The sequence below is a fragment of the Physeter macrocephalus genome, chromosome 14 (genome assembly GCF_002837175.3).
Source record: "Physeter macrocephalus isolate SW-GA chromosome 14, ASM283717v5, whole genome shotgun sequence".
Classification (NCBI taxonomy): Eukaryota; Metazoa; Chordata; class Mammalia; order Artiodactyla; family Physeteridae; genus Physeter; species Physeter macrocephalus.
Window position 1 is genome coordinate 11,553,912 of NC_041227.1, and position 70,469 is coordinate 11,624,380.

At 45.2% G+C, this 70,469-nt stretch overlaps 2 protein-coding genes, 1 long non-coding RNA gene and 3 other non-coding genes across 8 annotated transcripts; 1 reads left to right on the forward strand and 5 right to left on the reverse strand.

Moving 5' to 3' along the window:
- Positions 1–4,468: 4,468 nt before the first annotated feature.
- LOC102982917 (uncharacterized) lies at positions 4,469–8,286 on the reverse strand. Its single transcript, XR_003682924.2, has 5 exons — positions 8,155–8,286; positions 7,696–7,805; positions 5,964–6,028; positions 5,560–5,640; positions 4,469–4,718 (listed from the first exon to the last, which is right to left on the reverse strand). It is a non-coding gene; the product is annotated as an uncharacterized lncRNA (long non-coding RNA).
- On the reverse strand, positions 5,799–5,890 carry LOC112066234 (small nucleolar SNORD12/SNORD106). The gene has a single exon (XR_002892490.1). It is a non-coding gene; the product is annotated as a small nucleolar SNORD12/SNORD106 (small nucleolar RNA).
- LOC112066233 (small nucleolar SNORD12/SNORD106) lies at positions 6,103–6,193 on the reverse strand. Its single transcript, XR_002892489.1, has one exon. It is a non-coding gene; the product is annotated as a small nucleolar SNORD12/SNORD106 (small nucleolar RNA).
- LOC112066235 (small nucleolar SNORD12/SNORD106) lies at positions 7,881–7,971 on the reverse strand. Its single transcript, XR_002892491.1, has one exon. It is a non-coding gene; the product is annotated as a small nucleolar SNORD12/SNORD106 (small nucleolar RNA).
- Positions 8,287–8,761: 475 nt separating the features above from the next.
- ZNFX1 (zinc finger NFX1-type containing 1) lies at positions 8,762–36,934 on the forward strand. 3 transcript variants are annotated; one of them, XM_028498447.2, is made up of 15 exons: positions 8,762–8,906; positions 10,007–10,121; positions 10,925–11,039; positions 16,281–18,089; positions 22,290–22,421; positions 23,882–24,030; positions 24,605–24,754; positions 26,065–26,179; positions 27,260–27,510; positions 28,979–29,118; positions 30,134–30,288; positions 30,667–30,812; positions 32,252–32,362; positions 32,709–32,804; positions 33,419–36,934. In XM_028498447.2, the coding sequence occupies exons 3-15, from the start codon at positions 10,979–10,981 to the stop codon at positions 35,858–35,860; spliced, it is 5,757 nt and encodes a 1,918-aa protein (XP_028354248.1). In that variant the 5' UTR covers positions 8,762–8,906; positions 10,007–10,121; positions 10,925–10,978; the 3' UTR covers positions 35,861–36,934. The 3 variants fall into 3 exon arrangements, with proteins under 3 accessions (XP_028354248.1, XP_023984076.1, XP_054946644.1); XM_024128308.3 differs by lacking the exon at positions 10,007–10,121; XM_055090669.1 differs by lacking the exon at positions 10,007–10,121 and having other exon boundaries at positions 26,089–26,179.
- Positions 36,935–38,751: 1,817 nt separating this feature from the next.
- Positions 38,752–58,576, reverse strand: DDX27 (DEAD-box helicase 27). The gene is made up of 21 exons (XM_007100292.4): positions 58,416–58,576; positions 55,804–55,950; positions 54,580–54,639; positions 54,136–54,301; positions 53,037–53,077; positions 52,833–52,919; positions 52,039–52,144; positions 50,351–50,524; positions 49,528–49,678; positions 46,995–47,094; positions 46,734–46,875; positions 45,630–45,783; positions 44,721–44,802; positions 44,431–44,608; positions 42,820–42,926; positions 42,466–42,568; positions 41,014–41,108; positions 40,795–40,918; positions 40,193–40,280; positions 39,053–39,127; positions 38,752–38,921 (listed from the first exon to the last, which is right to left on the reverse strand). The coding sequence occupies exons 1-21, from the start codon at positions 58,506–58,508 to the stop codon at positions 38,903–38,905; spliced, it is 2,292 nt and encodes a 763-aa protein (XP_007100354.2). The 5' UTR covers positions 58,509–58,576; the 3' UTR covers positions 38,752–38,902.
- Positions 58,577–70,469: the final 11,893 nt, after the last annotated feature.

Below are 70,469 nucleotides of genomic sequence, written 5' to 3' on the forward strand. Positions count from 1 at the left end.
TCGGGGAAGATCCCACCTGCCACGGAGCAACTAAACCCATGTGCCACAACTGCTGAAGCCTGTGCGCCTAGAGCCTGTGCTCTGCAACCTGAGCCTGAGTGCTGCAACTACTGGAGCCCACCAGGTTCGATCCCTGGTCGGGGAAGATCCCACCTGCCACGGAGCAACTAAACCCATGTGCCACAACTGCTGAAGCCTGTGCGCCTAGAGCCTGTGCTCTGCAACAAGAGAAGCCACTGCAATGAGAAGCCCGCGCACCGCAACGAAAGAGTAGCCCCCTCTTGCCACAACTAGAGAAAGCCCACGGGCAGCAACGAAGACCCAATACAACCAAAACATAAATAAATAAAATAACAAATAAATAAATAAAAGCATTTGAACTTTTCAGAACCGGAAATTGGCTCCCTCCTGTATGTCAGACTGCATTTCAGTAAGAGGCTGCAATTAAGCCAAGGGTTACAAACTCAAGAGCCAGACTGACAGGGTTCGAGTCCTGGCTCTATTACGTACTGACTGTGTGACTTTAGACAAGTCATTTTATCTCTCTGACTGTTCCTTCAACTGTCAAATGAGGTTAATAATACAATCTGCCTCATATGGTTGTTGGAAGAATAATGTTTTATTACAATGTGAAGAACTGTAATTAACACACAGTAAGGGCTCAATAAATGTTAGCCATTGTTAGTAGTATTACTACAGGGGCTGGTATATTAAAAGAGGGAAATACACCATTGTGGGGAACTAGAAAGCACATGACCTGCCTAAAAACACATACATACATACATATTAATACATATATGCATAAAACGTTATTCAGCCACAGCTAATTATCAGGCAGGAAAATGGGTCTACTATAATCAGATCTTCCAATTTTCCATAAGAAGCCACAGTGACCTCTTTTCTATGCTCCAAACACAAAACCCAACAAGCAGGTTTTTGCCTCAAAGCCTTTGCACTGGCCTGGAACGTTCATTTCCCACTGATACTCACACCACTCACTCCCTGATCTCGCTCAGCTCTGTACTCAAATGTCCACCTTTACATTTACATTTCTTTTCCATTTCTATTCCTTTTCCTCACTTTAGTTTTCTCCATTGCACTTATTAAATAACATACTACAGTATTTTATTTTTTATTGTTTCTCTCTCCACTAGCAATGTCATGTCCCATGTAGGCAAGAATTTTTTTTTTTTCACTATTGTATCCTCAGCACCTAGAACAGAGCCTGACACAGGGTAGATACTCAATAAATATTTATGGAATGAATCATGTCAATGCATTTTCTTTAAGAAACATTTTGTGGACTCAATGTCTTCAGGTTACCAGGTTGAGTGCTGGTTCAAGGAATCATTTAGTCAGTTTTGCCTCTTTGAGCACCTACTATGTGCAAGGAACAGCTTTAGAAACTGCAGGGGATACAAAGAACTGAAAACACTTCTTGTTCTGGTAAAAGGCAGTTAAGTTGGAGAGAGAAAAGGAGTCAAATAATTCAGAGTTTGTGACCTGATTCTGTCTCATATAGAGACTAAATCTCATCTGTGCAATAAGAGTGAGAATCATGCTAGTTACCTCACAAGGCTGTTGTGATGAGTAACAAAGTGTGCCAGTCAAGGGCTTCGCTGGCAGCACAGTGGTTAAGAATCCGCCTGCTAATGCAGGGGACACGGGTTCGAGCCCTGGTCTGGGAAGATCCCACATGCCGCAGAGCAACTAAGCCCATGTGCCACAACTACTGAGCCCGCGTGCCACAACTGCTGAAGCCCGTGTGCCTAGAGCCTGTGCTCCACAAGAGAAGCCACTGCAGTGAGAAGCCCGTGCACCGCAACTAGAGAAGGCCCACACGCAGCAACAAAAACCCAATGTAGCCAAAAAGAAAAAAAAAGAATAAATAAAATAAATTTTTTAAAAAGGTGTGCCAGCCAAGTACCTTAGCAGTTCTGCCACAAGGCAAGTGTCTGATTCACTTTTTTTTTAAAATATTTATTTATTTATTTTGCCGGATCTTAGTTGAGGCACACTGGATCTTTGTTGCAGCATGCAGGATCTTTAGTTGCGGGATCGCAGCATGCAGCCTTCTTCGTTGTGGCGTGCGGACTCTTAGCTGCGGCATGCATGTGGGGTCTAGTTCCCTGACCAGGGATTGAACCCGGGCCCCCTGCGTTGGGAGCACGGAGTCTTACCCACTGGACCACCAGGGAAGTCCCAGATTCATTCTTTCGTTTAATATTTATTGAATGGCCTACCACGTGCCAGGATCTGTGCCACGTGCCATGGAGGGGCCACAAAGGAGGGACAGCTGCTATCTACACTTATCTATCTCTCGTGCTATCTACCATGGAGTCATGGTCTAATTTAGGGAGACAGATGACAAATATATATGCTACATAAACATACACATATAATGTATGTATACTGTATATGCATAGGCACTACTTATTAGGCAGTGAAAAATAATACGAAGAAAAATATAAGGGAATAGAAAGTGATGGGGAAGATTGTTTTAGATAGGTTCCCAGAGAAGGTGACATTTAAGTAAACCAAGGGAACCATGCAAAGACCTGGCGGGGCTAGGCCTGGTCATTCATTCCAGGTTGGAGTGTACCTAAAGTGATGGAGGACAGTTAGACCTGTGTGACTGAAAGGGAGGAGATGAGGTCAGAGGTTAATGGAGAGGAAGATGGTCCAGGCCACTGAGTCCAGCTTTTACTGTGTGAGGTGGGGAGACACAGGAGGGTTGAGCAGGACAGTGGTGTGATCTCTGGTTTTCAAGGGCACTCTGGCTGCATATAGACAATAGATCACAGGGACCAAAGGTGGAAGTACAGACCAGTAATCAAAGCTTGGATGATGGTGGCTTGGATCCGGAAGCTGGTAGCAATGGAGGTGGGAAAAGGGGTGAATATCAGATGTACTTTCAAGGTAAATCGGGAATTCCCTGGGGGTCCAGTGGCTTTTGGAGTCCGAGTTCAATCCCTGGTTGGAGAACTAAGATCCCGCATGCCACATGGCACAGCAAAAAAAAAAAAAAAAAAAAGGTAAACCAACGTGGGGATTGGAGCAAAACGTCAAGGATAACTAAGATTTCTGGCCTGAGCACCTAGACTGACAGTGTTGCCGACACCTGGAATAGAAATGGTTGTGGGAGCTGCAGCCTTGGTGGGAGGGGGTCAGTTCAGGTTTGGACATGTTAAGTTGAATGCATGAAGGGAAGGAAAGAATGGAAATGTTGCATCCACACATGGAACTTTGAAGGCCCTGTCAAGAAATATCTTAGTGATGCTCAAGGTGTCAAGGTCATTACAGAGGGCTTTCGATTATGGTGTTCTGCATTATTTATTGCTGGGTACATTACCACCAAAACTCAGTGACTTGAGGGAATTCCCTGGCGGTCTAGTGGTTAGGACTTGGCGCTCTCACTCCCAGAGCCCCAGGTTCAATTCCTGGTCAGGGAAGTAAGGTCCCACAAGCCGTGCAGCAGGGCCAAAAAAAAACTTAGTGACTAGAAACACACTTAACCAGGCTTCCCTGGTGGCGCAGTGGTTGAGTCTGCCTGCCGATACAGGGAACATGGGTTCGTGCCCCAGTCCGGGAAGATCCCACATGCCACGGAGCAGTTAGGCCCGTGAGCCATGGCCGCTAAGCCTGCGCGTCCAGAGCCTGTGCTCTGCAACAGGAGAGGCCACAACAGTGAGAGGCCCGCGTACCGCAAAAAAAAAAAAAAGATAGAAACAACACTTAACCTCATTTTCTGTAGTTCAGGAGCCCAAGCAGTTTAGGTGGGTCCCATTTCAGGGCCTCTCACAGGCATCATGGTGTCAGCAAGGTTTCTAGTCACCAAATACCAGGGAAGGATCTGCCCCCAAACTCAGTTGGCAGGACTCAGTTCCCTGCACATTATTGGCTGGAAGCCAATCTCAATTCCTCACTAGCTTGTTTCACTAAAGTGAGCAAGCCAAGAATAAGACAGGAAGGGAACTGGGCAAGAGGATGTCAGCAAGTCGTTAAGTCTTTTATAACCTAATATCAGAAGTAATACCCCTCTTGGACTTCCCTGGTGCAGCAGAGGTTAAGACTCCGAGCTTCCACCGCAGGGGCATCAGGCCGTGGTGTGCGGCAAAAAAAAAAAGTAATACCCCTCTGGCTAGTTTTCTATTCACTGGATGCACTAGGTCCACATACTCAAGGGACTTGGAGTCAACATCAGGAGTCAGATTAGAAAGCACAAAGTCAAAAAAACCCACAATGGAATCCTATCATCTTCCTAAGATTAGTCAGATCAAGTATCTGGGGACAGAGTAGGGAAGTTAAAGTGAAACCAGATTAGCCCTATGTCACTAGTCTGTTTGGAACTTTCCATGTTTAAACATTAAAATTTTAAGTTTAATATTAAAAGATCTCTCTGCCCCTAGAGCTTTTTACCTCAAGTATCATTTGGTTCAAGGTCTCTATCTCCAATGACCAAATACAACAGTATTTTGATTCAAAGGATTTTATTTTCTTTCTCCAGATAGGAAGGCTACAAAGTTAGAAATTTTTACCTAAGTTTAATATAATACTTGATTCTTCAAAACAGCCAGAGGTTTTTCAGCTCTGGACACTCAGGTTATACAGCAACCTTATGAGACTGATTCAACCGGAACCTTCATGCTTTCTCAGTAAAGAACAGGGTCATCTTTTTCCAAGAGACCTTGCATTCCAACTCCACAGCTGAGAAACTCCTTAAAAGAAAAAAGATACATCACGGTCAGGACTTCATTCTGATGTAAACTGATATAAACGGCTACTTGTTAGGGATGTGGGAGCACCTAGACTTCAGAACTAGGTGGATGTAGAATCAAGTACCAGACCAAGGAGAGACTTCCAACCTGAGTCTGGCACCTCACTGAAGTCTGTGTTGTTCCTGATAATGTCAAAATGTTCATCATCAATCTATAGCCTTTCTAGGTACAGTAAATAGAGGTAAGGGAGACAAACCCAGGACCACACCAAAAGTTATGTTAATTCTAGAGGGACTTAACACAAATGAAGCTCATGCAAAAGATACTTTAGGGACAAATGGGGGATTCTGAAATGAAATATAAAGTGGATAAGCAGACATCAGGGATACAAAGTGTTATTTGTTTAAAAAGAAAGGAGGCAGGAGATAGGCTTGCTCACTGTGACGCAGCAAGCCACTGTGTTCCTTACCCACGGGGTAAGGAACTGAGGTTGGCCTCCAGCTAACAGTGTGAAGAATTCAACCTTTCAAAAAAAATTACAACCAATTTCAATCTCAACTCAAAAGATGGCTTGGAGCTCCTCATCTCATATTATCTGCCAAGGCAGAATTAACTTTTCATTTAATTTCACCCCCTTTCTTAGGGAAAGACCTGGTAGTACCAATAGGTCAACAGTCCTGCCAAGGACACGATTTTCCCCTCCTGTTTTACCCAACTTGGAACTGGGTACTCAGGTTACTCCCAGGTGGGCAAACCCAACACCTCTCTATCCTGAGCACATTTAGTAATCATTTTACTAAGGAGGGGTTAACACCTAGATACCAATTTGCAGAAACCTCACCTGTTACAGGACAGACTGAACCAAGCTGAGATCAGGCTGCAATCAACCTACTTACACCCTGACGCACAAAGGGCTCTGGTCCTGTAGGAAGTTAACAGATGAAGCCAAGATAAATGACTTGAATGATGGAAGAGGGAAAAAACCCATAGAGCAAGCCCAATTCCCACTGAAAAAAACCCCACAGAAAGTAGTCTGTTGGTGGTTAAGCAGAAAACAGATAAACAGAAGTTATCTTTGTGGCCAATGCATCAGACAAAACTGGCTAATACTTCAGTTAGATCAACAGGGTCGATCTGACGGGGAAAAAAGTTAAGTCATCAGCTGCAATGGCCATGAGTCACAGAAAGTAGAAAGCAATGGGGATAACCTCTTTAAAAGAAAAGCAGTTAATGGACGTGACTTACCAATTCTCTCCCAATCCTGGATCCATCATGGTCCATTCAAAGTCTGCTTTCTGCCAACGGTGAACCTGAGATGAAAACAGAAACACGACAGCCAGTCAGCTAGATACCCAAAGGAGTCGGGGACAGAGGAGATGCTCAAGCTGGCATATCAGACAGAAACTGGCTTAGAGAACTTAGATCAACATGGTCGATCTGTCGGGGAAAAAAGTTCAGTCATCATTTATGCCAGCAGGAAGCTTTTCGCCTCTACAGAAAGAACCCTGGGGACTTCCCTGGTGGTGCAGTAGTTAAGAATCTGCCTGCCAATGCAGGGGACATGGGTTCGAGCCCTGGTCCGGGAAGATCCCACATGTCGCGGAGCAACTAAGCCCGTGCGCCACCATTACTGAGCCTGCGCTCTAGAGCCCACGAGCCACAACTACTGAGCCCTTGTGCCACAACTACTGAAACCCACACGCCTAGAGCCTGAGCACTGCAACGAAGAGCAGCCCCCGCTTGCCCCAACTAGAGAAAGCCTGTGCGCAGCAACGAACACCCAACGTAGCCAAAAATAAATAAAGAAAAAAAAGAAAGAAAGAAAAGAAAGAATCCTGAACTAGAAATAAGATTTGGTTCGTCTGTTTCTCTACCTTCGACTTCATGCAGTATTTCAGCACTTCTGTGCCCTGTTCTCGGCAATAAGATACTAGCTAAGACAAACACCTCTGCCTTCTGTGCTTACATTTGATAGAGGCCAGCGTGGCTGGCAAGAATTGTGGGGAAATGGCTGGCTTTTACTTAGGTGACTGCAAGGTTTTGACTATGTGTTAGGATGTTACACTTTAATGCAAGATGTCACCACTTAAAACGCGACTTAATACTCTGGGACAGCAAGGTTTAAGGAACACTTCGTCCAAGAAGTCCCACCCTTAAAGTGGCATTTCTGGACTCAGTTAAGTTAGGGAGTTGGGAATTAAAGCAAATAGGCCAACAGAAACACATCTGGCTTTCCTTAAAAATGTCATCACACCTAAATGGGAAGGAAATCTAAAAAAAGAGGGGACATATGTATACATGTAACTGATTCACTTTGCTGTACAGCAGAAACTAACACAACATTGTAAAGCAACTCTACTCCAATAAAAATTTTTTAAAACTGTCTTCACATTATCCATCCACTTGGAAGCTTAAGTATAAAAGAAAGCTGTTTATTAAGAAACAAGTGAAGGAATAGCATCTGAAAATGTGCCTTAAGGAGCATTACAAAGACATTTAAAAATTAACACCTAGGGCTTCCCTGGTGGCGCAGTGGTTGCGCGTCCGCCTGCCGATGCAGGGGAACCAGGTTCGCGCCCCGGTCTGGGAGGATCCCACATGCCGCGGAGCGGCTGGGCCCGTGAGCCATGGCCACTGCGCCTGCGCGTCCGGAGCCTGCGCCCCGCAACGGGAGAGGCCACAGCAGTGAGAGGCCCGCGTACCGCAAAGAAAAAACAACAACAAAAAAAATAAATTAACACCTATTCACTTTCAAGAGGTAATTCACTTATTCCACTTTGTAATAAGTTCAATAGGTATGTTCTTGTGGATTATAATAAAACCAAGCACCCAGAACACCTCAAAAAAAACCTAGTAGCTAAAATATGCTAACTGGCTGGTCTTAATCATCTTTTCTTTCCCTCCAAGCTCGCCTAGCAAACTAAGAGGTTCCGCAGAGCACGTGTTTCCTACAATAGGCCAAAAGACAAATACTTACTCCAGAGGTCAGGAGACTGAAGGTTGTTCATGTCTACACGCGGTTTCCTTGAAGGCCCAGCAGGGACCCCTTCCTCCAAGATCCATTCTGTACGCTGTGATCGCGCAAACCTGCGAACCAACAAAGAAAGGTCATCAAGCGCCATCTTCCCACAGTCGGAAGAGAACACGGCAGCGCCTTTTGAGGCCGGTGTCTCAGAACTAACTGGCAAGTATTCAAAGACATCAGCATTGTCGATCTGATGGGGAAAAAAGTGAAGTCATCATTTACACCAGTCGAGGACTCCTCAGGCCCGAGCACAAGGCGCGGGCTTTTCCAGCTCTAACTGATCTCCCCAAAGGCGCTGAGGCCTCTTTAGAGTCACAGCAGAGGGAGCCACGAGGAGGGGGCCACCGGTAGGGGCGACGGCACAAAAAACGGAAAGAGGCACAGAGATCTCGAAGCGAGGTTTCCACTCACCACATACAGTAGTAAACCCTGGTGCCGGGATGGGACGACACGGGAGGAGAAACATAGGAGGTAAGCTGAGGAAGAGACAGCGCCGAAGACGCAAAAGAACGAGAAGCCCTAAAACCTCCCTTATATAACCAGAGGGGACTCACGCCTGCGCACTGGACCCGAGACACTTCCTTCCCCCTGCCCGACCCGCGCCGCGCGAGGCCCTCTGGGAAATGTAGTCGCCGCGCCGCCCAGGCGAAGGAGGCCTAATGGTTGTCAAGGCTACACTAGCCCCGCCCCTTCCCGGTGCACACGAGGCCCCCCGCGCTCGTCGGCCTCGCCGCCATGTCGCGCTTCACACGCACCAAGTTGTCCGCCGGGTCCCCGCTCCTTTGGGGACGGCTGAGGCCTGCAACGGCGTCGGGTGCCGTTAAGCCGCCCCCCGCAGTCCTCTCCCTTCAGCGGCGCCGGCCCGAGCCCGCCTGCCCCGCCGCCGCGGGCAGCTGAGGCGACGCCCGCGGGTCCGCCCGCCCCTGCCGGGCCTAAGGGAGGGGGCGCCGGCTGCGCCAGCGCCCGGCCCCCGCGCTCGCCGCCCCAGGCCCCCTCCTGCTCCCCTCCCTCCTCCTCCGGGCCGGCCTCTCGCCCCGCCCCGTGCCTGCGGGGAAAGGAAACCGAAAGTACGCTGCGCCGGGCGGGGCCGCTGACCTGCCTGAGCCCGAGTCCGAGCACCAGTCGGCGGCGGCGGCGGCAGAGAGAGGACGCGCCGGAGCCGGGTGAGCGACCCCCGCCCCGCGCCCCGGTCACGCATCTGCTCCCGCCCGCCGCGACCTCCGGCGCCCGCGCCGCCCCTCCACTGCCACTTCTGCCCTCATTTACTGCGACAGCTCCCCCTTCATCTTCCAGCGTCCTCACCTCCCATCATCACCTCATTCATCCCCATCCTCTACAACCACCCTCCGCACCTAGACTCCCCACTCCTATTTCCAGGCCCTCATCACTTTAGCAAACAGCCCCCAGCTGAGCTCCGCCCCACCCTCTCCTTGAGGCCCCCAAACCTCTTCCACTGTCCCCCACCTCCCCAGCGGCTCCCCGCTTCAGCTTTGCCCTGGTACCTTCTTCACGGCTGCACACAGCCCTGGCTCTCCCTTGACCCTACAGTATCTCCATCAGGACCTGCTGGGCGCCTGGGTGCCAGGGACTCCTCCATCCTTTCTTATACTCTCTCAGGACCCTGGAGACTCCCCCCTGAAACCCAGCTCTAACCTCTTTCATCCCATCCTGGTAATTAATATTCCTTTCTAATTTAACCACTACACCAGCTAGACCATCACTGATTTTCTTCATCCTGCCCTTTTAGGCCTTGATTCCCAAAGAAACCCACTCTATTCTGCTTTTGTGGTAGCATTTCCTGTTCCTCTCTGCTCCTCCCTTTCCTTGCCTTTCTTTTTCCTTTTCTTCTGTTTCTTTTATCCCAGAAAATTTGTGAGGTTCTATTCAACAAGAGGAAGAAGGAATTTTCCTCTGAGCATTTTTTTCTAATTAAACAAATAAACAAAAAACCCTCTAAATATTGAACCTGTGCCATGAGAGCTGGGTTTGATAAGATGAGGGATGAGAGTCACCAAAAATATTCCCAGCAGGAAGGAAAGGGACTCCTTTCTCTGATGAGGGTAAAAGCTACTTCTCATGTAATGCCAGATCTATTCACAGTTTCCAACTATGAATGTTTTAAAACTCAGTGAAAGGGACAGTCGAAAAAGTCCCTTTGCTGAGGACTCTCAGTTAGCCACTCTTTCCCTAGCCCCAGCCCACATGATGTGTATGAGTAGGATGGAGAAGTTTCCTTAAAAGGGGCTTCCTCTTCCTCTTACAGGACTACTGTCGAAAACCATCAAGATAGAAGAGGAGAAGGAAAGAACTGCAGATTTGTAGCTAGTCCTGAGGAAACAGCATCCTGTAGATGCTAAGCCTCCTGGTTATTGCAACATGTAATTTCTTTCTCTTGATTCAGTAGAGCGGAGGGCTTAATCAGTTTGGCTGTGTTCCAAAGAGTAATATAGGGATAACTGCTCACTAATTATTTATGTACCATAGAGTACTGTAAGTTATAGAGTATTATATAGTATAAATGCTGGATGGAATGGTAAATGCATGATTTGGGGGTTAATAAAAATGTACTTCTTTCTGTCCTGGCAACAATATTTACTTTATAGGAGAGGAAAATGAAACCTAGCAACTGATTAAGTATCTTGGCTAAAGGCATAAACCAGACAGGAGTTTTGAATGGGAATTGATGATACTCCCTTAACCCCAAGAAAGTACAAGGATAAAGGGAAGGGGGAATTTGATCCTTTGAAATTTGATCCTAAATTGTGAATTTAGTGTTTTGTATCATAATTGGGCATTTGCAGAGTTGAACACTTGTGCACATGATTAAAATCTATGTTTGGGGCTTCCCTGGTGGCGCAGTGGTTGAGAGTCTGCCTGCCGATGCAGGGGACGCGGGTTCGTGCCCCGGCCCGGGAAGATCCCACATGCCGCGGAGCGGCTAGGCCCGTGAGCCATGGCCACTGATCCTGAGCGTCCGGAGCCTGTGCTTCGCAACGGGAGAGGCCACAACAGTAAGAGGCCTGCGTACCGCCAAAAAAAAAAAAAAAAAAATCTATGTTTGACTCTTAATTAACGAATCATTAAGATGTAGAGGTAGAAAGGATTAGTTTGATACTATTTGGGTTTTTTTCCTGCTGGATGCTGTATTTCAAAAGGCACTGATAACTGTCAACCTGTGCAGACTTCCAGACAACTGAAAGTAACGTGAACTTGGAAGAAATCAGGTGACTCAGACATGGAGGACCGAAGACCTTGTCCGGAGGCCAGGCCCAGGAATCCTCGTATTAACCACAGAGGTGAGCGAGGGTTTCTACCTTCAGATGGTCCCAGACTGATGATGGGTCCACGGATGATGATTTTTTGACTTTACAAGATGGTTCAAAAGCAATATGCATTCAGTAGAAACCATACTTCAAATTTAGAATTTTGAACCTTTCCTGGGTAAGATTACTCTCTTGTGATGTTGGGCAGCGGCAGTGAGCCGCAGCTCCCGGTCAGTCACTCTGTTCCAAGGGTAGACAACTAATACACTTACAACCATTCTGTACCCAGGCAACCATCCTGGCAACCATACATTTTAATGTATTTCAGTACATTATTCAGTAAATTACATGAGATATTCAACACTTTGTTATAAAATAAGCTTTGTGTTAGATGAGTTTGCCCAACGGTAGGCTAATGTAAGTGTTCTGCGCACATGTTAAGGTAGGCTTGGCTAAGTTATGATGTTTGATAGATTAGGTGTATTAAATGCTTTTTCGACTTAATGTTTTCAACCTACAGTGGGTTTATCGGGAAGTAACCCAGTTGTAAGTTGAAGAAAATCTGTAATGGGAAGGAAATTGAGTTACTTGTGAATGAGCAGGCCCACCAAAATAGATTGCATCTCTCAAGTAAAGAATGGTTTATTCCTGGGAATTCCCAGATGGCCCAGTGGTTAGGACTCAATGCTTTCGCTGCCATCGCCCAGGTTCAATCCCTGGTTGGGGAACTAAGGTCCTGCAAGCCGCACAGCATGGCCAAAAAAAAAAAAAAGAATGGTTTATTCCCTAGCTACAACATGAATGATTCTGAGACTAGACAACCGTCCCCTCTCTTTAAGAGAGCATCTAGGGCTTCCCTGGTGGCGCAGTGGTTGAGAATCTGCTTGCCAATGCAGGGGACATGGGTTCAAGCCCTGGTTTGGGAAGATCCCACATGCCGCGGAGCAGCTAGGCCCGTGAGCCACAATTACTGAGCCTGCGCATCTGGAGCCTGTGCTCCGCAACGAGAGGCCACAATAGTGAGAGGCCCGCGCACCTTGCGCACCGCGATGAAGAGTGGCCCCCGTTAGCCACAACTAGAGAAAGCCCTCGCACAGAAATGAAGACCCAACACAACCAAAAATAAGTAAATAAATAAATAAAATTAAAAACAAAAAACTATTCCCTTTAAAAAAAAAAACAGAGCTTCTAAATGGGTGCAGTTCACTTTAGCAAAGGTAGTGTTGAGGTGTCAGAAATGGAAATAACTGTTTTCTGGGTTTTTTTAATATTTATTTATTTGGCTGCGCCAGGTCTTAGTTGCAGCATGTGGGATCTCATTCCCTGACCAGGATCGAACCTGGGCCCCCTGCATTGGGAGCGCAGAGTCTTAGCCACTGGACCACCAGGGAAGTCCCCAGAAGTAACTGGTTTAGAGCAGCATTATCCAGTAGAAACATAATGCAAGCCAAAAACTTAATTTTTAATTTTCTAGTAGCATCATTAAAAACAAAAAGAAACAGGTGACATACATTTTAAAAACTTGATATTAATTTAATAAAATTTGGTATTTGTCTTATTTAAGCCAGTACATCCAAATATCATTTTATTATAATTGAATATATTTTACTATTATAGTACTTTTCTTGGAGTTTTTTTTCTTTCCGGTTTTTTTTTTTTCTTTTTTTCTTTTTTTCTTTGTGGTACGCGGGCTTCTCACCACTGTGGCCTCTCCCGTTGTGGAGCACAGGCTCCGGACGTGCAGGCTCAGCGGCCACGGCTCACGGGCCCAGCCGCTCCGCGGCATGTGGGATCTTCCCGGACCAGGGCACGAACCTGTGTCCACTGCATCGGCAGGCGGACTCTCAACAACTGCACCACCAGGGAAGCCCTTCTTTCCAGTTTTACTGAAATATAATTGACATACAGCACTGTGTAAGTTTAAGGTGTACAGCATAAATGATTTGACTTACATGTATCATGAAATGATTACTGAAATAAGTTTAGTGAACATCTGTCATCTCATAGATACAAAATTAAAGAAATAGAAAAAAATTTTTTGCTTGTGATGAGAATTCTTAGGATTTATTCTCTTAACAACTTTCCTATATAATATATAATGGTGTTAATTACATTTATCATGTTGTACCTTATATCCCTAGTACTTATCTATCTTATAACTGGAAGTTTGTACCTTTTGACTCCTTCATCCATTTCCCCTTCCCCCAACTCCTTGCCTTGGGAAGTCACAAATCTGATCTCTTTTTCTATGACTTTGTTTTTGAAGTATAATTGACCTGCAACATTATGTTAGTTCCTGTTACACAACATAATGATTCAGTACTGCATCGGCAGGCGGACTCTCAACCACTGCGCCACCAGGGAAGCCCAATGATTCAGTATTTCTGTATATTTCAAAATAATCACAATAAGTCTAGTTACACAATCTGTTACCATACAAAGATATAACATAATTATTGACTATATGCCCCACACTGTACATTTCATACCCATGACGCATTTATTTTGCAACTGTAAGTTTGTACCTCTTAATTTGCCACACCTATTTATCTTCTCCCCCTACCTCCGTCCCCTCTGGTAACCACCTGTTTATTTTCTGTATCTATAACTCTGTTTCTGTTTTTTTGTGTTTGTTCATTTCTTTGGTTTTTTAGATTCCACATATAAGTAAAATCATACAGTATTTGTCTTTCTCTGTGTTATTTAGCATAATGCCCTCTAGGTCCATCCATGTTGTTGCAGATGGTAAGATTTCATTCTTTTATGGATGAGTAGTATTCCATTTTATATATATATGTATGTATATATGTGTGTGTGTGTGTGTGTGTGTGTTTGTACACCCCACATCTTCTTTATTCGTTCATCTGTTGATGGGCACTTAGGCTGCTTCTGTATCTTGGCTATTGTAAATAATGCCACAATGAACATAGGGGTGCACATACCTTTTCTAATTAGTGTTCATAGTACTTTAATAATTTTAATATTTGTATTGACTCCCCCTAAATATTCAAATATTATCATTTTAAGATGTTATTGGGCTTACCTGGTGGCGCAGTGGTTGAGAGTCCGCCTGCCGATGCAGGGGACGCGGGTTCGTGCCCCGGTCCGGGAAGATCCCACATGCCACGGAGCGGCTGGGCCCGTGAGCCATGACCACTGAGCTTGCGCGTCCGGAGCCTGTGCTCCACAACGGAAGAGGTCACAACAGTGAGAGGCCCGAGTACCACAAAGAAAAAAAGAAAAAGAAAAAAAAAAAAAAAGATGTTATCAATATAAAAAATTTTAATGAGGTATTTAACATTTTTTGCTGTTAAGTCTTTAAAATTCCATGTGTCATTTTACACATCTTAATTCAGACTAGTCATATTTAAGATGCTTAATAACTACACATAGCTAGTCGCCGTGTATTTGATAGTACATGTCTGGAGTCCTAGGCACCAAAGCAAAGTTAGTTCCGAAAGCATCACTCTACTGTAGTGATTATTCTGTTTGCTCAGAACTTTCTAAAACGAAACTAAACTGAATGGATTCTTGCCTTTCCCTAAGTTTGCAACATGTCTTCTGAGTTTCAGTCATGGAACGAATGAGGAAGAACTGTAGAACTTTATTTTATGAGCTATGTGAATGTTGAAAGGATGAGAAATGATACAATTTTCCATTCTTCCAAAACACTGAGTCTTCTAATCAGATCAGATTATTAAAAGTAGGACTTTCTTATGATATCTTGGGAGTTTGAAAAGTAAATATAAAAGTAACAATTATAAAAATTTAAAGTTCAGTATTACAGTATTTATATTTTACCAAATTTTTCTTTATCTTGTCACATTAAAATTTTCTCGGGACTTCCCTGGTGGTCCAGTGACTAAGACTCCGGGCTCCCAATGCAGGGGGCCCGGGTTCGATCCCTGGTCAGGGAACTAGATCCCACATGCCGCAACTAAAGATCTTGCATGCCCCAACTAAGACCCGGTGCAGCCAAATAAATAAATAAATATATATATTTAAAAAAAAAATTTCTCTACAACGTACAAAACAAGGAAACGTACATTAGTGGATTTAGGATCTGACGGCATGAAATGGTACAATTATCTTGAATATGATGTGCATTTGAAACTTTCATAACATTTGTTATCATCCAGTCATGGCATATGGTCTTATTTTGTTTATTTGTTTTTAAATCTCCAAGTCATTCTGCTAAGTTGGGTCAGCTCCAGAATCAGTTTTAGAGAAAAGGAAAGTGAAAGAAAAAGGGTTTGGGTATGTTGGCCAAGGTCACTTATGAAATGTGTGGCAGATCAAGGAAGACAAATTCAGCTTCAGCCGCAGGATGATGGTAGCTTTCCTGTGTGTGCGGGGTATGTCTCCTGCCTCTCCCCACCTCCTTGTGTGAGGGTTGGTAATAGATAAGTACTATGTCGATGAACTCGTGCTGCAGAAAGGAGGAAAAGTTAATTTTCATTTTTCAGTTTCCTGAATCAAAGCTTGAGTTTCATTTTTCAGTTTCCTGAAATAGAACTTGAGCTTTATTTTTCAGTTTCCTTCACAATCTATTATTTGGCTCAAAAACATCTTGGTAAAGGAAGCCCTACCTTCCCCTTTGCCATCTGACGCTGAGGAAAGTTCAAAAAGCATTTCCCTCTATGGTTTTATCCCATTTGACGTCTCTGTTGCCTATGACCTAATTGTTTAGAGGCAGAACCAATGGCCCTAGAAATCAATAGGGTATTCCCAATAAAAAATTATTAGTATTTCTGCTAGTAATTAACATTAATGAGAGCTTTTTGTGTGTCAGGTAGTATACTAAGCATTTTATAAACATTTAATCTTTACAGCAACCCAGATGATGAAGCTTAGAGAAATTATGCAACTTAGCCAAGGTTATACAGTAAGGAAGTACCTAGACCAAGGTTTGAACAAGGTCTGTTTAGCTGTGAAACTCATGCTGTCACTGTTGTTCAGTACTGGCAAGAGACTGAAAACAATGAGATGACCTTTTTGAGCCTCTGAAATAATGCCAGCTTGTGAGGATTAAATGAGTAGTTATCCTCTATCATGTATTAGGCACTCAACAAATGTTTATTTTTTCTTTTGCACCCTTTGAAAAGACAGTATTTTCATAATGTATACAACAACCATCGTAAACTAGTTTATATTTATCACGACTTGGTCGGAAACCTTTTTTCTCTCCAAATAAAACCTAAGCTCCTTAGTTGTTTTGGAAAGTGAAAGTATGTTCATATCATTGTGCTTACCCAAAATTCCCATTGTGTTTAGGGCCTATGGATGGAGAATTATCACCAAGAGCTAGAAATCAGGCCGATAATCCACCAGCCAGTGCTCTCAGAGGAGGAGCCAACCAGCCCGAAAGGCATCCTAGGGCCAACAACCATCCTGTTCCTCATCGGCAAAGAGAAGAGAGGTTTGGGGCTATGGGCAGGAACCCACATCAGGGAAGGAGAAACCAGGAAGGGCATGCCAATGATGAACCTAGAGGCCAAAGACATGGTCAGGAAAATGACACCAGGCGGAGAAGTGGCAACCAGGAGGGAAGGAACCGCAGACCACCACGATCTGATGAAAACTTTCAGCAGTGGCGGAACCCCCACCAAAAGCCTGCAGAACAGCCACAGCAGGTGAAGAAACTGGGCTACAAGTTCCTAGAAAGTCTTCTGCAGAAAGATCCCTCTGAGGTGGTCATCACACTTGCCACAAGTTTAGGACTGAAGGAGCTCTTGTCTCACTCTTTTATGAAGTCCAGCTTCCTTGAGCTCATCTGCCAAGTTCTTCGGAAGGCTTGCAGTTCCAAAATGGACCGCCACAGCGTTCTCCATGTTCTGGGCATATTGAAGAATTCCAAATTCCTCAGAGTCTGCTTGCCGGCTTATGTGGTAGGGATGATCACTGAATCCATCCCCCATGTTCGAAACCAGTATCCAGAACACATCAGCAACATCATCTCCCTCCTCCAGGACCTTGTAAGTGTCTTCCCTGCCAGCTCTGTTCAGGAAACTTCCATGCTCATTTCTCTCCTGCCAGCTTCTCTTAATGCTTTGAGAGCCTCTGGTGTTGACATAGGAGAAGAGACAGAGAAGAACCTGGAAAAGGTCCAGACCATCATCGAACATCTGCAGGAAAAGAGACGAGAGGGCACTTTAAGAGTGGACACCTACACTCTTGTGCAGCCTGAGGCCGAAGACCATGTTGAGAGCTACCGGACCATGCCCATTTACCCCACTTACAATGAAGTGCACTTGGATGAGAGGCCATTCCTTCGCCCCAACATCATTTCTGGAAAATACGACAGCACTGCTATCTATCTGGATACCCACTTCCGACTCCTGCGAGAGGATTTTGTCAGACCCCTGCGAGAGGGCATTTTGGAACTTCTCCAAAGCTTTGAAGACCAAGGCCTGAGGAAGAGAAAGTTTGATGACATCCGAATCTACTTTGATACCAGGATTATCACCCCCGTGTGTTCGTCAACAGGCATTGTCTACAAGGTGCAATTTGACACAAAACCACTGAAGTTTGTTCGCTGGCAGAACTCCAAGCGATTGCTCTATGGGTCCTTGGTGTGCATGTCCAAGGACAACTTTGAGACATTTCTTTTTGCCACTGTGTCTAATCGGGAGCAGGAAGATCTCTGCCGAGGAATTGTCCAGCTCTGTTTCAATGAGCAGAGCCAACAGCTGCTAGCACATGTCCAGCCCTCTGACTCTTTCCTCATGGTGGAGACAACCGCATACTTTGAGGCCTATAGGCACGTCCTGGAAGGACTCCAGGAAGTCCAAGAGGAAGATGTCCCCTTCCAGAGGAACATCGTGGAGTGTGACTCCTATGTGAAGGAGCCAAGATACTTGCTAATGGGGGGCAGATATGATTTCACTCCCTTAATAAACAATCCCTCTGCCACTGGGGAATCTCTGAGGAATACTGAGGGCTTGAGACATCTCAGAGTTAATGTCTTAGACCCCAGCCAGTGGCCCTCAAAAGAAACCCTGAAGCTGGATAACTCCCAGATGGAAGCCTTGCAGTTTGCTCTCACAAGAGAACTGGCTATTATTCAAGGACCTCCTGGAACAGGTAAGAGAAAATTTTTCAGAGCACATGACATCTGCCCTATGAGATAGGCAAGGGGGGCTTGACTCTAGGTTTCTGGAATGTCTCAGTTTAAAACATTCCCCTGAAATGGGCATTGAACTTGTTTAAAAAGCAGCTTCTCATAGTGATTTTCCAGTGAGGACCCATTGGTATGCGTAGTAAGACTGCTGAGGGGTCAGACTTAGGGAGATGTATTACTTCTGCTTCATCGCAGGATATATTAATTTGCTTGATCTTATATAAATTTAAGTTAAATAATATCAACTGTATAATAGCACTGGGCACCAAATACTGCTGTATATGATTTGCATCTGTTAACTCATTGCAACTCTGTGAGGTAGAAACCATTCCATTTTACAGATGAAAAAAACTAAGGCAAAGAGAAGTTGAATAATATGTTGAAGCTCACACAGATGACAAGTGACAGACCTAAGACTAGAACTCAGGCAGTCTAGAAGCCGGCTCCTGGCTTCTCTATCTACCACACTGAACTTGCTTCTCTTGGAAATATACCTCCCTACATCCTCCTCCCCGTGTGCCACTCTCTAATCCTCCCCTGAGATGATAGCTACTATTAGCAGTTTGACATGTGTCTTTTGAGATGTTTTCCAAAGTTAAAACTGATATATCTTTGTGTCTTTATGTGTATTTATATGTTTACATAGCACGCTTTTCCTATTTTTTCAATAACAGAAACAAGATTATGTTCTATATATTGGCCTACAATTTATATATATGTATATAACATGTTAGGGATATTTTTACATTCCTTACACTACAGTCACATTTAGAAATATACCTCACTCTTTTTTACCATGGCTGCGTTCATGGCATGAATGCACCAAGATTTTTTTTTGGTTTCATAGACAGTGCTTAGTAAGTATTCATAATCTATATCTGTGTGTGTTTATCTCTGAGTACTCTGCTTATTATTTCTGTAGTTTTTTTCCTAACGTGGGAATTCACATTAACAGGGTAGGTACTGCTAAATAACCCTCCCAAAAGAATATTTTAAAAATAAAAAACAGGGCTTCCCTGGTGGCGCAGTGGTTGAGAGTCCGCCTGCCGATGCAGGGGACGTGGGTTCGTGCCCCGGTCCGGGAAGATCCCACGGAGCGGCTGGGCCCGTGAGCCATGGCCACTGAGCCTGTGCATCCGGAGCCTGTGCTCTGCAACGGGAGAGGCCACAACAGTGAGAGGCCCACATACCGCAAAAAAATAATAATAATAAAAAATAAAAAACAAAACAGGAAGAGGTTCTTTAAAAATAACGATAAAATAATGGCAACTCATGATAAAAAATTAATGTAACAAAATGGAAAGTTCTTTCTGATAAGAAACACCCATATGATGGGAAAATCTGCATAATTAAAGTGATGCTTTCAGGGCTTTAGAAGAAGAAAAAGGATGTACCAGTTTGTATTGCCACCGAGAATGAATTAGTGTTCCCATTTCCTTATATACTTTCCAGCATTGTTGTATGTTATCAATCTTTTCTCATCAGCAGTTTTTGCTGATCTGAGAGGTTATGGCTTATTAATTTTAATTTTATGTTTTAATACAAAATGGTTCAAATATTTTAAAAATTCCACGTCTCTCTCCTCCCACCATCCCACTCAGTTCCTTTATCTAAAGCAAACAATGTTATTGTCTTCCTGTTTATCCTTCCCGAGATAGTCTATGAATGTTCAAGCAAATGCATACTTATATTTATTTCCCCCCACTTTTTTTTGACTCACTATGCTAGAAAACACTTTGCATGTGTTTTGTTTTGCTCATTTATAAAATATCTCGGTGATCCTTTCATACTGGTGCATAAGTATTATCTCACTCCTGTTTGTGGCTGCATAATATTCCATTGTATAGATAGCTCATAATCTCTTTAACCAGTTCCCTATGGAAAGATTTACTGATACAAACAATAGGTCAGTGAATAACCTTGTTTGTGAGTCATTTCACACAGAAGCAGAATATATCCAGGAGAGAAATCCCTAACTGAATCAAAGAATATGTGAATTAGTAATTTTAATAGATAGTGCCAAATTGCCCTCTGGAAATGTATATCACAGTGGTTAATTTGTATTTCTTTAATCAAGAGTGAGATTAAATAGCCTTTCTTGTCTTTATTAGGTATTTATATAACTGTTTCTGTGGATTGCCTTTTCGTATTTGCCATATTTCTGTTGAATGGTTTCTTTTTCTTACTGATTTATAGGAGCTGTTTGTATATTCAAAATATGCATATGTTGCAACTAATTTCCCCTAATGTTATCATTTGAATTGAGACTCTTTAGCTCCAAGTGTAGTACTGTAATCATTTCACGCTAGGTTGACACACACACACACACACACACACACACACACACACACACACACACACACACACACACAGCTACTAAGCAGCAGCCTACCTGGGAGTTTGAGAGGGATGTGACAAAGGGGGTCATTTTTGAGGTGGAAGTCCCGAAAAGTATCCATTCTAAGGGGAAGGAAGCAGTAGGAGAGGATGGGGTAAATATTGAATTATAAAGATTTTCTTTCCTCCGGAGGACTCTTTAGCCATCCAGTCCTCCAAATTAGAAACATAGGAGTTATCCTTTTCTGTTCCCCACCCCAGCCAAACCATTATCAAGTTCCAATCAAGTTTACCTCTGAAACTTCTCCCCAGTCTGTGTACTTATCTCAACTGCGGGAGCCAGACCTTGTCCTCACTCACTGGAAGATGTCAGGAACCTCCCAACCAGTCCATCCCTATTCCCCCTTGCCTGCTCTTACTCAGTTATCACTTTCCCAGGGAAGCCTCTTCTAATCTCATTGAGTAGGCCAGAATCCCAATTATTTGTTTTCTTGGTACCATGTATTTCTCATTTCCCACATTTGTGATTTTTACATTTGTTTGTGTGATTAATTATCTTTCTCTTCTGCAAGTCTGTCATGTCCAGGAAGATAAGAACCATGGCTGTTTTGCTCACCATTGTATTTCTTGCACCTAACCCAGTGTCTAACACCTGTCTGGCACTCAATACATATTTGAAGAAAAAAAAGGAAGCAATAAATTGTTATTTATCTATACTGAAAAGTATTCAGCTGTACTGAAATTTTTTATTTTCTTGTACTGCTCACTCAACATCGAGTATTTTTTAAGACAGTGGCTACCTTCTCAGCTTGACACAATGTAAGAATTTAGCTGTTTGTAAACAATTAATTATTGGCCATTTACTAATGAGCCGATAACTCTAACTCCAATGTTGATTTCTGTGAGTTTTTCACTCCTATCACAAAGGCAAGTCTACTGTGGTATATTAAAAGCATTTCTAGGGCTTCCCTGGTGGCGCAGTGGTTAAGAATCTGCCTGCCAATGCAGGGGACATGGGTTCGGGCCCTGGTCCGGGAAGATCCCGCATGCCGCGGAGCAACTAAGCCTGTGCGCCACAACTACTGAGCCTGCGCTCTAGAGCCCGCAAGCCACAACTATTGAGCCCACGTGCCACAACTACTGAAGCCTGCATGCCTAGAGCCCGTACCCCACAACAAGAGAAGCCCTACGATGAGAAGCCCACGCACCGCAATGAAGAGTAGCCCCCGCTCGCCACAACTAGAGAAAGCCCGCGTTCAGCAACAAAGACCCAGCACAGCCAAAAATAAATAAATAAAATAAATAAATTTATTTTTTAAAAAAAGCGTTTCTAAATAATTTTCCATGTGAGATTGGAAGCAATGTATATGTCCATCAACAGAAAACTGGCTAAAAAAATGCCTTACAGCCCTGAAAAACAAAAAGAGGATTCTTTTTATGTACTGATAGAGAACTACCTCCAAGATATATTAAGTGAAAAAAGCAGGATGTAGAACAGTGAAAATAGTCTGCTACTGTTTGTATTTTAAAAAGGAAGGGGGAAGGCTAGAAAAAGACTGTATATTCGTTTTGGTTTGTGCATAGAATGACTACCTCTGGAAAGTTACGCAAGAAACTAGTAACACTGGTTGCTTCCAAGAGGAACTAGGTGGCTGGGGACAGAAGAGTGAGGAGGACATAATACATCCATTTGCGCTTCTAGGATTTTAAACCATCTCAATATATTACCTTAAATTTTTTAATAATAATAATAATCTGCTGTATGTAATTACTCCTTTTAGAAAGTCTCTAAGTTTTTTAACTCTCCTTTTTCCTTGTTTTTTTAGGCAAAACCTATGTGGGTCTAAAAATTGTTCAGGCCCTTCTAACCAACGAGGCTGTTTGGCAAGTTAGCCTCCAGAAGTTCCCCATCTTGGTTGTGTGTTATACTAATCATGCTTTGGACCAGTTTCTGGAAGGTAATATCTGTAGGCAAATTTGTTCTCTGTTGGGAGTTCCCTGGTGGCCTAGTGGTTAGGATTCTGGGCTTTCACTGCTGTGGCCCGGGTTCAATCCCTGGTCAGGGAACTGAGATCCTGCAGGCTGTGCGGTATGGCAAAAAAAAAAAAAAGTTCTCTAGTAAGACATTTGTAGTTGAACCGTCAGCAAGTTCAGTAGCTTTCTATTGCTCTTTGGATAAAGTCCACAACCTGAAAGGCTGTGTGTGGTTTGCTCCAGCCTAATTCTGAACCTCATCTCCTGCCTCTTCCCTTGTTCTCTCTAACTCCAGCAACCCTGACTGTCTACAGTTTCTTGACTTCCTCCAGCTTCTCCCTTGGCCCATGCTGTTCCCTCTGCCTAGCATGTACTTTTTCTTTCTCCCACTGTCTCCATCTTGATGCATCCAGCCTGGATGGCTCCAGCTGATTCCTCAGGTCTCACTTCATGTGGACTCGCCCTCTTGGCCCCAGACAAGGTTAAGACTCCTTTTGTATTTTTTTCTTCAAATACTTCATTAGCATATATGTACCAATTTATTTGTATGTGTCTCTACCCTAGACTATAAGCACTAAGTGGATTGGTCCTGTTTCTTGCTGTATTCACAGATCCTGGCACATACTAGACACTCATACAATACTAATTGCATAAGTGAATGAACAAGTATTTGTTTTTCCTTTGGAAAATAATGCTTAGACTATTATTTTCCACTCTTTCATATCCTCCTTTCACCTAGATTAAATCTTCCTTATTCCTAGAGTATCAGTTTAAATTGGATCCTCAAAAATTAGATCTCTACCCCACCCAACCTAGTTAAGGTCCCTTGTTGTACACTTTTAGCATGTATTTATAGTATTAAGTTTTATTATGATAAAATGTTTAATATGTATCCTCTCTGGTAGACTGTGAGACATGAGAACAAATGAGGAACTGAGCCTGTGTTTTGACCACTGTATCTTCAGAAACTAACACATGCCTGGCACATAATAAGCAATCAGTAAATATCTGTAGAGTGAATAATAGAGAACATTTACTAATGCTTACTTTGGGCTAGGCCCTCCCTAGGAGCTATAAGGATACTCTCTCGTTTATCCAGACTATAGCCCTATAAGGCAAGTATTACTGTCTTCAAATCACAAAGAAACTGAGGCTCAACTTAAGTAACCTGCCCCAGGTTACATAGCAGTAAGTGGTGCAGATGAGACTTGGGTCCCCAAGTGTCTGATTCTAAAGCCTGTGCTCTTAAGCACCACACTTTACTGCTCTGCAGGTCACATCATCTCTGGGGCCTTCTTGTTTACTGGTGGGGTAGGTTCCCTGTAAGTACCAGTTTGTACCCTAAGGGACCAGCTGCAACAACATCCCAAGCATATACAGCTCTCACCTGAGAGAATCCAGCATAGCTCCTCTTAACTCTGCCATGCTCTACTTTGCTCCACAGGCATCTATAAGTGTCAGAAGACCAGCATTGTGCGGGTGGGTGGAAGGAGCAACAGTGAAATCCTGAAGCAGTTCACCCTGAGGGAGCTGAGGAACAAGCGGGAATTCCGCCGCAACCTCCCCATGCACCTCCGAAGGGCCTACATGAGTGTAAGTCCCAGCTTTGGAGATCTGAGGTAGCTCAGGGGTGAACTAACCAAGATAGCAGTGGCTTTCTGGGTAGTCAGTCCAGGGGAGATAGGGAGGCTCCACAAAGCTGTGAAGGACCCTGGTTCCTTCCAGCATTCCATTTGGGTAATCCTACGGTGTGATCTTTGCCCTCATAATCCAAGATGGGGAAAGGACAGAAAAGGGCACACCACCCCTCCCAGCCCCTGCCAGGGCCTTAAAGCTAGTTCCCCAAAGCCACGCATAGCACTTAACAGCCTGTTGACCAGGTAAATATCATCTTCTAGCTGGGCAGCATTGTGCCCAACCAAAACTTTGAGTTCTTATTACTAAGGAAAAAAGAGTGAGGTCTCTACCACAATATATTTGGCCTGTTTTTCTGTTATTTGTTTTCTTTTCTTACTAGTTGGTAGGAGGTTTTTAGACATCTTAGATATCAATCCTTTGGTTTTAAGACTGGCTGTTCCTGTGTTAGCTTTGTTTTCCCTCAAGGCAGAGACTGAGTTTGGGACATGATGATACTTCTTCATCATTTCTTTCCCTCTGTTCTTGATAGATCATGACACAAATGAAAGAGTCAGAGCAAGAGCTGCATGAAGGGGCCCAGACCCTGGAGTGCACCATGCGTGGCGTACTACGGGAACAGCATCTGGAGAAGTACATCTCCCTCCAGCACTGGAAAAGCCTGATGAATGGACCGATACAGGTAGGGGTCATCTTGTGGGGCACAAGCATCTCTCTTGTCCCCATATTTGGCAGCAGAAGTAGCAGTCCAAAGCATTAGCTATAATCTGCTAAGATGCTGCTTTGATGTGAAAAGTTCCTTTTCGTGAGAAAAGGCAGCTGAATATACTAGTCAGAAACAAGACTCTGGAGCCAGTCTGCTGGATGTGAATACTGATTTTGCTCTAGGCAAGTTACTTAATTTTCTTGTTCCTGTTTCCTCTTTTATAAAGTGGGGATAGGGACTTCCCTGGAGGTCCAGTGGTTAAGACTCCAAGCTTCCACTGCAGGGGACACGGGTTCGATCCCTGGTCGGGGAACTAAGATCCTGCAAGCCGTGAGGCGTGGCAAAAAAAAAAAAAAAAAAAAGTGGGGATAATAACATTAAGTTGAACCACGTGAAATTGCCAATCATTTTAAATTTAACTTGCAAAAATGGCAGTTTCTTATAGAACAACTTAATTCTTATAGGATTGTTATTGAATAAACAAGTCAATATTTGTAAACCTCTTGATTTAATAAGTGTGCTCTAAGTGCTTGTTAAATTAAACAAAATCATAACGAGGCAACCTAGCACATATAGAGGGCCTGGGACTTGACAGACTGGTCACACAGACTTGTGACTTGAGCCAGTGTGATCCTCAGGTCCCTCAGCAGTCAAGCAGGAATAATAATAATGCCTGCCTTCAAAGGATATTATAAGAAGTATCTGCTATCTGTGTATTTTTTTTTTTCTTTGTTGGCTGTACTGCACGGCATGCGGGGATCTTAGTTCCCCATCCAGGGATCGAACCCGTGCCCCCTGAAGTGGAAGCACAGAGTGTAAACCACTGGACCACCAGGAAAGTCCCTGACACGATCTCTGTAACGTGGTTGGCCAGGAATCCAGTGAGATGGTAGCTCTACTATCAATGGGTTGGTGATTTCCAGGGTTTCAAGCCCCAAAGCCTAAAAGGGTCAGTCAGAGTCCTATAAAGGACTGAAGCAGGCTTGATGTGAGGCGTTGGGAAGTAGCAAGGACTGAGGCAAACTGGAAAAGGGGTGGCAGCAGCCCACTTCAGCCATTTGCTGCCATTTAGGAACGCAGGCTCATTGCCCCCATAGCTCCTGGTTTTTTCAAAAGAGGCAGGATATTTTTGTTTTTAAATCTATACAAGTCATATTAAATGATCCAGTTGCCCAAATGTTGCACTTTTAAGAGAATTTTAAGGGAATTACGTCTTGATCCTTTGAGAAGACCTTTCCTCATGCTAGTTGTCTTAGAATTCTCATGACTAATAATTCTTTCCTCAGAATAGCGAATGGGTTTGCTTCCAGGGCTGGAAGCATTCCATGATGCTGGAGTGGCTGGGTCTGGGTGTTGGTTCTTTCACCCAAAGTGTTGCTCCAGCAGGACCTGAAAATACAGGTAAGAGGTGCATGTCTACCTAGAATCACATCTTAAGGTGGAATATGGTAAAGACTAGAAGAGCAGGACTTAAAAGTAATGCCCAGAATTTATAAAGAGCTATCATCAATCAGAAAAAGACAAATAATAGCTTAATAGGAAAACAGATAAAAGACTTTTAATAAGCACATCACAAAATAAATCCTCATGGTCAATAAACATGAAAAGTGCTCATTAGAAACGAGAGGAATTAAAACTAGAATGATATACTATTACACACCTACTAGATTGGCAAAAATTAAAATGTTTGATATAATCCCACATTGGAAGAATGTGGAGCAGAGGGAACTCTGATATGAGGCTAATGGCGATATTAATTGGCAAAACCACTTTATGATAATAGAAAAGCAGAAGGAACTCAAATATCTAACATCCACATTTGTACACCAAATGGATAAATTACAGTCTATTCAGATAATGGATACAACTGTGAAAAGGATTGAATTACAGCATATACAGCAATATGCATGACTCTCAAAAACATGCTGAATGAAAAAAGCAAGTTATAGGAAAATGTTGATATATACAGTACGATTTCATTTATATAGAGCTCAGAAAAGTCAAAACTAGATGATGTGTTGTTGTTTGAAGATATATATACATTATATATGTGGCAAAATTAAAAGGAATGACTAATATAGAGTTCAGGTTAGTAGAGCCCACAAGGGTCTTCAGAGAAATTGGTAACTTTCTGCTTCTTAAGTTGGGTGGAAGGTACTTGATTGTTCATTTTATATACTTTTATAATCCTTTAAGTTGCACATGTACGTTGTATACTTTCCTTTGTATATGTATTTGACATAAGTAAAACCTTCCTTAAAAAGGCATACATAACATTCATGAGATTTTTTAAATGTAACAAAAATGTATGCAAGGAAACCTAAGTCTCTCTCCCGTCTCATTCCTCCCATTTCCCTACCCAGAGGTAACCCCTTAAACCCCTTAAGAATGTCTTCATGCATCTAAGCTCTTATAGGTACCCTTTTTCGTCCTTTGGCTTCAAGAGTCTCCATCCCTGTCCTGCCTGCTTTCCTCTCTTAGCCAAAGCAGAAGGGGAGGAGGAGGAGGAAGAAGGGGAAGAGGAGGGTTCGCTGATTGAGATCGCAGAGGAGGCTGAACTGATTCAAGCAGACCGGATGATTGAGGAGGAAGAGGTGGTGAGGCCCCGGCGACGGAAGAAGGAAGAGAATGGGGCAGTACAGGAGATGGCTAAAGTGCTTCTGGCCATGAGGCTAGACAACTATGGCCCCGGGACAGCAGCCGGGCAGGAGCAGCCTGCAGGAGAGTGGGAGGTAAACTCACTTCCTCGTAGTCCCTGCAAGTCCTAACAGAGTGGGAAATGGGAGGTCAGTTATTACTGCCAGGTGGGTGTGGGTAACTCTCCTGAAGCAGGCCTGAGAGCATCTGTTCTGACCAGAGCCACAGCCCCTGATTCTCACTCACTTCTGTTGCACTGTATTCACTTCATCCTCATAATTAGCTTAATTTACCCTTTTACAACCTAATCCTAGTATAAGATAGGTCCAGTTTCCAAGAGTGTAAAAATTATGGCCTTTTAGAGGGGCCCTGGCAAGAAATGCTAACTTAGAAAGACAGGAAGCAGGTAGCCAAGTGCTTCTCTTGAACTTTTAGAGAAGCGCAGCACATATGAGTCAGATCAAACACTTATGGTCTCAGTGCTTGGTGCTTTCATGGATATTCTCTTTTCAACTACAAACAAGTCTGTGCATTAAGATTTTAGAGGATTCAAGTAAAACAGAATGAAGTAAGCTATGTAGACTGGATGGAATATTCATCCTTCAATCACTCTGAAATTTGATATTTCTCTTAGAGCCAGAATAGTATAAATGCCCAGACTTTCTGTCTGCTCCTTCCTTTGGTAGAACCCCGTGGTCCTCAGAATTTACCATGTCTTAGTCTGACAATAGAGCACTGAACCCCACTGATGATTTAAGGGACTTTAAGGGCAGCTTTGAATGCAGCTTTCTCCAGTCTGCTGGCTTTGAATCTGACCTCCTAGTTCAGTTCAACATCACTATGTGAGGGACAGAATCATGAGCCCAATACTTGGAAGCATGGATTGGGCATCTCTGCCATGTGGCCTCCGGAGGAGTTGAATTGTTTGGTTTTGAAGCGGAGGGGGGTCCATAGTATAGTGACATCCATCTGGCATGCCAGTCCTTCTAAAGGCTCATGCAGAGCCGGGGGGAGCACTTTCTCCGAAATGGTGCCTTTTACCCACTTGTTAAAGGTACTATCTTGATATAATGGCATTAAGACCATCTTAGCAGGACCTGTATGGCATTTAACGAGAGAGAAGCACCTCCACTACTGTCATGACATATGTTTTAGGAATGAGAAGCAGACTGTGGTCAAAGATGTTCAGTAATAACTAGTGCCAGCACTCTTCTAAAGTGCTTTCCATGTATTTACTCCTTCAGTCAATCCAGCAACTCTGTGAAGAGGTACAATTATTATTCCCATTTTATAGAAGGGGATGCTGAGGAACATAGAGGTTCAGGTTCAGTAACTTACTCTAGGTCCCGCAACAAATAAGAGGTAGATGGGACTTTGAACCCAGACAAACTGGCTCCAGAGCCCTCATTTAGCAATGAAATATCTGTTGGGAGAGTGTGTCACACTTAGAGAAGTTCATCAGAGATGACAGCTCCTTTTTTGAAATGTGCTCTGGCCCCCGCCTTGGGCTTAGAACCAGGCCCACCTCTACTCAGTGACTCTGACTGGTATTGATATCTACAGACCCAGCGCAGCCAGAAAAAGAAAATGAAGAAGAAGGTGAAGGTTGAGCTTCGCAAGCTGAACACCATGAGTGAGGCCGAGGCCAATGAAATCCAGGATGTTTGGCAGCTGGACCTGAATTCTCGCTGGCAGCTTTATAGGTACTGTGCCCATCCCCCCACCCCCACCTACCCCCAGCCCCAGCCAGCCCATGTAATTTCCCCAGGGAGTTCCTTTCCTGTTCCTAGAATATAAGCCCTTCAGATCTTCAACATTAGTGTTAACCGACGATTGATTGAGCACCCCACTGTGCTGAGTGCTAGATGCAGCCGTGGGATAGAATAGACACGCTTGGTTCTACCCTCACGGGGTTTAGAGGCTATCCAGGAAGACAAATCAGTTAGTTCCACAAATAAAAAGTTACAAATAGGCATCAACACCAAGGAAGAAAAGAGCCAGGAGTGCTAAGAATATTAACATGGGAGCTGAGCTGGTCTGAGATATCCAGGAAAGTGACATTGGAGGCAAGATCTGGAAGATGAGTAGGCATTAATAAGGCCAGTGGGAAGGGGGAGCAGATGAGCTTGCAGGGATCACATAGGTAAAGGGCTCGAGGGGGAAGGGAGCATGTTTGAGAAATTGAAAGAAGGCAGCCAGCATGGCTGTGGCTCAGACAAATGGAAAGTGAGGTCAGAGAGGTGGGCAGGGGCCAGACTGTGCAGGGCCTCTTAGGGCTGAAGAGTACCACTGGAAGGTTTTACAGCAGAGTGGTGACATGATCTGTTTTACTTGTGGAGAGTTACAAGTAATTCTCCACAATTACAAGTAATTGTGAGGGGAGGAGTGGGGACTCGGGCAGGGATGGAGTAGGGACAGTTTGTGAGAAATTCTTCTTGAAGCTTTTAAAGTCCCTTGCTTTTGTCCAGTAATTAACCTCTGTTCTTTATCCCCCTCCTTCCTTAGCTCCTGACCATTTATATACATCTCCCTGTACATCATTTTGTTGGCCATTTTGGACTCTCGGGTCCCTGCACATTTGGGTCTCTCCTTTCTCTGTGGCTTGTAACTTCCTCTAGGGTGTAGGTTCCACTTCATGCACAGGGCACACTGAAGGGGGTTCCTCCACCTTTTCAAAAAGCACATGGCTTCCTCTCCCTGGTTCTTCTCATTCTCCAGGCTGTGGCTACAGATGTACCAGGCTGACACCCGCCGAAAGATCCTCAGCTATGAACATCAGTACCGCACGTCAGCCGAGAGAATGGCTGAGCTGAGACTCCAGGAAGACCTGCACATCTTGAAAGATGCCCAAGTTGTAGGAATGACAACAACAGGTAAGAAAGCATAGGGTTCACTACTGATGCCAAATGCCTATCAGATTATCTAGGACAGGTAAAGAGAAACTTCTTAAGTAGGTTAGAGGAAAATACCATGAAAAGCTATTGAAAGCAAGCTGTGTTTAGGGTTCTCTTGGTGAAATTCACCCACTTGCTTCTACTGCATTTAGAACCTCAACAGTGACAACATGGGGATGATGCTCTGGAGACCACCCAGCAGCACTCATTCTCATCCAGTGGTCACCGTGGCCCTGGGTGAATGTGAGGACTCGGTTGTAACAGACCCAGGCTCAGGGGTCACCAATCCAGAAGCCCAGTGGCACAGCGAGTCCAGTACATCCGCTCAGAGAAGTCTCTTTGTTCTCTTGACTCGAGGTGCTGCCAAATACCGCCAGATCATGCAGAAGGTGGAGCCTCGGATCGTCATCGTGGAAGAGGCCGCTGAAGTCCTTGAGGCCCACACCATTGCCACCCTGAGCAAAGCTTGCCAGCACCTCATTCTGATTGGGGACCACCAGCAGGTAGGACAGGGGACCCTGGAAGATGGGTTGGCTCTCTGCAGGATTGGAATCAGGAATCAGACGGGAAGACCCTGGTCTCTGCTTTACCAGTCCTCAAGTTTATTAGTGGCTTTCTGTGATACCTCTTTTCCTCACCTCCCATGTTCAATCTAAGAGCAGGTTCTCTTAGATTTGGGGCATGTTTTAGAGGTAGCATTATCCATTTCATCTGTTCCCTTTGCTACTTTTTAATCTACCGTGGCCTCTTTCTTTTTTTTTTTTTTTTTTTTTTTTGCGGTACGCGGGCCTCTCACTGTTGTGGCCTCTCCCGTTGCGGAGCACAGGCTCCAGACGCGCAGGCTCAGCGGCCATGGCTCATGGGCCCAGCCGCTCCGCGGCATGTGGGATCTTCCCGGACCGGGACACGAACCCGCGTCCCCTGCATCGGCAGGCGGACTCTCAACCACTGCGCCACCAGGGAAGCCCTACTGTGGCCTTTTAAGTGGACTGTTACAACAGCATGTTCCCCATCCCACTGCTTCCATTTTTGCCACCCTCTAATCCATTCTTCATAAAGGAGCCAAAGTGAATCTTTTCAAAAAAGTAAATCAGGTCATGTTACTCCCCAGCTTAAAACCCTCCAGTGGTTTCCCATTGCACTTAAAATAAAAATCAAGCTTCTGGGGCTTCCCTGGTGGCGCAGTGGTTAAGAATCCGCCTGCCAGTGCAGGGGACACCGGTTCAAGCCCTGGTCCTGGAAGATCTCACATTCCACGGAGCAACTAAGCCCATGCGCCAGAACTACTGAGCCTGTGCTCTAGAGCCCGTGAGCCACAACTACTGAGCCTGTGTCCTGCAATTACTGAAGCCCACGTGCCTAGAGCCCATGCTCCGCAACAAGAGAAGCCACCACAATGAGAAGCCCGCGCACCGCAACGAAGAGTAGCCCCGCTCGCCATAACTAGAGAAAGCCTGTGCACAGCAACGAAGACCCAACGCAGCCAAAAATAAATAAATAATAAATAAATTTAAAAAAAAAAATCAAGCTTCTTAAAGTGGCCTACAAAGGCCAGTATTCTCAGGGTTCAGCCTGCTTCTCTGACCTCACCTCATACCACCATCTATCTCATTTGCTCACTGTGTTCCCACCCTCTGTTCTTTCTGCTCCCTCTTATGGCTTGCTCTTTGAATGACTGGTGACTTCCTCCATGCTGGTCTCAACCCAGATGTCACTGTTCAGAGAGGCCTATGTAAAGAACCTCCACCCCTGGGCATTCTGTCCCATCACCCTTATTTCTAGGCTTCATGGCCTTTGTCACTCTTTGTCCTTAGCCTGTTAACACCTAAAGCAGTGCCTGGAACACAGAAGCCACTTGAAAAACATTTGATAGGTGGGTAGATGGATGGATGGTTAAAATACATTTTCAGTGGAGAATCCTCAGACGTGTTTCTCTTCTCAGCTGCGCCCCAGTGCCAATGTGTATGATCTGGCCAAGAATTTCAACCTTGAAGTGTCCCTCTTTGAACGGCTGGTGAAAGTAAACATTCCCTTTGTCCGTCTGAACTACCAGGTGAGAAGCTAGACCTTTGTTACTACCAAATGTCCAGGAGAAGGCTCCTGGGAGCCTGCGAAATGCCAACAAGAAAGCTTGGCATTTTTATTTCATTAAAATAATGCTAGTTTAGTAATGAAATGACTCTGTCAGATTTATTTTGTTTTTTTGTTTTAAAATACCACAAGTTCAGCCTGTGTTGAGTTTGTGTCAGATGAAGGAGCTGTTTATATTCTGCTCTTTTCTCCCGATTATTCTTTTCAAATGTTACCTCCCCAGATTTTCCACTAGCAACTTAGTCTTTAGAAAACTGTCCATTTTATTCTCTGCCCATGTTTTTAATGACATACGTGTCTTGTTTCAGCACCGCATGTGCCCTGAAATTGCCCGGCTTTTGACACCCCACATTTACCAGGATCTGGAAAACCATCCCTCTGTTCTCGAATACGAGAAGATTAAGGTGAATCTGCCCTACCTGATCTTTCTCTGATGCTGTCAGCAACCTAGGAGGTTATATTTTCCTCAGGACAAAAAAGGGCTTTCAGAAGGGAATACAGCCAGCTTTTTAAAAAGCTACCTATTGGGAATTCTCTGGTGGTCCAGTGGTTAGGACTTGGTGCTTTCACTGCTGGGGCCTGGATTCGATCCCTGGTTGGGAACTAAGATTCCCCCAAGCCATGCGATGTGGCCAAAAACAAAAGGAAAAAAACAAAACAGTAAAAAGCTAGTTATTAAGAAGAGGAATAGTATATAAGTTGAGAATACAGACCTGGGTTTTTGAATCCCAGCTCTGCCATTTAGTAGCTGTGTAACTTTTAGCAAATTATATACCAATTCTGAGGGTCAGGGTCTTTTGTACATGAGAATAATGGTTGCTGCCTCGTAATATTATTGTATTGAAGGAGATAAGGTATATAAAGCATTCAGCACAGTGGAATGCTCATAAGTTAAAGATAATGGTACAGAGTATACAGAAGCCTTCTAAGGTCCCTCCCTGGAACAGGGTCAGTGGCCAATGCACATGAAGATAGAAAAAACTACCATGAGTGAACCTTCTCTTCTTTTTCTTTCCAGGGGGTCTCTTCCAACCTTTTCTTTGTAGAACACAACTTTCCTGAACAGGAAATCCAAGAAGGCAAAAGCCACCAGAACCAGCACGAGGCTCGCTTTGTGGTGGAGCTGTGCAAGTACTTCCTGTGCCAGGAATACTTGCCCTCCCAGATCACCATCCTCACCACCTATACCGGGCAGCTCTTCTGCCTGCGCAAACTCATGCCTGCTAAGACATTTGCTGGTGTCAAGGTCCATGTGGTGGACAAATACCAAGGGGAGGAGAACGACATCGTCCTCCTCTCACTAGTGCGCAGCAACCAGGCAGGAAAGGTGGGTTTTCTCCAGATATCCAACCGCATCTGCGTGGCCTTGTCCCGTGCCAAGAAGGGAATGTATTGCATTGGAAACATGCAGATGCTGGCCAAGGTGCCCTTGTGGAGCAAGATCATCCATACCCTTCGAGAGAACAATCAAATAGGCTGTGCCCTCCGGCTGTGCTGCCAGAACCACCCTGCTACCCACACTTTAGTATCCAAAGCTTCTGACTTCCAAAAAGTACCCGAAGGAGGCTGCAGCCTACCCTGTGAGTTCCGGCTGGGCTGTGGGCACGTCTGCACCCGTGCCTGCCACCCCTATGACTCCTCGCACAAGGAGTTCCAGTGCATGAAGCCATGCCAGAAGGTGATCTGCCAAGACGGGCACCGGTGCCCCCTTGTTTGCGTCCAGGAGTGTCAGCCTTGTCAGGTGAAGGTGCCCAAAGTCATTCTCCGGTGCGGCCATGAACAAATGGTCCCTTGTTCCATGCCTGAGTCAGATTTCTGCTGCCAAGAGCCTTGCCCCAAGGTCCTGAAATGTGGGCACAGGTGCAGCCACCCATGTGGTGAAGACTGTGTGCGGTTGTGTTCAGAAAAGGTCACCGTGAAACTCAAGTGTGGGCACAGCCAAGAGGTGAAGTGTGGCCATGTGGAGGACCTCAGGTATGACCTGCCAGTCAAATGCACCACCAAGTGTGGCACCATCTTGGACTGCGGGCATCCGTGTCCCGGCTCCTGCCACAGCTGCTTCAAAGGGCGCTTCCATGAGCGCTGTCAACAGCCCTGCAATCGCCTGCTCATCTGTTCACACAAGTGCCAGGAGCCGTGCATTGGCGAGTGCCCGCCCTGCCAGCGGACCTGTCAGAACCGCTGCGTCCACAGCCAGTGCAAGAAGAAGTGTGGGGAACTGTGCAGTCCCTGCGTGGAACCCTGTGACTGGCGCTGCCAGCACTACCAGTGCACCAAACTCTGCTCTGAGCCCTGTGACCGACCCCCATGCTACGTGCCTTGTACTAAGCTGCTGGCTTGCGGCCACCCCTGCATTGGTTTGTGTGGGGAGCCATGCCCCAAGAAGTGCCGTGTCTGCCACCAGGAAGAAGTCACGCAAATCTTCTTTGGCTTTGAGGATGAGCCAGATGCCCGCTTTGTACAACTGGAAGACTGCAGCCACATCTTTGAGGTGCAAGCCCTGGACCGCTACATGAGCGAGCAGAAGGATGACGAAGTCGCCATCAAGTTGAAGGTCTGCCCTGTCTGCCAGGTGCCCATCCGCAAGAATCTGAGGTATGGAACCAGCATCAAACAGCGGCTGGAAGAGATTGAAGTTGTCAAGGAAAAGATCTTGGGCTCAGCAGGGGAAATCGCAGTCAGCCAGGAACAACTGAATGCCCTACTGGGGAGGAAGAATCTCCTCTACCAGCTGCTCCCTGAAGACTTCCTGATGTTGAAAGAGAAGCTGGCCCAGAAAAATCTGTCAGTGAAGGACCTGGGCCTTGTTGAGAATTATATCAGCTTCTATGACCACCTGGTTGGCCTATATGATTCCCTTAAAAAAGTGCATGTCTCAGAACAGAAACAAGTGAGGACTCGATTAGACCAGGTCCGTGAGTGGCTGGCCAGGAAGCGTTTGAGCTTCACCAGCCAGGAATTGGATGACCTCCAAAGTGAAATCCAGAGGCTCACATACCTGGTGAACCTGCTGACCCGCTGCAAGATGGCAGAGGGGAAGGTGAGAGGCAGCGTAGCAGAAGAGGTCTCCAGAGTCCGGAAGATCCTTGAGGGTACGTGTAAGTTCACCCGGGAGGATGAACAGTTTGTGCAGAGAAAGATGGAGTCTCTGAAAGCCACGCTTCCCTGCTCTGGCCTGGGCATCTCAGAGGAAGAACGAATGCAGATCGTCAAAGCCATGAATTACCCTCGTGGCCACTGGTTCAAGTGCCCCAATGGCCACATCTATGTGATTAGCGATTGTGGGGGAGCCATGCAGAGGGGCACGTGTCCTGACTGTAAGGAGGTGATTGGGGGCATAAACCATACTCTGGAAAGAAGCAATCAGCTTGCTTCCGAGATGGATGGGGCCCAGCACCCTGCCTGGTCTGACACGGCCAACAACCTGATGAACTTTGAGGAGATCCAGAGGATGATGTAGGAAGATGACATAGCTGCCTTTTGCCCCAGCCACCATATGGCTGGGGCCGGCTCCCCCATGAAAGAACCGGTTTGTTTTTTATTACTGTCCTTTTACTCTTAGCACCTAATTAAGGATCCACTTTTAGGGCTTGCCCACATTTGTTTCTAGATTTACCCCTGCTCTAGAGTAAGCACTTTACCTCCAGAACTGAGAGCGAAGTTAACAGGTCTGTCCTCTTCTCTCGTCTGCAAGTTAGTGGACAGACTGCCTGGAGCACGTTTGGGGCTTCCACCTAGGCTACCTGATAGTATCTCTGGATCCTGACTCAGTCAGGTGTTTTTTTCCGCAGTGCTCCAGAGGCAGATAGGAGCTCAGTGAAGCAGACTTATTCTAAATTGCCAGGACCTAACTTGCAGACTCACTTCCACTCTAATAAACAGAGGCCCGGAATTGTTTATGAACTGCTTATCCTTTCAAGGAGCACAAGAATCCCTCCTACCTTCCTCCTTGGGCACCCTCATTCCAGGAGACGGAGGCACGTGATAAGACAAAGACTTCACTGACTAATCCTGACGTTACATATTCACTGAGAGTGGGGGAAAGTGTGATAGACCACAGCTGGGGGCTTATGCAGCAGGCCCAGGCCAACTAAGGAGTGACCCCTGTACCCTTCCTGTGACTTGCACTTTGGGATGGTTGAGGTTTCTTTCCCTGCAATAGGAGAGGCTCAGTAGCTGTGGTGGTTCCCCAGGGCCCTGAAAGGACTAAACTCTCATTTGGTACCAGCAGCGCCTATCCAAAGTGTGACCCTTTTGTCCCAACACCCTCTATTGCAGCTTTTGCCTGGGCAGGGTTAGCATGCCAGCAGCTTCTGTAGGTCCCAGGTCTATACCAGAAGCCAGCCCCCAGGCCTGCTGCCTGCATACATATTCCCTCAGTTCAGTGTTCCCTAGAACTGACACTTAGGCATCTCAGGTCTTTCTAATGTTGGCAAGAAAACATCCCTTTGCTATGTATACATTTCCTTTTTTGTCTTTACTATGCACTTTAGCCTATAAAGTCAATTAATAAAAACAATGATTGAGAAAATCAGTGGTCTGTGTTTGTCCTCAACTGTTAAAAGCAGCTCAAGCAGCTTGAGACAGGATGGGAATGGAGGCAGTGCCTACGAGGAGGCCATACTTCTGTGTCTGTGGTGTGGGGTTTTTTCTTTTGGCTGGTAAGTCATTTTTACTCTTGGTGAAAAGAAAACTCTTAAACCTGTACCAAAAGGTATACTTGAAGTTTCCTTCCCCAGAGGCACTCCTATTAACCTCCCAGAGAAAATTGATCCATCTGTGCATATGCAATCTCTAACCCGTAAAAAAGTACGTAGTTCTGCACTTGGCCACGATCTAGCTTGGGGATCTTTCTGCAAGCACGTAAAAACGGTGAGTCTGGGACTGCCCTGGCGGTCCAGTGGTTAAGACTCCGTGCTTCCACTCTGTGGGGCACGGGTTCAATCCCTGGTCTCCATCTTGTGTGTGTGCCCTTATTTACTGAACTGGAACCCTCTGTTGGCAACTTTTAGGTACAGCCTAAATGAATAGCGTTAACCATACTCTAATCTTGAGGGTATGTGCTACTGGATAATTTTGAGCTGGAGGAAAAAGGTCTGTGTACTGCTTGAGATTATATATGACATAAACTACAATCACAATTTTCCCAAGGAGTGTCCTCTGGCTTTCAATCTAATTGTCAAAGGGACCTGTGATTCAGAAAAGGATGAGACCCACCATTCTACAGGGTACAACCTGTGTTCTTGCAAAAAAAGAGCTAATTTATCTGGTACCCTTTCTGGGGTTTTTTGTTTTTTGTTTTTTTGGCCATGCCGCATGGCATACGGGATGGTAGTTCCCCTACTGGGGATCAAACCTGTGCCCCCTGCAGTGGAAGTGCAGAGTCTTAGCCACTGGACCACCAGGGAAGCCCCTATGTGGTACCCTTTCTGTCCCCTTTGAGCTTGATCTCTCCAGTAGCACTTCCACACCATAGGAAAGAGTCAGGGTATAGGTTGAGGTATACCGTGATTTCAAAAACTTGAATTCCCAACTGCAATTTTGGAAAGTTACGCCATCTTTCTAAGCCTCTGTTTCTTTATCTGCAAAATGGGGATAACAGTACCTGCCTCATAGGGCTGTAGTGAACTGAATGGAACAGTGCTCAGTACACAGAAATGTCTGGTGCACGGCTGGTGCTCAATAAATGACAGCTTTTTGTTCTAGGACATTGACAGAACTTCTAGCACGAATATCCTTACTCCACAACCAGCTCTTCTACAAGCACAGAGATGCATTCCAAGTATATATGGCAGTGCCAAGCTAGCAGACGACGTAGACTGTGCTATGGAGGGAAGAGACAGAAGGATAAGATACACAATTAGACTGGTCTCTTGAGCCTCCCAAAAATACTTCTTCCATTTGGTATTTTCTTTTTTTAATTAGTTTATTTATTTTTGGCTGCGTTGGGTCTTCATTGCTGTGCGCAGGCTTTCTCTAGTTGTGGTGAGCGGGGGCTACTCTTTGTTGTCGCATGCGGCTTCTTATTGTGGTGGCTTCTCTTGTTGTGGAGCACGGGCTCTAGGCGTGCGGGCTTCAGTAGTTGTGGTACACGGGCTCAGTAGTTGTGGCTCGCAGGTTCTAGAGCGTAGGCTCAGTAGTTGTGGCTCACAGGCTTAGTTGCTCCACGGCATGTGGGATCTTCCTGGACCAGGGCCTGAATCTGTGTCCCCTGCACTGGCAGGCAGATTCTTAGCCACTGCACCACCAGGTAAGTCCCTAGTATTTTCTTTATGTGAAAGCTAATCAAGAAAGGAGACTTGGCTGACAAGGATGCTTAGGAAACAGCTATATACCACCCCCCGCCCCCAACTTTTCCGTTTCTTTAATGTACAAATGACAAAGATGTATTAAAAGTTTTAAAGAATTTTTTTACAAACAGAGAAAAGAGACCAAACCAGGATGACTTCCCACAAAGAAGGGATCTAAGAGCCGCCCCATGAACTTCTTCAGGCCACCACGGCTACTTCCTCCTCTTGTACCTATGAAGAAAATGAGCAGGGTAAAGACCAACGCCAAGACCAGAAAGAGGAAAGAGAAGCTCCTTTCCCAGGAAAGCTTTCCTCTCCAACCCCACTCATAGCCTCTGGTCCTCCAGAACTGCAAACATTACCTGGATTTAGATTTAAAGTTTCCTCCTCGTCTCTGGTGGGGCAAGCCCAATTGTTTTCTTTCTTCAAAGGAGGGGCTGTGAATGAGAGAAGACGGCAAAGTGTTGGACAAGCAGGCAGTGTTTCACCCCCCATCCTACCAGCTCCCACACAAAGGAGCAGCACCACAGATGCATCATTTTCAGGGCCTGAGGTTCTAAGTCTGTGTTCTTCTACCTGATAATATGGGTTTATGGAAGTCAGGGCCCAGCACTAAAACAAGACTGGAAGAAGCCCTTCCTTCTTGTGTATATAATAAAACTGCTTGGGTAACTTAGTTTACCCAGCCACCAACCCCAGCCCAGAGGATGTGCGGAGGAACAGCACATTCCCAAGAGAATCCTTTCTTTGGGGTTCTGTCACTCCCCTGAGAGAAAGCTCTATTTCTGAACCAAAAATGTGCTATTTCACCTCCAAGGCAGGAGGGCCTTAACACTTCTCTTACTCTCAGCCTGGGAATCCACAGATGGGCTGGCGGGGGAGAGGGCAGACAGGAACCCTTGAAATTATATACAAGCAGACCTCAAAGATATTGAGGGTTTGGCTCCAGACCACTGCAATAAAGTGAGTATCGCAATAAAGCAAGTCCCGCGGATTTTTTGGTTTCCCAATGCATGTAAGTTACGTTGACATTATACTATAGTGTCTTAATAAACTGTGCAATAGCATTATGTCTAGAAAGAAAAACAATGCACATATCTTAATTTACAAATACTCTATTGCTGGTAATTCCCTGGTGGTCCAGTGGTTAGGACTCTGCACTTTCACTGCTGGGACCCGGGTTCGATCCCTGGTCAGGGAACTAAGATCCTGCAAGTGCGTGACACGGCCAGAAAATGAATAAATAAATATTAAAAAAATAAAAATACTCTATTTCTAAAAAAAGGCTAACCACCATCTGACAACGCAGGGTTGCCACAAACCTTCAATTTGTAAAAACTGCAATATCTGCGAAGTGCAATAAAGCGAAATACAATAAAACGAGGCACGCCTGCATTCTAAAGCTGTAGGTGTATGAGAACTGGGAGTGGGGAAGGAAGGAGGGAGAGGATTCATAGCTTTCATCAGAATACCAAGAGCTCCATGATGACTTAAAACCCTACCCAGCTCGATACTGTTTCAGGGCCTTCTTGCTTGTGTTGGTGAGTTCTTCATCAAATACAGATTTCTTCACCTGCTTTTGTTTCTTTGCTGTGCACAGAGAGAATGGGTGAGATATGGCCTTTTTGTCCCAAGCTCCTAAATCCCCTTAAGCTCAAGGTAATGGTTTCAAGTTCAGTGGATGCTCTGGCCTGATGTTTTATTGACATGGAAGCAAGACATCAGATCCCAGCAGAAAAGAGGTAAGTACCAGATGTGAAGAACCCCTCCAAAGGATGCCTGCAGAGTCCAAAGGTGGAATGGACCACCTAAACATAAAATGGGCTGAAAACATCTTCCCCTCATTCTACCCTGACCCACTCCTCCAAGCAGCAGCTGGTAAGGATTTAGTCTCCAGAATCAGAAAGGCTTGAGTTCAAATCCTACTAACCACGGGGTCACTTCACCCCTTGAAGCCAATAAAGGACAGCAGTACACACCTACATACTCATTACTCAAAAAATGTGGGCTCTTATCATCATCCCTCCCCTCTTGTCCCTGACCACAAGCCCAGGTTTCAGGCAGAACCTTCCTACCAGCTCCTTCAGGCTCCCCATCTGCCTACCAGGGCCCCTCGCTGGCTCCTCCTCGGGCATTGCTCGGGCCCGCTTGGCTCTGCGGTTCCTCTTGGCCAGCCGCTCAGCAAACATCTGTGCCTTGAGGATTTCAAACTGGGACCTTTCGTCTGCCTGGGGAGAGGATGACATGTAAGTGTGGAACAGACCCGGCAGCCTTGACCCACATCCTCAGGCAGGGACCCAACTCCAAAGGGGAGGCTACTCACTGTCATCTCCCCCTTTTTCTTGACATCCTTCATAAACTTCTTCCTTTTCTTCTTTCCTCTTATGGCTAAGTCAAACTCCTGCAGAGCCTTGGCAACTGGGATGAGAAGAGAGCGTGAGAGTTCAGGTACCATTTTATAAAATCTTTTTTTAAACTTACAATAAGAAGTGTACATATTTAAAAGTGATACATTTAAAGGCTTAAAATGAAAAGCAGCAATCACTTCCTCTCCTGGTGGTTACCTCCGGCTCACTAAATAACATGCTTGTTCCACTATTTCTTAATTAATCCACTTGAGACATTCATTATATATCTGCCTCGTATTAGGAAAGATATACTTCCCACCCCTTCCCACAATATAATTATAACTCTATTTATAACACAGAAACTTAACATACATACACCTTAATTTTTTGTCCCATCAAATATAGACAGTATTTCTTAAATGCTGGCACTACCTCTTTGGAGGGTAATTTTGCAATCCCTCACAAAATAATAAATACACATAGCCTCTAACCTACAATTTCACTTTTTGGAACTTAGCTTGTAAATCAAATATGCTTGCTTAATTGTGAAAGGGCATCTGTATAGCTATCCACTACATCACTTCTTTATAATAGCAAAAGATTGGAAACAACCTCGATGTCCCTCAATGGGGAACTAATTAAACTATAATCCACCTATGTGATGGAAGACCACACAGCCACTGAAAAAAAGAAAAGGCAGCTATATATGTGCCTATATAAAATGATCTCCAAACTACAAAATTCATTGAAAAACGCAAGGTGTAGACAATGTGAATTTGTTTGTTTGTTTTTTAAAGGGAGAGAAAAGGGAATATATCTATCTGAATATCTTTCTGACTTACTTTTTTAAAATTGTGGCAAAATATATATAACTTAAAGTTTGCCATTTTACCCATTCTTTAGTGTACAATTCAGTAGCATTAATGACATTCACAATATTGTACAATCATCACCATTATCTGTTTCTAAAACTTTTTCATCATCCCAAACAGAAACTCTGTTACCATTAGGTAACAACTCCTTCCCCACGGCTCCTGGTAATCTCTATTCTACTTTCTGTGTCTATGTATTTGCCTATCTAGGTACCTCATATAAATGGAATCATAAAGATTTGTCCCTTTGTCTGGATTATTTCACTTAGCATGTTTCCAAGGTTCATCCTTATGGCATGTACCAGAACTTCATTATGGCTGAATTAATATCCCATTGTATGTACCTACCACATTTTGTGTATCCATTCATCTGCTGATGGACACATGGTTGTTTCCACCCTTTGGCTATTGTGAATAATGCTTCAATGAATACTGGCATACAAGTATCTGTTTGAGTCCCTGTTTTCTGTTCTTTGGAGTATACACCTAGGAGTGGAATTGCTGGGCCTGATGGTAATTCTATGTTTAGCTTTTTGAGGAACCTCCCCAACATACTTTTTTCCTTCTTCCTTTCTTCTTTGGTCTGGAACCAGCTCCTTTCAGGCTCAGGGTTTGGTGCCCCCTTCCCTTTCTCCAGGAGCCGCTGTGCTGTGTTGATCTGTGGGGACAGCAAAAGGATGCCTGCCATGAAACCTACATCTGATAATACAGAACATGCCTGCCATGAAACATGCCTGCCATGAAACCTACATCTGATAAGACAGAACATGGCGGCTGCAGGAAGCCACAGCCTTGGGGCTCTGATGATACGTTTGGCAGACACAGCATATCAGAAGGCACACCAGCCGGGGTCCATGCAGTCTGCTTACTAAGCAGCACTGTGGACCAGAGCGCTCCTCACAGCCTCACCTGGGCTTCTGACTTTTGCATCTCTTTTTCTTCAGCCTCTAACTGCAGAACTGCATACACATCCTTCTCCATTTTCTCAATCTTGTCCCGGAATTTGAGGATGACGTCTCAGGGGAAAAGAACGAAAAAGATTTTAAAATAAGGATGAATATGGTGTAGCTGATGCAAACAACGCAGATGGCTTTTCTTTTTTAAATTTATTTATTTATTTATTTTTGGCTGTGCTGGGTCTTCGTTGCTGCGCGTGGGCTTCTAATTGCGGTGGCTTCCCTTGCTGCGGAGCACGGGCTCTAGGCGCACAGGCTTCCGTAGTCCTGGCATGCGGCCTCAGTAGTTGTGGCTCGCAGGCTCTAGAGCGCAGGCTCAGTAGTTGTGGCGCATGAGCTTAGTTGCTCCGCGGCACGTGGGGTCTTCCCTGACCAGGGCTCGAACCCGTGTCCCCTGCATTGGCAGGCGGATTCTTAACCACTGCGCTACCAGGGAAGCCCTCAGATGGGTATTTAGTGACACAGAAAACGGTTGTTGTTGTTTTTTTTATGTGTGGCTGCTCTGCTTAACACCTCCCCAAAGGCTTCCTGATGCTCGTGGAATAAATTCCAAACTCCTCAGCGTGGCCCCTGCCTACCTCTCTGACCTCTGCCTACCCCTTGCTCACAGGCCTCGGGCCTCTGGCCCTCCCTGTCTTCTACTCCCACATCAAGTGTGTTCCTGTCTCTGAGGCTTTGCCCTGGTTTTCCCTGCTTGGCACACTCTGTCCCCAGACCACCCACGGCCATCTCATTCTTGTCATCCAGGACTCGGCTCAAATGCCATCTGTCAGAGGCCTTTTCTCACCAGCTTTTCTAAAGTAGGCACTTCTCATGTCGTTCTCAATCACACCTACAATTAGCTTATTTATTGTGTCTTTTTCCCAACAGTGTCAGCTGTTTTGTTTCCTGCTGTATCCCCAATACTTAGAATACAACAGCAATAGATTGAATTAAATGAAAATTTTTTAAGTGAAAGGAAAAAGAAAGACCTATGTATGGAAAAAAAGGTCTTGGAAAGATGTGTATCTAAATGCTATGAGTGGTGAGCTCTTGCACATACAATTACATTTTTACTCTTATTTGCTTTACTTTTTTCCAACACTGAATAGATATTACTTTTGTAACTTAAAAAAAAATTTTTTTAACGATGTGCTTTATATGACCCCTATAGATGAGTAAAAAAAGAATGAAAGATATACAAAAAGAATAAGTACTGACCTCCTCCCCATCCTGGGCCCCCAGCAAGAGGAAGTGGGGAAGGGTTAGTGGGAGTGGTGCATTAAGAAGAGGCCTTCTCTTCCCCAAGGCTGGCGAATACCTATGACTAAGCACTTGGGGCACAAGTCTCTCCTCAGTCCCTTTCACACACACAGAGAATGAAGCCCAGAGAGGCAAGGGGAGACCTGCACGGGGCCCCTCAGCAAGGAAGTGGCAGAGCTGGAATTCGAATCTGGCTCCTAACTGCAAAGCGCCTGCTCTCACCCATTACCCTCTGCCCGCTGCCCCGTCCTTCGGGGTCTGAGCTAGGATGCTCCCCCACCCACGCGAACCACCCTGAGCCGCGGCACTGACGCCTGCTCACCCTGGGGCGGCGTCCGGGCCTTCACGGGGGCCTTGGCGGCCTTCACGATCTCCTTCAGCATCTTCCGCTCCTCCTCTCCCACCAGAGAGACTGAGCGCCCGGCCCGGCCGGCACGAGCTGTTCGCCCCACCCGGTGGACATAATGCTTGATGGTGTTGGGCATCGTGAAGTTGATGACCTGGAAGGCCAAAGTTAAGCATCAGTCAGACCTGGGAGTCGGCGGGGAGAGGGGGACGTGAGGAGGCAAAAGGACTCCCAGCAAAAACTCGAGGAAGATGGGGCCCGCTCACCGTTTTGACCCCCTCGATGTCAAGTCCACGGGCTGCTACATCTGTGGCCACAAGGATGTCAATCTGTTCATCCTTAAAGCGCCTGGAAACAGCCACAAACATGGTCCTCTGAATACCTGACCCCAGTCAATACTCTGCAGAAGCCTGAGCCAGTGAAGAGAACACAAACCCTTCTGGAGTCAAGCAGCAGAGTACAGACCATCACAGTGGAGACAGATCCTAAATGTCAGCCTAACAACACTTACATGCCCCCCAAACATCCCACAACATAGAGCAAATGTAGTTTTGTGTATACCCCTTTAAACAGCAATTCCTATGAATAGAGAAGCTTGGGAACCACAGAGCTAGACTATAACACGGAGCAGAGGCAAGTGCCTCAGCATTCAAAACAGCCTTTAAGAAACAACTCTCAGCTGCCTGTGTGAATAAGGGTCAGTGGAGAGTCCTAAAGGGTTCCTCCTTGCCTACCAAGCTGACTCGATTCTGCGAGAGTTAAACAAGAAATCACGTGGAAAAGCACAGGGCCTGGCAAAGTAAGTGCTCAAGAAATACGAATGGATTTGCTTCAGGATCTCATTCTAGCAGACCTGGGTACGTCCCCTGCTCTGGAAAGGCTGCAGAGATCAGAATGTGTGCTGCATCATCCCAAGTCAATTTCCTGCCGTGACCCCGCTCAGCAGCTCCCACGCTCAAATCCTGGGGCAAGAGTATCATTTTCTACAAAGTCAAAGTTCTGAATATAAGACATGACCTTAGAATGGTTAGGCTAAAATTGTTGAAGTGGGGAACTGTACTGTATCCCCTGGTATCGCTCAAACATGACCTCTGGATGGTACTTTCCGTCTTTGGAATGAAGAGAGCCAGCCCTCTCTGAAGGATGGGTGGGAGCCTCAGCCCCCGAAACTTTACCGGAGGGCCTCCAACCGCTGCGTCTGTGACAGGTTGCCGTGGAGCTCGCCCACCTGCAGCCCCATCAGCCCCAGGAGGATGTGCATGCGGTGGGCCTGCTTCTTGGTCTGGGTGAACAGCATCACGTGGTCAGTGAAGGTTCTCATCAACAGAGCTGCCAGGGAGAGAAGAGTGAGCGGGTGGCTGCCTCCAGCACGTCCTCCCTACTCGCCTGCAAAGCGGCTGCTGTGCCTGGTTCGGGGGTGGCAGGTGAGGCCCCTGCCTTGTGGAACTCCCACTCCAGGGCAGAGACGGAGAAGCCGAGTCCCAGTTCTCAAGGGCGGTAAATGCCATGAGAGAATGAAGAGAAGATGCGGCAGCTTCAGGGCTGGCCTATCTGAGGAGGTGACATTAGGCTGAATGACAAGACAGTTTCATCCACGAGAAGATTTGGGGCAAGATTCCAGGCAGAGGAAAGACCAAAAGCTTGGGGGGATTTGAGAAAGCGAAAGCAGGCAGGTGTGGCTGGAGCGCCATGAGCTAAGGCGCCAAGGCCAGGGGCTCCGCGCAGGCATGGGGCTCCGCGCAGGCATGGGGCTCTGCGCAGGCATGGGGCTCCGGGCAGGCCGGGGCAGGTCCAGGGGTCTTACAGGACTCGCTAGGGAGCATGGATTTCAGTCTAAGAGCAATGGAAGACACCAGAGGGTTTAAACAGCGAAGGAACAGGAGTGAATGCTTGTTTGTAAATGACCCTTTTAAATGGTCTGCAGTGTGGAGAAGGCACTTCCACAGGACAGGCTGGGAGCAGACGGCCAGGTCAGAGGCCGCTGCAACAATCCAGGTGACACAGGAGTGGCCTGCGTGAAGGGCCAGAGGGGCAGCTGGAGGGAAGTGGCTAGGAGTTCAGCAGGACATAAAGAGGACTGGATGGTGGAAGGGAGGTGAAGCGACGAAAGAAAGGGAGGGAGAACTCGTGGTCAAAGTATGGAGCAGAGGAACAGCAGTACCGCACACTGGGGTAGGGGAGACCGGATGGAGGAGTCGCCGGGGAAAAACCAACACTTCGGTGTGAAGCTCAGGGGAGTTGAGCAGCCCTCCCTGCTCAGTCCCACCCTGGGCTTTCACCTGCCACGATGGCTTCCCGGTCCCCTTCCCGGTTTGGCCTGATCCGGATGAACTCCTGCCGCAAGAAGGGGGCCACATCCGTGTTGCTGTTCACAAATATCCGGACGGGATTCCTCAAGGAGACAGAAGCCAGATCTTTCACCTGCCAGGCACAAAGGCAGGGATGCTGACCGGCCGGTCAGGAAGCAGGGAGGGAGGCAAGCCGGTGCTCCAGCTCAGCCCGGGGTCCTCTGCGCTGCCCCTCTGTCCCCTACAGCCCACCTCATCCGTCATCGTGGCTGAGAAGAGCATGGTCTGGCGGTGGTGGGAACACATTCGGATGATCTCCTTCATCTGCTCCTCAAAGTACTCGTCCAGCATCCTGGCAAGCGGGGGAGGGGAGGAATCAAGAGAAATGGACTGAGCTTGCATCTGTATCGATGAAGGACAGAAAACACTGCACAGGTGATGTTTCGATACTGTCATTGGTTATGTTTCAGGCTCATTTATTTACTTATTAGTGTTATTTTACCCTTTTTCCAAGATTCACCAAGAATTATCATTTAGCCATATTTGCTTAGTCTTTCTTTCTTCTTTTGCTGAATCATTTGCTATTAAGTTGCAGATAACATGACACCAGACCCCTAAATATTTCAGCACACATTCCCTAAGAACGGTGACTTTCTCCTACATAAACACAATGTCGTTATCACACCTGAGAAATTCAAGTGTCTGAATGATATCTAAAGTAAAGTACAATGTATATTCAGTTTTCCCTACCTGTCCCCAAAACGTCATTCTATAGCTGTCTTTTTATTTTTTTTAGTCCAGGAATGACAGTTCCTACGTTGTACTTGGTTGTCACATCTCTTTAGTCTCCCTTAGTCTAGAAAGTCCTCTCATCCTTTTTCACACTCTGAATATGTCTAATTATTACCCAGTGACTGGATTCAACAATCATTGCTGGGAGTGGGGTGGGGGGCAGCCGTGCACCTCACTCTCACTCCATCCGGAGACAGACGGTCAGTTTGTTCCAGCATCGCAGTTTGGTCACTTGGTTGAAGTGGTGTCTACCAGCTCTCTCCACTAGGAAAGGAACCTCTTTCTCCTTGCAGATAATAGTCATCTGTGAGATTACTGTGACTCCAATTTTTTCAACCCACCCAATCCTTTACAGTATTTCTCATCCAGTTCAGGCTGCAGTTGAGGGACAGGTATCACCTTTAGTTGTCATGTCTCTTTGGTCTCAGTCTGAAGCTTCCATAGCCTTTCTTGGTCTTTTGAGACATGGATATTTTTGATATTTAAAACCTAAATCAGATCATGTTCCCTTGACTTAGAACGATCTCCTTTACCTCCTTCAGGCATCAAGAATGCTCGGGGGAGGCAGTCGACCAGTTATTCAACACCTACTGTGCACCTGCTAGATCCTAGACACGGCCCTGGCACTGGGATGTGGCAGCAGGCAACACAAACACAAAGCCGGCCCTTCTCGAACATGAAGTTCTGGGGAGAAGAGGGACACAGCCACCACACGAGCATTCAGGTAACAATGCAGGAGGTCAAGGAGGCGTAGCACCTCAGAGAACATAAGGCAGGAAGGGAAGGACGAGGCAGGGGTGTGGGGGGAAGGGAGGAACTGGTTTTTAAAAAATATTTCATTTATTTATTTATTTATTTTGGGGGGCTGCATTGGGTCTTCGTTGCTGCACACAGGCTTTTCTCTCTAGTTGTGGTGAACGGTGGCTACTCTTCATTGCGGTGCATGGGCTTCTCATTGCGGTGGCTTCTCTTGTTGCGGAGCACAGGATCTAGGCGCACGGGCTTCAGTAGTTGTGGCCTGCAGGCTCAGTAGTTGTGGCGCACGGGCTTAGTTGCTCCGCGGCACGTGGGATCTTCCCAGACCAGGGATCGAACCCGTGTCCCCTGCATTGGCAAGCGGATTCTTAACCACTGGACCACCAGGGAAGTCCCAGGAACTGTTATAGAGTGGCCAGCAAAGTGACAGCTGGAGCAGAAACCTGAGGAGGTAAAGGAGGTCATTCCAAGCTGAGGGAACGACGATGCAGAAGAGAAGCCCCAAAGTGGGAGTGTGTGGATGGGATTTACCAATGGATATCCTGGGGGGGATGAGAAAATGAGGAGACAAGAATGGCACTGAGAATATGGCCTGAACAACTAGAAGGATGGAGTTGCCCTTCAGTGGGATGGGAAGCGGGGGACGGGCACAGAGGATGAGAAACTTGGTTAAGGACCTGGTTAGTTTGGAGATGCTTCAGTTTGAGAGTAAACTTGAACAGCCTCCTTACCCTGCCACCTCCACAGCAGTCCAGTTCATTAAGAGTTCATTCTGTTGAGTCATGAAGGAAAGTGCTGAGCAGATGGGACATGAATGAGAGAAAGGAAGGAAGAGAGGGAGGGAGGGAAGAGGAGGAAGGGGGGCAGGAGGGGGCGCCTGCATCACAGTAATCGAGGCTGTCGGTTGGATCCTCCCTATGCACTGACACTTTACTGGAATTACTCCTTGACTCCTCAACACGATGAGGTGGGTACTTATCCCCCACTTACAAACAAGAAAAGATTTGCTTTGAGACTCTAAATAACGTTTCCCAATATCAGGAAGCGGCAGAGCCAGAATTTAATTTGCCTTCCCTCCTAACCATCACATTACAGAAAAAGAGCAGGATAATCTGGGCTAAGACGGACAAAGGCTCCAACATGAACAGCTGAACTGGTCAGAGCCATGTAGGACCAGGCAGAGCGCAGGTTCCCGCCCCAGGGTGTGGCCCTGGGGACCCCACCGTTTCAGGTGTACCTGTCAGCCTCATCCAGGATGAGCACCTCGATGCTGCTCAGGTGGAAGGAAGGGCAGTTGTGGAGGTGATCGATGAGCCGGCCCGGGGTGGCGATGAGGATGTCAGGCGCTGCCCGGAGGGCTGCTTCCTGAGACTTCACATCCAGGCCGCCTGCAGAAAGAAAAGCCCACCAGGCAGCCAGCTGAGTCATTCACCAGTAAGCACTGAGCCCTGCTACCTGCCAGCTCCCACGGCAGATGCCGAGCAAACTGCAGAGCACAAGACTGACAGAGGCCCCACTTGCGCAGATTTTACAATATGGTGGGAGAGACAGATTATTTAATTACAATTGTGCTAAGTGCAAAAATCAGAAATGATGATGACACAAAGCCACTTCAGAATACAACAATTCAACCATCCACCAACTGAGAGATGCAGCTGCGAAACTGATAATCTTTCTAAATCACCTATAATTTCCTACCGCATAAGGAGGGTAAAATGAAGGTTAGATAACACTATCATATAACATCATCAGAAAGATTCTGCCCCAATAAATATTTGATTCATTATTCATGCAAGACAAAATTATATCCTAAATTTGTTCAGTATCAAGAAAAAATTTGTTTCATAACTTTGAAGTTTCATTTTGCAAGGCTGGTGAAGCCTCAGTCAAACCCCTCCCCATTCCCCTCACTATCTACTGTGAAAACGTCATCTGGTTTTTAAGTGGTTTCAATCACATGAAGGCTTTCCTGCACCCGTCACCCTCAGACAGTGGTGCACATCCCCCCTCCACCACGCCACACTCTCTCAGAGGCAGCCAGCCCTCAGCCAGACACTCACCCACAGCCAGGCAGGTGGTGATGCTGCAGAACTGGGCCAGCTGCTTGGTGACGGAGTGCACCTGGATGCCCAGTTCCCGGGTGGGAACCAGCACCAGCACACGGGTCACCGGAGCCTGGCGGGGTTTGTAGATCAGACGCTCCAAGACAGGCAGGGCAAAAGCTGCAGTTTTACCTGGAGGGAAGGGCAGCAGGGAAGCAAAATGAGAAGAGCTGTCCTTCCCAGGTCCAGGTTTTCACCTGCACACAGAAAACCTACATATCTACTCAGAGGGAAATGAAGCAACTTATTTTTCATAAAACTTTTTTTCTAGTTTTAAATCACATGGTCAGGGCTTCCCTGGTGGCACAGTGGTTAAGAATCCACCTGCCAATGCAGGGGACACAGGTTCGAGCCCTGGTCCAGGAAGATCCCACATGCCACGGAGCAACTAAGCCCGTGTGCCACAACTACTGAGCCTGCACTCTAAAGCCTGCGAGCCACAACTACTGAGCCCACGTGCCACAACTACTGAAGCCCTCATGGCTAGAGCCCGTGCTCTGCAACAAGAGAAGCCACCGCAGTGAGAAGCCTGTGGGCCGCAACAAAGAGTAGCCCCCGCTCACCACAACTAGAGAAAGCCCGCACACAGCAACGAAGAACCAACACAGCCAAAAATAAATAAATAAAATAAATTTAAAAAATCAATCAATCAATCACATGGTCAATGTGAAAAATCTGGGAAATACAAAAAAAAAAAAAAAGCAAGCAGGGCTTCCTTGGTGGCGCAGTGGTTGGGAATCTGCCTGCCAATGCAGGGGACACGGGTTCGAGTCCTGGTCTGGGAAGATCCCACATGCCGCGGAGCAACTAAGCCCATGAGCCACAACTACTGAGCCTGCGCGTCTGGAGCCTGTGCTCTGCAACGGGAGAGGCCACGACAGTGAGAGGCCCGCGCACCGCGATGAAGAGTGGCCCCCGCTCGCCGCAACTGGAGAAAGCCCTCGCACAGAAACGAAGACCCAACACAGCCAAAAATAAAATAAATAATTAAAAAAAAAAAAAAAGCAATAAAAATCACCCACAGTTCAGCCAACCAGATACCAAAACAGTATCTATATTACCAATCTTTTTTTAATGGACAAAAATATTAATTTTAATGCAATAATACTATACATTGTTTAGTAACTTCCCTTTAAAAAAAACATATATTTTCTTATTTCTTTAAGTACTCTACTTTTTTTAAATGGTTGCATCGTATTTTATTACATGACTATTTCTATTCTATTTTATTACATGACTATATAATTAACTGCACTAATACACAATGTTGTGATAAACATCCCTTTCATAAAATCTTTACTCCTATGACAGGGGCCTATCATGGGAGTGACAGGTCATGGTCACAGAGACACCCTGATAGGATTAAATAAAAATAACCTTCACCAGACCACCTGAAACCTGTAACCTGTGACTACCCTATTTAAAAAAAGTAAAGAGTATTTTTAAAAAAATAGAAAAATATATATTAATTTTTTTTAAAGGGAAGTTACTACACAGAATATATAATGTTATTGCATTAAAATTTATATTTGCATATTTAGCAAAGTGGGCTTTTGGTAAGTCAACCCAGAGCCTATTCTATGTTGCACATCCTCCTTGTTCCTCCTTGTCTCCCTCCCCCACCCCCAAGTCCCTATCCTTTTTACCTGTCCCAGTGGCTGCACAGGCACAGATGTCCTTCCCCAACAGACCCACAGGTATGCATGCCTTCTGGATTGGTGTGGGCTCCTTGAAGCCCATGGCTGTGATGGCCTGAAGAGAAAGAAAAGATAAGGTCAGAGAGGAGAGGAGGGGGAGTCTCAGCAGAAAACAAACAAGGCAGGTTTCCAAGCAGGTTTCAATCCCCCCCCGTCATTCAATCCACCTACTGTGTGTCACTTTTCTAGGCCCTGAGGATATAGTAATAAACAAAAGGAACAACCCTGCCCTTAGAATCTGGTAGAAAAAACAGGCCGAGAACAAACACGTATCATATGAAGATAAATGCTATGGAGAAAGCTACAGCAGTCAAGGGGGCTGGCAAGGGCAGGGGGAGGGGATGAGTGCAATTTACAGAAGGGTTGTCAGGGAAGGTCTCATTGAGCAGGGGATACTGAGTAGAATCCTGAAAGAGGCGAAGAGCACCCCAGCCAGGTTTCTGGAACGATCTTCCAGGCAGTGGGAACAGCAAGCACAAAGGCCCTGAGGAAGAAGATGCCTGGCCTGTGTGAGGGCCAGTGAGGCCAGTGGGGCCAGAGCAGAATGGCTGCTGAGAGACATCATCAGAGGGGCCCAGAAGGGGCAGGGCCGTACAGGCCAAGATGGAAATCTTTGTGTAAGAGGGTTCTCTGGCAGCTGTGTGGACAACAGAGTTCAGGGAGGCCACGAGCCCAGTTTAGGGCAGACAGCCCAGTTACGGGGCGACTGCAAGAATCCCACGGTTGACAAAAGAAGCCACTACCTTCAGAAGAGGGCGGGAAAGGTTCATGTCCTGGAATGAGAGGTTTTCATCATACTGAGATGCATCTTCAAAAAATCCTCCTGCTTCCTACATCAGAAAATCAAAAGACAGAATGAGAATTCAGCAGAAAGGGAACTAAATGACCTTAAAATTCTTTCAGGTTGTAAACACAAGCTGCGCACTGTTGTCCAAGCCCACGCGCACCTGTCCTTTCTTCTTCTTCTGCTCCTTTACTCTGAGTGTATCTGTGGAGAAAAAGAGAGCTGATAATCAGGGCTCACACCTCCTGAGCGCTCAGTCTGCTAGACACTGTCCTAAGTGCATTACATGGATGGACACCTCACTGAATCCATGCAACAAATTGAGGGAGCTCCTGTCACCAGCGTCACCTCACAGAAGAGGAGGCTGTGCAGCCGTGCAGGTAAGTCACTCACCTGAGGTCAGACAGGAAGCAAACTTGGCAGGTTCCAGAGACAAGGCTCCCAACCACTGTGCTATATAAGGATGCTTTAGCACTCATTTCTGCAAGAAATATGCATGGAGCACCTACTATGTGGCTGGACTCATCTGAGGTGGGGGACCTATCACCCCAAATAAGTTTGAGTCATAGAAGTGCCAACAGCTGTGTGGGGCTGGAGATGAGGAAAAGAGTGAACGTGGGAATTCCCTGGCAGCGCAGTGGCTAGGACTTGGTGCTTTCACTGCTGGTGCCCGGTTTTGATCCTTGCTCGGGGAACTAAGATCCCGCAAGCCTCGCGGCATGACCAAAAAAAAAAAAAGAGAAAAGGAAAAAGAAAAAGAGTGAACTCTGACTGCAAAGTACAACAACCCTAACAAAATCCCAAGGAAAAAGAGAAGCTAAAAGAAAAGAAGTCGGGACTTCCCTGGTGGCACAGTGGTTAAGAATTTGCCTGCCAATGCAGGGGACACGGGTTCGAACCCTGGTCCGGGAAAATCCCACGTGCCACGGAACAGCTAAGCCTGTGAGCCACAACTACCGAAGCCCACGCGCTCTAGTGCCTGTGCTCTGCAACAAGAGAAGCCACCGCAATGAGAAGCCTGCGTACCACAACGAAGAGTAGCCCCCACTCACCGCAACTAGAGAAAGCCTGTGTGCAGCAATGAACACCCAACGCAGCCAATAAATTAATTAATTAATTTTAAAAAAAAGAAAAAAATTAAAAAAAGAAAGGAGGTCGACCCGGAGATCTTAAATTTAACTGTGTAGAAGAGCATAGGATAACCTACAAAGTAAAAGCGAACACTCCAATTTCCTGTCCCCATTTCTGACAGTATCGCCTACCTGCTTTGGTGAGGACGTTCTCATCAGCTGACGAGTAGTCAGTCTCTGATTCTTCATCTTCTGTGGCTTCCTCATCTTTCCCTTCAAAGTCTTCCTGCTCCTCCGGTTCAGAGCCCTCCTTTGCTTCTTTTTCCTTCTCCGACTTCCCAGACTTGGCTTCTTTATCCTAGAAAAAGAAACTGTAATAAAGCAAGGCAACTACAAACTTCAGAAAATCCAGAACCTGTGAAGGGAAAGGGAAGGGAAGGAAGGGAAAAATATTATGCTCCCAGGCCTGGGAGAAAACTATGCGGATTCTTAGTGACTAGTAACCACAGACACACAGAGAAAACCTGCCTGCACCAGCCGTACTGCAACCTAGGCTCCAAGAGAAACGATGCGGTCACACTGAGAGTAAAGCTCAGGGCTCACCTACAAAGAGAAGTAACTGCTTTGCTTACTCACCTCTGTTTTCCTTTTCTTTCGAACTTTCTCAATCTTCTCATCTAATGTTGTGGCTGCCCTCTACAGATAAAAATAAAGAGATGAAAAAGAAACATACGTATGGGAAAGAGATAAAGCAAAGAAAGGGCTTCTTAAGGCAGGGTCTCAGGTGTTAGATATAGAAAAAGCTCATCTGTACTTGGACAGATTAATCAATCCATAGATTATGCACAACAAAACAAACAAGCAAACAAAAAACCATTAAATAAATGGTCTTTTTGTGAAAAAACTTCAAATTACCTGGAACCAGTAAGAACACCCACATTGTAGAAGGTGTTTACTATTGAGAATGATACAGTTACCAAGAGATGCCACATTGTATCTGAATGCTACTTGGAAAAACTCTTCCCCTTGCCCATCGGACATAATTTAGCCTATCAAACTGTTGAAAGGCAAGCAAATTCAGGTAAGGCTGGATCTTGCTAAAACTTTCGAAAGGTGAGGTAATGACAGGTCCCCTTGATGCACGCTCAAAGCACCCTGAACTGCTACAGCGCTTACCACAGCCATAAGGAACGGCTTGTTTGTCTAGTCATTTTCTACCCTGCTAGAATGTAAGCGCTGTAAGACCAAGTCGGTAACTACATGAAGTACACATGAAAAGGAAAAAAAAAACCCGCTCAAGATGACTTTGAAAAGGCAATGCTGTTTTATTTGAAACAGAACAAGGACCAGCAGGGTCTGGATTAAACTGCCCTGAGCAGGCAGTATTTCCCTCCGAAGCACGTGAAATGGAAAACAACTTTTAAGCACCTTCTAGCTTGTTAACCAGATTCAAAGAAAAGCACAGGGTCTTGGCAAACAAGCAGATGACAGTGACATTCACGGCAGTTTTAGCTGTGATGTGTGGGAACCAGGGACCCTAAACAGAAAGGCCACATGAGATCACCTGGCAAGTGACAGAGAGTGATAGTATCTGTGGGGCAGAGTCAAGCCTTCAAAAACACCACTACCGAGGATGCCTGCTAGACTGTTCTTTGTTACAAACCAACATAAAAAAGGTTTCTTTCTAATACTCAAAACAAGGAGCGAATACCTAAAAAAGAGACGATTGTAACATAGCTATGTCCATTTTTTAAGCAATTTATATGTAACATTTGGCATTCCTAAACCATTGGACCTTGAAGCCCACTGTCCAACCCTAACAGCCCACGGCCTGGAACTGCCTATCTGTGTCAGTCTCACCTTCTTCTTGAGCTGGCTCATGACGTCAGCCATGGCCCAGCTGCCATCGTACATCCCCTCCTTCTCAGTAAAAACAAAGTCAGGGTTGAAATCGGCACTGCGGTTCTTCTGCAAGGCTTTCTGCTTTCTGCCCAGCACAATGGGCCCCTGGGAAGAGGGAGAAACAGGATGACCATGGGACTGAGATGAAAGAACACTGGAAAAAGAAGAAGGAAATGAGGGTACCCAATAAGAGAACAGAAATATACAGGGCAAAAGCTGACAGATGACAAGAAGTAGAATAATCTACAATTGTCCTGGGAGATTTTTTTTTTTTTTGCGGTACGCGGGCCTCTCACTGCTGTGGCCTCTCCCGTTGCGGAGCACAGGCTCCGGAAGCGCACGCTTAGCGGCCATGGCTCACGGGCCCAGCCGCTCCACGGCATGTGGGATCTTCCCGGACCGGGGCACGAACCCGTGTCCCCTACATCAGCAGGCGGACTCTCAACCACTGCGCCACCAGGGAAGCCCTGTCCTGGGAGATTTTAACACATCCCAATAATTGACAGATCAAGCAGACAAAAAAAATGAGTAAGTCCACAGAAAATTTGAACAGCACAATTAATAAGCTTTATTCCAATGAACATATAGAGAACACTGCACTAAAGCATGTACATTGTTTCTAAGCACACGTGGAATAGTTGCAAAAACTGATCACATAGTATTCCTTTTAAGCAAATCTTCAATAAGTTCAAAAAAATCAATATTATACACTCTGTTCTCTGACCACAATTCAATTAAGTTAGAAATAAATAACAACAACAACAAAAATTTTTTTACCTCATACATTTGGAAACGGGAAAGGAAGGAGAACTGGCTGAACTATGGCTTCAGGAGGATAAACAGAAGAAAAAACCCTGAGAACTAAAAAGTAGTATACTGATTTTTTTTTCTTACTTGAGTTAAACAATTTCATAAGAACTCTGACCCTAAACTTTATTATTAGTAATGATTATATCTCATTTCTCCAGTACCTAGTTTAAATCGGTAATTGTATAGCACTTCAAGCTAAACTTGAAGTTTAGCATTATCATTTGCCATATTTCCTTCAGTCCTTTTCTATGACAATTAAAAAAAAATTTTATTGAAGTATGGTTGATTTACAATGTTGTGTTTAATTTCTGCTGTACAGCAAAGTGACTCAGTTATACATATATATTCTTCTTCATATTCTTTCCCATTACGGTTTATCACAGGGTATTGAATATAGTTCCCTGTACTCTACAGTCGGACCTTGTTGTTTATCCATCCTATACATAATAGTTTGCATCTGCTAACCCCACCCTCCCAGTCTTTCCCTCCCCCCACCCTCCCCTTGGCAACCACAAGTCTGTTCCCTATATTTTTGAGTCTGTTTCTGTTCCGTAGATATGTTCATTTGTGTTGTCTTTTAGATTCCACATATAAGTGATAATTTTTCTATGATAGTTTTCCATTCAAGAAACAAAAAGAGGACTTCCCTGGTGGCGCAGTGGTTGCGAGTCCGCCTGCCGATGCAGGGGACACGGGTTCTTGCCCCGGTCTCGGAAGATCCCACATGCCGCGGAGCAGCTAGGCCCGTGAGCCATGGCCGCTGAGCCTGCGCGTCCGGAGCCTGTGTTCCGCAACGGGAGAGGCCACAACAGTGAGGGGCCCGCATACCGCAAAAAAAAAAAAAAGAAAAAAGAAACAAAAAGTTTCTGGCTGCTAAGTGGAAAATACACTTGGTGGGGGGGGGGCGACAAGAGAAACAGAAACCAGGTATGTTAGGATTGTAGGTATCCAGGTACAAGATGGCAGTGTGTCCTGGACTAGGGTGGAAGCAGTGTGGACTGAGGGGGGAAGAAGCTTAAGAGAGATTTCTGAGGTAGCCTGCAGAACACTGGAGGGGAAAGAGGCTGGATAACTCCAAGGTTTCTGGCTTGAGATAAAGCAGGTTGGGAGGGTGAGGGAGACCAGAGTTCAGCTTTGGAAAAGCTGAATTTGTAGAGGCCGAGGGACGCCCAAACCAGAGGTGTCAGTAAGCAGATGAGGCCACAGAGGGGAAAACACTTGAGCTGGAGCTTTAAAGGGTGAGCACCTTTTCATGACACCGGTCCCTTTTTAACTGCCATGCTGCTTAATGTCTCTAAATCCCCAGCACAACATAAGCTTCAGGAGAGCGGTGTTCCTCGCCCTTCTTGTTCACTGCTGTGTCCTGAATGCTTAACACTAGGTGTAGCACATATAAATATTCAATGAATACTGACTTAATGAACGCATGGATAACCATGGCTCCTTGACTAGGAACCAGGACTGACTCTGTCTCTGGATCTTTATGACACAGCGCCTGGATTAAATATCAGTTCAGTGATTGGGTACTGAGTTCACCAAGGCGACACAGAATAGCACGAGCACAGGCGCGGAGGTGAGGAAAAGCTAGTGGCGAGCAAACTGAGGAAGATCTGGGGGTCGGGGTGAGACCCAGGGACACTTGCCGGCCTGGCAGAGGATGCTGAGCCCTTGGGGGCAGGGACCTGAGGCACCACGGGGAAGGGAAGCAGTCAAGGACATCGGCTGCCCGCCGCCGCGCTCCCACCCCGATCGGCTCATACCTCCTCCTCCTGGTCTTCGGAGTCAGTCTCTGGCTCCACCGGCACCTCATCATCTTCGCCTATGGTCCCGATTAAACCCAGCTCCGCAAGCATGTCGCCGCAGCAGCCACTTCCGGAAACCAGCGCGGCGCGCTAGGCGGCTCTCCGGTTTCCGCGACCTCCGCGTCGTCACTGCGCTTGTGCTTACGTCACTTCCGCTTGGAGGCCGCCCTGGCCCGCCCCCTCTCGCAAACTCTCGCGGCGCGCGAGCGGCAACCTGGGGCGTGGTTTGTGTGACGAAGGCAACGCAAGGCGTTCGTGTTAAACTGGAATTCAGTTCTCTTGGTGCTCAGAAAACGGTGGGACGGTTGGAGGCGTGTGCGAGTTGCGGAGGAGAAAGTCTAAAGAGGTGCGTGGATGAGCTCCGTATATTTATGTACAAAACAATTGTGGAAGAAAATACAATAAACACTTAGCAGTGATTGTCTCTGGGTGGTAGAATTTTAAGCGATTTTTAGTTTCGTCTTGGGTTTTTTTCCACAGTAAACATTTATTTTCTTAAAAAAAGAAAAAATTAAAAATAGGAATGGCTGGGACTTCCCTGGCGGTCCAGTGGTTAGGACTCCGCACTTTCACTGCCCAGGGCGCGGGTTCGATCCCTGGTCGGGGAACTAAGATTCCGCAAGCCACCGCTGTGAGGCCAAAAAATAAGAATAGCTAACACTTATATAACATTTACTCTATGCCAAGTACTGATCTAAGCACTTTTACATGTATTAACTAATTTAGTCCTTATGGCAACCCTAGTAGAAGGTACCATTACTGTCGCCATTTTACAGATAAAGAAGGTAAGGCGCAGAGAGGTTCCCAGGGTCACAGAGCCAGTTAATTACAGAGCCAAGATTATAACCGAGGCAGTAGCTCCGGGGTCCTTAAGGAAAGTAGATCACACAGCTTACCAGGAAGTTTTCATCTCTTCTCTGCTTGTGGAAATCTTACTGAATCTTAACTTCCTAAACACCACCTCCTACATAAAGTCTTCATGGACTACCCATCCTCCTTCATAGCTGTTTGCTCCTTCCGTGTTAACACTTTCTACTTGCAGCAGAGTTGCAGTTGTGTCATAAAAGTAGGTTCAGTTGTCTTTTTTTTTCTGCTATTTTAACTATCTTTAAGAGTACAATTCATTGGCATTAATTATATTTACAGTGTTGTGCAACCATCACTGCTATGTGTTTCCAAAACTTTTTCATGAGCTCAAGCCAAAGCCTTGTAACCATTAAGGAATAGCTAACTCCCCATTCTTCTCTCTCCCCAGTCCTGGTAAACCTCTAACCTACTTTGTGTCTCTATGAATTTGCATGTTCTAAGTATTTCATGTAAGTTGAATTATACAATATTTGTCCTTTTGTGTCTGGCTTATTATACTTAGCATAGTGTTTTCAAGGTTCATCCATGTTGTAGCATGTGTCAAGTTCATTATGGCTGAATAATGTTCTGTTGTATGGATATACCACGTTTCTTTATCCATTCATCTGTCAATAGACACTTGGGTTGTTTCCACCTTTTGCCTATTGTGAAGAATGCTGCAATGAACATTGGCATATGAGGATCTATTTGAGTCCCTATTTTCAATTCTTTCAGGTGTATAACTAGGAGTGAAGTTGCTGTGTCATATGGTAATTCTGTGTTTAGCTTTTTGAGGAACCACCAAAATATTTTCCACAGCAGCTGTACTTTTTTTACATCAGTAATATATGAGTGTTCCAGTTACTCCACTTTCTATCCTGTTCACTGCTGTATCCCTAGTGCTTAGTATATAGTAGGCATTCAGTAATTACTAGATGAATAAATAAGTGAATGAATGTCCTTATGTGTTTTTGAATCATTTTCAGATGTCCGTCAAGTCTATATGTCAATGTTTGCTCAATTCACATAGGCCTTATGTCAACTCTGGCTCCCTCCACTCGTCTTCCCTGAGCTCTAGAGGGCCGGAACCATGTCCAAGTCATCCTTGTACCTTGGAGCACTTGTACCTGCAAGTGCACAATCTATAGTGAAGGACCAGCATTTTAAATTTCCAATCCATTGCAGACTGGTACTTCTGTAAAATACAATAAAAATGTGTGGCAAGATGAGCTTGCTAGAAAACTTTCTGAAAGCTTATTCTCAATTTCTATATTTATAGTATCCTGAGCAGGTAATGAACAGTTTACAGTTTGTCACACTGTCCATATTTTGAATCACACTGCCTTGAGCTCTTAGGAAACCAAGACAGCATCACATGGGATTAAAGACAAAGATGGAGGTGAACAGACTTTGTTTACTACAAAACATCAGATAAATGCCAGTTGTTAGATTAATACTGTCCATTGGAACTTTTTGCAGCATGAAAATGTTTTATATCTGTGGTATCCAATATGATGGCCACTAGCCACAAGTGGCTATTGAGCACTTGTAGCAAGTTGAGGAATTGAATTTTCTGTTTTTATTTTAATTAAAATAGCCACCTGGTGGCAGGGGGAATAATTAGGAGTTTTGGATTAACATATACACACTACTATTTATAAAATACGTGGGGAATTCCCTGGTGGTCCAGTGGTTAGGACTCGGTGCTTTCACAGTGTGGCTGAATAAATAAATAAAAATAAAAAGATTTATTCTCTTAGCAACTTTCAAATATACAATACAGTATTATTATCTGTTGTCACCATGCTATACGTTACATCTCCATGACTTACTTTTTTACAGCTGGACGTTTGTACCTTTCGACCACCTTCACCCATTTCACCCGCCTCTGGCAACCACCCACCGTTCTCTGACCTATGAGTTTCAGTGGGAGTTGCTTTCTTCTTTTAGATTCCACATATAAGTGAGATAATACGGTATTTATCTTTCTCTGTCCTACTTATTTCACTTAGCATTATGCCCTCAAGGTCCATCCATGTTGTTGCATATGGCAAGATTTCCTTTTTTATGGCTGAATAATATTTCATATGTATAAATACCACATTTCTTTATCCATTCATCCATTGATGGACACTTAGGTTGCTTCCATGTGTTGGCTATTGTTAATAATGCTGCTATGAATATGGGGGGTTCAGATATGGTTTTGAGTTAGTGTTTTCATTTCCTTTGGATAGATACCCAGAAGTGGAATTGCTGGATCATATGGTAGTTGTATTTTTAATATTTTGAGGAATCTTCATACTGTTTTCCATAGTGGCTGCACCAATTTACATTCCCACCAACAGTGCACAAGCATTACTTTTTCTCCACATCTTCAGCAACACTTATTTCTTGCCTTCTTGATGATAGCCATTCTAACAGGTGTGAGGTGATATCACCTTTTGGTTTTGATTTGCATTTCCCTGATGATTAATGATGTTGAACACCTTTTCGTGTAACCATTGGCCATCTGTATGTCTTCTTTGGAAAAATGTCTACTCGGATCCTCTGCCCATTTTTTAAATCAGATTTTTCTGGGGGTTTTGCTATTGAATTGTATGAGTTCTTTATACATTTTGGATATTAATTCCTTATCAGATATGTGATTTGCAAATATTTTCTCACATTTGGTAGGTTGCTTTTTCATTTTGTTGATGTTTTTCTTTGCTGTGCAGAGGCTTTTTAGTTTGATGTAGTCCCACATGTTTATTTTCACTTTTATTGCCTTTGCTTTTAGTGTCAAATCAAAAAATCATCACCAAGACTGATGTCAAGGAGCTTATTGCCTGTGTTTTCTTGTAGAGGTTTTATGGTTTCAGGTCTTACATTCAAGCCTTTAATCCATTTTGAGTTAATATTTGTGTATGGTGTGAGGTAGTGGTCCAGTTTCATTCTTCTGCATGTTGCTGTTCAGTTTTCCCAACACTGTTTATTGAAGAGACTGTCCCATCCCCACTGTATATTCTTGGCTCCATTGTCATAAATTAATTGACCATATATATGTCGGTTTATTTCTGGGCCCTCTATTCTGTTCCATTGATCTGTGTGTCTTTTTAAAATATGAATACCAGGGCTTCCCTGGTGGCGCAGTGGTTGCGCATCCGCCTGCCGATGCAGGGGAACCGGGTTCGCGCCCCGGTCTGGGAGGATCCCACATGCTGCGGAGCAGCTGGGCCTGTGAGCCTTGGCCGCTGAGCCTGCGCGTCCGGAGCCTGTGCTCCGCAACGGGAGAGGCCACAACAGAGGGAGGCCCGCATACCACAAAAAATATGAATACCATACTGGTTTGATTACTATAGCTTTGTAATATAGTTTAAAACCAGGAAGCATGATGCCTCCAACTTTGTTCTTCTTTCTCAAGATTGCTTTGGCTATTTGGGGGGTCTTAAACAATTCTTTACATTAAATTTTCTCTGTTAAAATAACTAGTATAGGACTTTCCTGGTGGTGCAGTGGTTAAGAATCCGCCTGCCAATGCAGGGGACACAGGTTTGAGCCCTGGTCCAGGAAGATCGCACATGCTGCGGAGCAACTAAGCTCGTGCGCCACAACTACTGAGCCTACATTCTAGAACCCACGCGCCACAACTGCTGAGCCCTCGTGCCACAACTATTGAAGCCCACGAGCCTAGAGCCCATGCTCCGCAACAAGAGAAGCCACCACAGTGAGAAGCCCGTGCACCACAACGAAGAGTAGTCCCTGCTTGCCGCAACTAGAGAAAGCCCGCGTGCAGCAACGAAGACCCAACACAGCCAAAAATAAATTAATTAAATATATATATATATATATATTCAGACAAGTGTACACAATCATATGTACATCAAAACACTATTTACAATGGTAAAAAGTTGTAAATGACCCTACTGTGTAACAATAAAGAAATAGTTCACTCAGTTGTGGTACATTTTTACAAGGGAATACTGTAGCCATTAAAAAATATGTAGCTCCATTTATGCTAACATAGAATAATATCTAAGATACAGTAAGAAAGCAGATTATAAAACAACATGTATGGTAAGATTCCATTTTTATGTCTGAAATATGGGGGAGTTATTAAGAAAACGGTTGGTATTTTGTGCTTTTTGCTGCTGTGGACTCACCAAGAGGGGGCAGTGGGATTTTAGGCCCACCAAGAAAGGCTAAACTGAAGAGAAACAGAGGAGAAAGCAATAGAGGTGTGTGGCTTCGGGGTTGTGAGAAGAGTGTGGCCTAATGTTTATGTTGGGTTATAGGTTTTCTAAAATGGGAAAGAGGTGGAAGCTCCTGCTTTGAGTTGAAGATGGACAGCTAATCCAATCCCAGAAAGTTGTTTATTGGTCATTGTGATGGTTAACTGTATGTGTCAACTTGACTGGGCCACAAGATGTCCAGATATCTGATCAAACATTCTAGGTGGTTCTGTGAGAGTGTTTTGGGGTGAGATTAAGGTAAATCATTAGATTGAGTAAAGCAGATTATCCTCCATAAGGAGCCTAATCCAATCAGTTGAAGGTGTGACTAGAACAAAAGACTGACCCCTGTGTGAGAGAGAATTCTTCCTGCCTCAGGGCATTTGTCAAACTGGAACTGGAATTCTCGTGATTCCAAAACAATTTGCAGCCTTCGGACTCAAACTGGGACATTGGCTCTACAGATTTTGGACTTGCCAGACACATAATTGCATGAACCAATTCCTTACAATCTCTATCTGTCCCTCTCCCATTCTTCCTTTGTCTCTGTCTCTTTCTGTATCTCTATAGCCATATAGGTATCTCTAGGTGGATGGGTGGATTGATAGATGGAAAGATAGGAAGGAAGGGAAGAAAGGAATGAGGGAAAGAAGGAAGGAAAGGAAGGAAGGAAGGCAGGAAAGGAAAGAAAGAAAGATAAAGAAGGAAGGAAGGGAGGGAGGGAGGGAAGAGAAAGAAAAGAAAAGAAAATCTTCAGACCTGAAGGCTACATCCAGAAACAATGGCCAAATTACTTCGTAAATCTCCTTTGACTGAGATACCACTGAAGCCACTGCTGGTTCCAGACATCATGATTTGTCCTCTGACTAAAGAACCAGAGGTCCCTGCTGCCTCCGAAGTTGAGAGTCTCTTCTGCCATGCTGGCTACAATGGATTCTGACTGGCTGTCTGCTTCCCATGGAAGATGGGCACTGATCCTCTGATTGGCGGAGCTTAGGTCACAAGCCTGTACTCCAGATGCAGGGATCCTGAAAAAGTGATGATCTAGTCATCATTTGATGACTAGATGAGGTGGGATACTTGAATTGATGAGGTGGGATACTCCCGAACATTGGGAGGGGAAGGAATCCAAAGATGTTGAGCAGCCATAAAAAATAACAGACATTCACTACAGGAAGGCTGAAAGGACAGAGAGTGGTGAATTTCTGAGTATTCAAGATCTACATCTCTCATGCTCCCAGTGCCCTACAAAGCAGCAAGTTCCTTGATTGGGGTCTCTGCATGGCCAGGCTTTGCACAGAGGAAGTGGATGTTGAGAGCAGAGCCATCTAACTTTTTGGGGACTTGGTCTGGACTTGGTCTCTGAGCAAATCAGCAGTGATCATGAGCAGAAAACTAAATTGGGCCTTTCCCACTTTTCTTGTATTATGGGAACCTGGGCTGGTGGGTTAGTTGGTTGGTTGGTTGGTTGGTTTTGCATGATTCCAAGTGATGGGAAAGAGCCCCCCAAAAGAGCTGACATTGGATTTACTGACAAACTTGGTGAATGGAGACTGAATCAAATAAATTCAACACTGAGTTCTCTTTTGAATAAAAGGGCAAGTAGGGTGGTTTCACAAAGCCATCAGGAACCCAGGCTCCTTCCATCCTTTTGTTCCATATCATCATCACGTGGCTTCCACCACACTGTCCAAAATAGCTGCTAAACCTCCAGCCATCAGGCCTCATTCCAGCAAGCAGGAAGGAAGGGGCAGGGAAAGAAAAACACATATCCTACCCTTAACCACACTTCTAGGACTTCTGCTTCCATCCCATTGACCAGAACTTAGTCTGTGGGCATACCTACCTGCAAAGAAGCTGGGAAATATAGGTTTTATCCTGAGCAGCCATATGCCCAACTAAAATTCAATGGAAGAAATGGATAACAACTACTGGAGACAACAGGAAATCTGTCACAGTCAAGAGGTACATACACCAAAATTTATCTCTAGAAAAGGAGTAAAATTATGGGTGATTTTTAGTTACTTCTTTATAGTTTTCCATAATACTTGATTTTTAAAAAACTGACCATATATTTGTAATCAGAGGGGAGGGGGAAGCATTGTCACTCTTTTCAGTTTGAGGGGGAAATACAATATGAGTAAAAGAAATGGTAAAAATGAAACAGGAGGGAAGAGGCCAGGGCACAACCTTTAAAAGAATGACATAGCCATAGGACATGACAAAAACTGGTTAGAACTAACCAGATCCAAGATGGTGGAAGATGTGACTTCCAGGAGACCTCATTATATGCTCATTGTAATACACTCGCTAAATGACACACCCACCAGTGCCATGACAGTTCAGAGCTAACCATAAAAGGCCAAAACTTGGGTGGTGGCTGAATTCCTGGAAATCCCCACTACCCCGCCACCCAGAAACAGTTGGACTAATCCTCCCACTCATTAGCCTATGAAATTACCCAGCCCATAAAAACTAAACTCCAGGCCTCTCGCCTTCTGAGATGGCCCACACTCTATGGAGTATGTTTCTCTATAAATAAATGCACTTCTTACCTATCACTTTGTCTCTCACTGAATTCTCTCTGCGTCGAGACATCAAGACCCTGAGCTTCATTAAGTCCTGAGACCAGGTGTGTGACTTCAATTAAGACCGTGGGTTGGGCTTCCCTGGTGGCGCAGTGGTTGGGAATCCGCCTGCCAATGCAGGGGACACGGGTTCAAGCCCTGGTCCGGGAAGATCCCACATGCCGTGGAGCAACTAAGCCCGTGCGCCACAACTACTGAGCCTGCACTCTAGAGTCCGCGAGCCACAACTGCTAAGCCCGCGTGCTACAACTATTGAAGCCCGTGCACCTAGAGCCCGTGCTCCACAGCAAGAGAAGCCACCGCAACGAGGAGCCTGCGCACCGCGACAAAGAGTAGCTCCCGCTAGCCGCAACTAGAGAAAGACCACGCGCAGCAACAAAGACCCAATGCAGCCAAAAAAATAATTAATTAATTAATTAAAAAAAAAAAAAGACCGTGGGTTCAAGTCCCAGTCAGGGTTTTGGCCGGGTTCAAATCCCGGCACATGGGTTCAAGTCCCAGCCTGAGTTGCGTGGTTTCAAAATTAGACCGAGAGCTAAGGCAATTTTTAAAGAAACACGTCTGCTCTCTTGTGCAGTGTTCCCAAGGAAATAAAACTTCCCTGGAAATGCTGCTTCTTTTAGCAGCCCTACTTGGCTCTCTCCACCTACAGATAAGACCTCTTCCTCCCCAGAATGCCAGGATGATCTGTTAGGACTTGTCATGGCACGAGGAATGTTTTGTATTGACGTGTGTCTACTTGCCTTGATTCTCGGGCCACCAGGCTGTGTTCCAGGAGTGCTATGCATTTCCCTGCACGTGGTGCCCTACCGGCTTAAGCTTCATTAACTATTTATTAGCCAAATCCAGGCTGCCTTCACATCTTAATTCCCTGAAATGATTTGCGATTGATAAGATCTGGGTAGATGTGGAAATCTTAACAACCTTGCCCAAGAATGAGCAAGTCCTCTGAAATCTTTGGAGGTAAAAGATGTTGGGAGCTTTGGAGATTTGCTGCACTTCATTGTAAAATCCATCTTGACTCTCACTTCCACCCCTCCTCCTCACCATTCCCACTTAATTTCTTATCTCCTCTCCAAACTAAAGTCTAAGAAGAACAGACTGGAAAAAAGGAAAAGAGATTGCTTATTTTTCTCCTTGGGTCTAACATCAGCCCCAGAACTTTATTTTTATTTATTTATATTTGGCTGTGTTGGGTCTTTGTTGCTGCGCGCAGGCTTTCTCTAGTTGCGGCGGGTGGGGGCTACTCTTCCTTGCAGTGCACGTGCTTCTCATTGCAGTGGCTTCTCTTGTTACAGAGCACAGGCCCTAGGCACGCGGGCTTCAGTAGTTGTGGCGCCCGGGCTTAGTTGCTCCGCGGCAGGTGGAATCTTCCCAGACCAGGGATCGAACCCGTGTCCCCTGCATTGGCAGGTGGATTCTTAACCACCGCGCCACCAGGGAAGGTCCCCAGCCCCAGAACTTGAGCTGTATTTAGGAAAATCAAGTTTTCCCCCTCCAATTCAACGCAGAGTTTCCAAATGATTTCGTTCTCAGAGAGTCAAGGTGGATATTCTCAATAATTAGTGTTGAGCAATATTCTACTACTGAACAGTGGTACCAAACGTTTTCATTAATTCCACAAGTATTTATTGAGCTTCTGCTTTGTTTCAGCCTCTGTTTTACACACTGGGGATATTGCCTTCTCATTCCTTCTCTCTCCTCTCGCCAGAGCCAACCATTCTCGTGAGTTCGAAGTGTAACCTTCCTAATGGTGCTATCATATCCTCATTTTACAGGTGAAGAAACTGAGGCACAGGGAGATAAAGGAACTTGCCCAAGGTCACACCCCTGGTAGCTTGCAGAATCAGTACAAACGGAATAAGTGAGATGAAGAAAAGGCAGGTTGATAAGAGGGACTGTTCCAAAGCTGAGAACTGAAAGTGGAGAAAGAGGCACCAAATGTCGATTTCTCAGAAATCCTCCCCCACATGCCCTAGCCCTAGGCAATCACTAATCTACCTTTTGTCCCTATGGATTTGCCTCTTCTGGACAATCATGTAATTGCGTAATATATTGACTGGCTTCCTTCACTTAGCATGTTTTCCAGGTTCATCCATGTTGTAGCATGTATCAGTACTTCATTCTTTTATACATGGCTGAATAATATTCCATTGTATGGATATGCCAGATTTCACTTATCAGTTCATGGGCATTTGGGTTGTTTCTATTTTTGGGCTGTCATGAATAATGCTGCTGTGAACATACATGTACGCGTTTTTATGTGGACATACGTGTTCAGTTCTCTTGGGTACTAGGAGTGGAATTGTTGGGTGTATGTTAACTCTATGTTTAAATTCTTAAATAGCTGCCAAACTCATCAAAACAACATTGGGATCATCAGGTTGTGAACGCTGCTTAATGTAATCACCCGTGGGCCCAGGCTCACAAAGGCTTTATCTCAACATGGGATTTGATGATTACTGCAGCAGTGAGAAGGATATATGACAACGATTGAACTGCCTCTTAGATTTTTGTCCAGGAACAATACAAATCACTTCTGTTCACATTTTACTGGTCAAATCAAGACATAGAGCCACACTCAACATCAAGGGGATAGGAAAGTACAGTCTTACCTAAAGTGCTGACAAGGAGAACTAGAGACATTTACAGAATTATGTTAATAATGGCAGCTGCGGGACTTCCCTGGCGGTCCAGTGGTTACGACTTCTTCCGATGCAGAGGGTGTGGGTTTGATACCTGTTTGGGGAGCTAAGATCCCACATGCCTTGCAGCCAAAATACCAAAACATAAAACAGAAGCAATATTGTAACAAATTCAATAAAGACTTTAAAAATGGTCCACATCAAAAAAAAATCTTAAAAAAAAATGATAATGGCAGCTGCAGTGAATGTTACATACAAGATGTAGGGAAGGCCTCTGTGAGAAGAGGACCTTTACTCTGAGACTTGAAAGGTCAGAAAGAGCCTGTTGGAGATGATGAGGGCAAAGAAATGCTCAGCGTCACTAATCATTAGGGAAATGTAAATAAAAACCACAGGCACTGGCACTTCGCATCCACTAAGATGCCTATAATAAAAAGAGAGGGGCTTCCCTGGTGGCGCAGTGGTTGAGAGTCCGCCTGCCGATGCAGGGGACGCGGGTTCGTGAAAAAAAAAAAAAAAAAAGAGAAAGTGACAATAAGAACTGTTGGCAAGAGTGTGGAGAAACTGAAACCTTCATACATATTTGGTGGGAATGTAAAATGGTGCAGCCCCTTTGGAAAACAGTTTGGCAATTCCTCACAAAGTGAAACAGAGTTATCATATGGTCCAACAATTCCACTTCTAGATACATACCCAAGAGAATTAAAAACATCTATCCACACAAAAACCTGTATATGAATGTTCATAGAAGCCTTAATTCATAATAGCCCAAAATGGACACAACCCAAATGTCCATCACCTGATGAATAAATAAGCAAAATGTGGTAAATATATCTGTACAATGGAATATAGTCATCAACAAGAAGGAGTGAAGTACTGATACATGCTACAACATGGATGAACCTGGAAAACGTTATGCTAAGTGAAAGAAGCCACCAAATATTTTATGATTCTGTTTGTATGAAAGGTCCAGAATAGGCAAATGCGTAGAGACAGAAGGTAGATTAGTGTTTGCCAGTGGCTGGGGAGAGGGATGAACAGAGACTGACTGCTCATGAGTACAGTGTTTGTTTTGGGGTGATGAAAATGTCTGGAATTAGAAAGGTATGAGTATACTAAAAACTCCTGAATTGTACACTTTAAAAGTGTGAACTTTTTTTAAAAAGGTGAGTTTTATGGTATGTGAATTACATCTCAATTTTAAAAAAGTAACAGGGACTTCCCTGGCAGTCCAGTGGTTAGGACTCGGGACTTCCACTGCTGGGGTCACAAGTTCGATCCCTGGTTGGGGAGCTACGACTCCGCATACTGCATGGCGTGGCCAAAAAAAAAAAAAAAAAAAAAAAAACAGTAACAGATTAAACCCATTGAATACAAGAGAAAAATAAAGAAATTGAAGTCTGTACAAACTACTGTTCATAAAATAAATAAGTTATAAGGATATATTGTACAGCACAGGGACTATAGCAAATATTTTATAATAACTATAAATGGAGTATAATCTTTAAAAATTGTGAATCACTGTTTCACACCTGAAACCTGTAATATTGTACATCAGCTATACCTCAATGGAAAAAAAAATTTTTTTAAAGAAATTGAAAGTCTGATGAGGATTAACATATTTACCTAATTTCAAAGTGCCTCTCCACAAAATACTTAATAAGAAGGGAAAAAGAGTAACTATATGGATTGCGAAGCCCAGCAGATGCCACCTTAATCAAGTGA

Coding starts and splice junctions, on each gene's coding strand:
- ZNFX1 (XM_028498447.2), top strand. CDS start 10,979: ATGGAGGACCGAAGACCTTGTCCGGAGGCCAGGCCCAGGAATCCTCGT. Junction 27,511..28,978: donor AGCCTGCAGGAGAGTGGGAG/GTAAACTCACTT, acceptor TGATATCTACAG/ACCCAGCGCAGCCAGAAAAA. Junction 32,363..32,708: donor TTGTCCGTCTGAACTACCAG/GTGAGAAGCTAG, acceptor GTCTTGTTTCAG/CACCGCATGTGCCCTGAAAT.
- DDX27 (XM_007100292.4), bottom strand. CDS start 58,508: ATGCTTGCGGAGCTGGGTTTAATCGGGACCATAGGCGAAGATGATGAG. Junction 46,876..46,994: donor CAGCCACGATGACGGATGAG/GTGGGCTGTAGG, acceptor TGTGCCTGGCAG/GTGAAAGATCTGGCTTCTGT. Junction 45,784..46,733: donor CCGGGAAGCCATCGTGGCAG/GTGAAAGCCCAG, acceptor TCTCCCTGGCAG/CTCTGTTGATGAGAACCTTC.